Source organism: Thunnus albacares, chromosome 14 (assembly GCF_914725855.1).
Source record: "Thunnus albacares chromosome 14, fThuAlb1.1, whole genome shotgun sequence".
In the NCBI taxonomy this organism is placed as follows: Eukaryota; Metazoa; Chordata; class Actinopteri; order Scombriformes; family Scombridae; genus Thunnus; species Thunnus albacares.
The window spans coordinates 13,317,184-13,384,473 of record NC_058119.1 but is presented as its reverse complement, the minus strand read 5'-3'; the positions used below and the strand labels follow the sequence as shown (position 1 = coordinate 13,384,473).

General features: G+C 37.8%; 2 protein-coding genes and 1 long non-coding RNA gene across 4 annotated transcripts; 2 read left to right on the top strand and 1 right to left on the bottom strand.

Moving 5' to 3' along the window:
* The first annotated feature begins 20,591 nt into the window (after positions 1-20,591).
* On the top strand, positions 20,592-27,912 carry fam83b (family with sequence similarity 83 member B). The gene is made up of 4 exons (XM_044373152.1): positions 20,592-21,059; positions 22,401-22,565; positions 23,583-23,707; positions 24,045-27,912. Exons 1-4 carry the CDS (start codon positions 20,610-20,612, stop codon positions 26,047-26,049), a joined length of 2,745 nt encoding a protein of 914 aa, XP_044229087.1. The 5' UTR covers positions 20,592-20,609; the 3' UTR covers positions 26,050-27,912.
* Positions 27,913-38,857: 10,945 nt separating this feature from the next.
* On the top strand, positions 38,858-67,027 carry hcrtr2 (hypocretin (orexin) receptor 2). The gene is made up of 7 exons (XM_044373582.1): positions 38,858-39,535; positions 58,396-58,574; positions 63,840-64,083; positions 65,203-65,318; positions 65,439-65,659; positions 65,869-65,990; positions 66,433-67,027. The coding sequence occupies exons 1-7, from the start codon at positions 39,319-39,321 to the stop codon at positions 66,600-66,602; spliced, it is 1,269 nt and encodes a 422-aa protein (XP_044229517.1). The 5' UTR covers positions 38,858-39,318; the 3' UTR covers positions 66,603-67,027.
* On the bottom strand, positions 55,926-61,117 carry LOC122997450. 2 transcript variants are annotated; one of them, XR_006407214.1, is made up of 3 exons: positions 60,567-61,117; positions 56,771-56,824; positions 55,926-56,493 (listed from the first exon to the last, which is right to left on the bottom strand). It is a non-coding gene; the product is annotated as an uncharacterized LOC122997450 (long non-coding RNA). The 2 variants fall into 2 exon arrangements; XR_006407213.1 differs by having other exon boundaries at positions 55,926-56,824.
* Positions 67,028-67,290: the final 263 nt, after the last annotated feature.

Here is a 67,290-nt window from a genome sequence, read left to right as displayed (position 1 = left end):
CTCAGTCCTTGAAAGTATGATATTTTACTGAGGAAGTACAGAAAGTTCAGGACAACTTTATACCTTCAATAACTTTTATTGTGCCAATGAGACTCAGAGTCCAGTCTTCTTGGCAGACATCTGTTGAACAAGAGTAAACAATGTCAGTGACCTCGGATATATTATATGTCCCTTCAATGACAACACCAGGATCATCTGATATATCCATTAACGCTTTTGGCTTGCAATGTGCAGATCCAGTGTGAGCAAATTGCATTGAGAACATAATAGCAATAATTCAGTGAGCGAGAAATTTCAATATGGTCAAGCTCAACCACCAACCAATAATTTCCACAATCTGATGCACTTTTTGCTTCATGGAGCCATATTCTTGTCATGTTAAAATAGAATTATGATTATATCTTAATTCTATGGTGAATTCCTGAGAAAATGTCAAGAATTATGTTAGAACCAGCTCTTACCACTGGAGAGCTTTATGAGTACAACCACAGGCTGTTCTGGGTGCTCAGAGCCCATAAAACATCAAATCAAATCAGCAAAACAGAAGAAAACAGGTCTCCATGTGGTGTTGTAACACCCACTAATGTGTTTGGTTTTGTGCCACATGGCTGTGAGATGGAGGAGCTCCAGCCACCATAAAGACCCTGGTGTGGGCACAATATCATTGCATTCAGATGTACTTTACAACAGTGTAGTTTACTCCAGCACGCAGCATCTGGCCGTCATCAAGGAGAGTGAGAAGTCAAGTAAAAGAGTCTCTTTTTCCTGAATTTGTTTTTCAGAAATACAGACACAGCCAATCAAACTGTTCGAGCTGAAAATTTAGGTCAGAAATCATCTTTATTTAAACCTGCAATAATAGATTTTTTTGCCACTTGGGGGCAGCAGAAACAATCTAAAAACACTACACTGACATGTCACCATTTAAGTTGATATGGTGAACTTGTTAGCAAATAGGTGCATATTTCCACATCCAGAGACACTGAAATGCTCCATAGAGCTGAGGGGAACTCAAACATCTGTGATAATTATCTGTGGGATCATCACAAGTGAGCCCTTTCAGATTCAAGTAGTCTTATCATTCCCTGTGGGTGCTAAAGGTTTGTCCATCTCAGCATTATGTATGTACAACCTCTGCGTGACACCCTAATTCAGACAGTGATGGCTGTATCTGAAATAGCATGAGATTTTGTTTTGTTAGACCTACTATAAATTGTGAAGCACATTTGTGCCTTTGTCATGGTGGATTACATGTTTGTTTTTCCTTCATTTTTTCAGTCAAAGGATTTTGTCATCCCAATCATGACTGTTGTGCTGTTGCATGTGTGAAATAGCAGTGAAGAATGTCTCATTAATAATTTCCCAAAGCCTTGATACCAAATGGAAAAAGAAGAGTCCCGTTTGTCCCTGACAAAATGTGAATATACTGTATGAAATATTAAATAACACATCATTCTAAAGAGCATCCTGACAGCCTCAACTTTTACATCATGGTCGAGTCCACAATGTCTGCACTGCAGTTATAGTGCATAAAGTTGAAATGTGCAAGATTCAAATGCAAAGCATTGCACAGGCTGCAGCAATCATGGATTGTGTGTTAAACATGCAAGCAATGAAAAACAGCACTCTAACAGTTGATAAATATCATCTCAGTTCATTTTGTATATAAATAACTAATCTTACTTGGAATAACAAAAGGAAAAGGGTCAAACTTAAAACATTAATAAAATCTAAAGAACAGGGTGGATTAGCACTCATACCACACAAATACAGATCATAATGAAATGGACTAATGATAACACAAAAGTTAAGTGGTTTATGATAGAAAAAGAACTAGTTCCACTTTAAATAAAGACATTCATATCAAATAGATTTGATGAAGCCCAGTCAAATTTTTAAAAATACTTACAACTTAGAAGAGAAGGGAATCAAGAGAAGCACCCCTTAACACAATTTATGATTTAAAAAAAAATATAATATAGAAACCAAGAATATTCTTTCTAAAATATGTAACACTACAGGATAATATTGAAACACAAGATACAATCAGATCAAAGTGGAACTAAGAACTAGGTGAGCAGGTAAAAGAGGAAGACTGGGAAAACATGTGCCCATATGTGCTCTATTTCTGCCCATTACTAAAAACATTCTGGCAACTTATTATAACATCTATCATGAAAATGTTACAAATTTAACAGGCACTTGAACCAAAATATATTATTTTAGGTATATCACCGTCTGAACATACACTAGAAATAGACAGATACCTATACAGGATACTTACAATTTCAGCTGTGAAACAGATAACAAGGAACTGGTTGCTGGTTAACAACTGGAAGGCAAACATAAACAGTATCTTGGAAATCGAAAGAATAACTTATAAAATCAGAAATCAAGAAAAGGAATATTTGAAACGGTGGAAAAAATGGATTAAATATGTGGATCACAATCAAACAATATTGAAGGACTGCGCTGACTACTGAGCTAAAACTTTACTCATTGCCTCATTGCAAACAGACCTCTACCTATTTATACACCCATAACTTCATCTTGCCTATTTTTTACAAACTAACTTTGTGGAAAGGAGAAGGGGAACAACAGGTAATGGAGAGTCCCTTGGGAGCACTTTGTGTGTGTCAGTAGCTCAACCTTATCTCTGGGGAACACCCCCAACACCAGGAGTGAGGTCCAAATTAGGAAATGTGCGTCATGTAGCAGGGGGATGTGACTCCCCTCATTGAGACCTGAGAGAGAGACTGAGATAGTGATGTAACTGACATGCATGCTGGTATTTGACATGTTTTGTTTGTTTGTTTTCCCCTGAAAACAAATAATTTTCAAAATATTTGTAAGAAACAAATATTCACACAAAAAAACACTATTTGTGCTTTGCCGAATAATGTATTGTGTGTATATATATATGTGCACCATACTAGCCCACTTTATTTCATTTTTTTCTCATTCTTCCTTTTCTTCTTCATTATTATTATTATTATTATTATTATTATTATTATTATTATTATTATTATTATTATTATTATTATTATTATTATTATTAATAATAATAATAATAATAATTTTATTTTATTTTATTTTTTACTTTACTATTATTATTTTTCACTACAAAATATATAAATGTTGTAGGAACGATGTAGGTATGAAAAATATCATATGTATAACTCTTGATCTCCTGCAATAAAGTACAAAAAAAACAAACCTCAGTTCATTTTAGTTACATGTTAATTGTTTAATAGCCAACATAGGACAGTTATAATTTACATCTAATCCATATGAATCTTTTATATTGAACATTACAGATGCCTAACAGCATGCACAGGTAGTAACATCAATTCAACATTTAAATAGCCAATGGAGAAGGGATAAGGAATGAGCAGTACACTAAAGAAGTGAGTTTTTACCTGAGCTTTGGTTGGCTTACCTCCTGCTGTGCATTTTGAATATCTCCAAAAGCCAGATATGACTAGATCAACAAATGTTGTTCTGCTAGCTCTCTCATGGTAGGCAAATGATGAAGCTTAAGAGGTCATTTGAATAGAACCTTTTTCATGATTGAAAGACTATTTACCTCCCCCAGAGTCTCCAGCTCTTCCCTAATATTGCTGCAACCTCTAAAAAAAATAATGCATGAGCAGAGAAGGCGTTCTTATCTTCAGCTTTTATAATGTTCCAATTACAAATATTTTCTCACAGGCAGCAGCAATTATTGGTTTATTCCAAAATTTTCTTTAAGCAACCTTCTTGCTTCCTTGTAGCCTCTCTCTCTGAATGCTGACAGCTGCTAACCAGTTCCCTTGCTTGACCTACGGTGAACTGTTCATGGAGGAATAGTTGTCCCAATAGTGTAATGTTCTGGGTTCTGTGGTATGTGCGAATAAATGAGAGACTGCAGAGGATCACCTCTTAATAGTCGAATCCCACAAGATGGAAATAAAGACTGTCGTTCTGTGATTATTGGTTCTGTAATTTCATTTTGTTTTTCAGTTATTTTAGGCTGTCCCTCTGTTTTTTTTATGAAATATAATCATCATTATTTTCATTACTGAGACTTTCCAGTTCCTTTATTGAAACTTTAAACAAAAGAAAATCCTTTTCCAAGGTTTCAGTGTTTGCAGAAGCAGCAGTTTTTTCTTTTTATTCTTTCAGTTCAATTTTAATTTCAGCCTCTTCATTTTCCAAAGCAACTAATTAAGAGTGCAGCTCTGCTTCAGCTTTTCTACGGGCAGATGATCTCACTGAAAATCTACTGCAATTAGAGCTTCTACTTTTACTTGTTGACTAATCATGCCTGTTGAGGCTGTGGACTTCATGTCATCTTGTATTATTTGTTACAACCTCCACATTCTGCAAACATTGAGATGCCTGAACAAGCCATTTAAAAAATGGAATCCAGAAACTCTCTCACTGAAGAAGTTACGAAAGAATATAAAGTGTTGAAGGGATGTGTTGCTAATTTGGAGAATGTAACAATGACCTTCAAATGCCAAACTCAGAAAGACTTTGGTGGATCTCCAGAGTAGAATTATGATGATCTATTGATAATCGGAATAGAGGAAAGAGAGAAGCAAACATACAAAGCGTCAGAGACCCTTGTGAGGAAGTTAATGCAGGAGCAACCTCAAAGAAGACTGCTTGTTGTGAAATGTATTAGCTCCAAGTGTAAAGATCGAGTCCTGACATTGAAAGGTTCAAGTTTCTTTATGCACAATCAGTATAAAAAGCATTCCAATATTCCAATACTGAACAACCTTAAACAAAAAGGAAATTAAGTTTATCTTGTGGTTATTAAACTATGAAAAGCAGTTTATTGTAGCTGAGAGTAAGAAGTTCGCTCTTGATTATTAATACATTTGCTTCTAATAAGTTAATTTCCAATTATGTCATTACTTTGTATGTGAAAAACAGGATTTCACATTCTTTTTATGCCCTGTTTATGAACTTGTGTTGTCATGCCTGGTGATTAATGAGATATGTTTGTTCATATGTGGCCTAATATGTTTAATTTTATGTTTGTCTGGTTTTGTGCGATTTTTCGTAGCTGTTTGTTTTCTTTATGTGTTTGTCTGTAGTTACTTTGTTTACTTTTATTGTGCATTTGTCTCTCAATAAAAAATTAAATGGCCCTAAAACTATTGTTCAAGTGCCTCACTGTGTACAGCAGTTTCTATGAAAAACCGGGAAATGCTGCGAAGATGCAAGTCATTTTCACACAAAAATTGAGTTTTAATCATTATATGGTAAAGGGTAGATGTATAGCCTTAGGAAACCCACTGGAAAAAAGCCTTTAGGATTCTCAACGTCTCTGCTAAGAAAGGCAATTTCACTTAATCTGGAAGATTACCATTTTCTCTAAACCAGTTTTTCATCTCTCCTTCGACAAGAGGAGCATGACAAAAAGATCTACTACACCCCAGTCTTTCTTTTTGTTTCTTGAGCACCTCCCACTGACACACCTGTTGCTTCTTCCTCAATTGGCACCTACTACTAATCCACCTGAGCTCCAGGATTCCCACACTCAACGCATTAGCAACATTTTAAACAGTATAGAGATATACTCTCTTTTATCTGTGAGACAGAAATCATTTTGGCCATGAGAATAAAAGATTTATCCTCTATGTTTATTCTGGAATCGAATTAAAATATGTTTCTCATATTTTATTATATATTGGAGATTTAACAAAACATAGATTTCTGTCTTTTCAGCAGTGTTCTCCCATCTCATCCATGGTAATATAAATCATGACTATTTTAACTGAAAATTCCAGTTACTTATTACAGTAACTGGAATTTTCAGTTTAACTGTCAATTACACTTGAACTTTTGTCAGATTTGAGTTTCATTTCCCCAGTACTTTCAATCTGAAGTCTGCTGTTTTATGTTTAGCAGAAAAGTTTTAGTGAAACAGTTGAGACGCTGTGTAACCTCAGATAACTGCTGACATGACTTATGAAAAGAGTTCTTCTCTCTAACTTGTGCTTTTCTGTCTGTAATATTTAATGGAGCTGTGGTCAGTCTGATCTTAAAGTAATGAAATAGCTTGTTTCTAGTTTGTATTAGTTTGTGTGTAATTACTTGAACTTTCCCCAGCTCACTTTATTTTAGCAGCAAATTTTATACCTCTCAAGATAACCTACAGCGTTAAACGTGACAATAAAGTTGATCCAACTGCTCTCTGACAGAGCACCAAGACATGACTTATTGTAGGGCTTATGTACTGAATTGCATTACTTGGTTAATACAGGTGGACATAATACATTAATCACTAGATGTTATCTGCACTGCAGATCAAGGTCAGTGGATGGAAATTCCTCCCACTGCAGTGTCTAACACAAATGCACAAGTCCTTTTAGTAACAACAACAAATAACAACAACAAAAATGTGTATTATAATTATACTTCTGGGGTGGACCTGTCCCCTGCTGCCTTGCCCTGAGCCTGCCCTCTGGTGTGGGCTAACCCGACTCTGGGTTGCTGGCCAGGTGTAACTTACAACCCCACAAGAATTGATATTTGCTATCACCTCAACAACCCATTGTCATTGTTATTTATATTATTGTTATTATTACTATTCATTTCCTTACTACTCTCTCTCCCCTGTTTGTTTCATACCCTCCTGCTCTTTTCTTTGTTTTAGTTCTCTGGCTCTCCCCCTACAAACATACTCAACCCAACCACACACAACAAACTTCACCACAGCTTAACAGCTCAGCCTCCCACACCTTAACTGCAAACACATGTTTAATGTCCTAAACTGTTTTGCTGTCCAGTCTTAATGTCTGTATTCTCTGACACTGTCCAACTATCTTGTCTTTTCCTCCCACAAGGTATAGCCATAAATGAGATACTGTACACTGTATACTATGTATTGTATACTGCAATTCCTGTGTTGATAATCTTAGGAGGCAGCTGGGAATGCCAGATTGAATCAACATATTTAAAATCTACATGCATGCAAATATTTCTCTTATTTGGGTGTCTAAGTCTTTATTTATTAGTGCATAAAAAGGGTAAATACTAATTCCCTGCTTACAGTCTCATAATAAGGGTGGAGAACTTGACTTTTGAGTCAAATTCGTCACCTTGCATAAAGTTGTATATTTTCCAAAATGGTCAAACATTTTGGGAAATACATTTACTCACTTTCTTGCCAGTAGATGAGAAGATCACATCTGTTCGCACAAGATGAAGCTGGGGCCAGCAGCCAGTTAGCTTACTTTAGCATAAAAACTGGAAACAGGGGAAAACTGCTAGCCTGGCTCTGTCAAAAGGTAACAAGATCCACCAACCAACACGATCCACAACCACCAGCTGTTTCCGCTGGACTATTCCTGTCCCAGAGGCACCATAACATCTGCCAGCACCTTGATATCACCTGCTGTGAGGTGACTGACCATTGTCCCTCCTTTATTTTCTAACATAGAGAGACTTTTGGTGTTTGGTGTCTGTACATTTTCTATTCAGTTAGTCATCACAATGACATACAGACCAAATAAAGTTGTTTCGGTTTTTGATTAGTTTTGCTTTTATGCTTTGCCTTCGCTTTCGCCCTCACTTTCTCTCACTTATTTTCTAATGGGTTGGGGTTAGGGTTAGGGTTAGGCTTTTAAAATTTTGTGAGGATAAATAGAAAGAGAGGGGGAGAGAGAGCGCACTAATGGGATGTGAAAAGGGCAATTACACCTGTTAAGCGTGTCATAGATTTTAAGAAGTGGTCACCCAATGGGAGTCTGACACAAAGCTCACTAATTATCATGTCCTGAATACCTTTCATCACTGTGAGGTTGCCAGGCATCCATTTTTACACTTCAGTTTTTGTATAAATTAAGGAGATAATAACATGTTGATCAGTGAGCTTTAGAGGTAAGTGGATTTTGTTAGCTTTGATCGGAGACACTCTAACTGTTTCCCCCTGCTTTCAGTCTCTATGCTAAGCTAAGTTAACTGTCTCCTAGCTCCAGCTTCATGTTTATTGTACAAATATAAGAGTGGGATCAATCTTCTCTCTCTCAAACTATTTCTTTATATACATACCATTAGTAAATTACAGTATGTTTCTTGAGTAAAATGTGTAAAATACATTTCAGAAAAAATAATAAAAAATCTACTTGACCATAGTCCAACTACCTGATGCAATAGTAAAATAATGCATGTTAAGCAACTCATACTTCTTGTCAGTATAAAATCCTTAAACACAGAAAAACATTAAAAAAAAAAAAAAAAATCAGTGCTTTAGATGATCCCTCAATGTTTTTATTGGCTCTTGCTTGAGATTTATTATCCTCACACAACTGTTCCACACGTCCTGACTCCCTACAGCACATTATCACGAGAGGCAGTGTGACACATTAAGACTGCAAATCTCCTGCCAGCGAAGACCGCAGGAGACAGGACTATAGTGTATTATCCCTGACCTTCACCAATCCAGCATTCAATCACAGGCTTTTACTGCATCACTATACATCGCTTCATGTCCAAAATATCAATAGTATTTCATTTGGTCCTGAGAAATGACAGCCACAAATTATGAAAAATATATTCTCTCTTCAAACACAAATACAAAACCAAAAGCACGTTTTATTTATTGTAATTGTGGGGATCTTACTTGAAACCTTCTAAACATTAACCCAATGCTAAGTGCTGTTTAAGTAAGAGTCTTTCCTCTAAGAGTCTCTCTTGTCTTTGGCTTGTTACTGTGCCTATTATGGTTAAATTGTTTTCAGCATCACACAACCCCCACAAAATTACTTGTTTCACTATCAGAATTTGATCCATTCAGTCCGATAACATTTGGAAAGTCTAGAAGAGCCACACGATTAAATTATTTTATCCCCATCCAAGATAGTAGAGACCTAACCGGAAGGTAGCCGGCTCGTCTGGCAGAAGTCTCTGGTGTGCCTACTCTGCCCATAGAGTATGCGCAGTATGTATTCATCCAGCCACTGTGGGAATGTCAAACCTTACACTAAATTGAAAACTCTGGTATACTGTGAAATATGGAGAGGTTTATCTTGCTGTGATAGGCTTAATCAGCATTGTGTGAACTCGTTTGGCAAAGTCTTGAATGTAACAGACATTCATTTATATGTAAAAGTTCTGCACTGCAGGTTTAAAAGATTAGAAATATACAAAATTTGCAAAAACTCAGATATTGCTAGAATGGACTTTTAACAGAGCATTAAGTCATATATAATTTTGTCTACAATGTTGTCAACCGGTAAGAATTGCAGTATTAATTCTCTGGTGTTTCTGTCAGGCAGTAGAAATTTTATTGCTACAATAACAATAAGATATAAGAGATATGGAGAAAAAGCTCTTCATGGGTACAATTTCAGCATTTGTGTGTATTTGTAGCCGTCTTGACTGGCCTTCAAAGAGTAGATACTGTTGTTGGGTTTTCACTAATTAATATATATTGGAAGTCATGGTCCATTTTCAAATAAGGAAAAGAAAATGAACAATTAATTACTGAATTTTAATTCTCTCCCATATTATGCACACAGAGATAGGAAATTAGATATCAGTTTGATTGAATTATTTCCATGGCACTGTACTTATAATATCCTGGACTTTCACAAGGAAGAGGTGGCCAGCAGTAGGTTTATAACTTATGTTTTGAAATTTGGTTAAAAGTAATTACAGGTAATTTCCCACAGTCTTTTGCTCAAGAAATATTAAAAATACGCCACAGAATGTCAGTCAGATACAAGCAATGTTACATGACTATATACTACAGTGACTATATACTCTTTGACCATAATGTGTTTATAGGTAAAAGGACAAATCCTCTAAAATAGCCACTCAAAGACAACTGCAGAGGCTTTTCAATAACCTGCAGGTCATATTTCTATGGTGAATGCAGGCATCATTGCTTTAAATATGAATCAGTATTTTTTGTTATATGTTCATGTTCTACAATTGGAATAACTAAAAAAATCACATTTACATGCTGTACAGTATCTGCTTTAATCTGTATTAGAAGATTAATGTATTTCTTATTTTACTTTGAATTATTTAAGAACAACACAAACTGTAAGGCTTTTAGACAGAGTTGAGCAAGTTACTTGAATGTAATCACCTACACATTACATATTACTCATTTAAAAAGTAATCACATTATTTCATTAATTGCTCAACAGCAAAAGTAAGTAATATTACTTACTTTACTTTAGTTACTCTGCTCAGCTCCATCAAATGCTTCTTCAAATAACTTTAAAGCCTCCACACCCAAACTGTCACAAACAGAGTGTTATTGGGATCAGTAACTGTTGTAATGTAATTCGAATTTTTATCATTTTACTGTTGCAGTATCAGTAAAGTGCGTTATCTAACACTGCTTATAGATAAGCCTTAGCAGTCATAAGAGCATTCATGAACATAAAGCATGTTTGCTTTAAGATTGCCTGAGTTCATGGAATATAAAGCGAATGGATGAGTCATAGCATTACTCAGTTTCTGGCACTTCTTTAGTTGTTATTTCATCAGCTCGCCGACCTTTCAGCTTTCACTTTCACATCTGTCATTAACATTTTAAAGCCTGATTCATACTTACTCTATACCTCTTACTGCTCACATTCTAATGCCACATTCAACATGCACTTCCTTTTAAATCACACCATTGCATATTTGGAACAAAAATATCTGAATAAATGAAATGTAATATTTTATTCCAATAATTTTACACTTCTGCTATTCTTGTCCATTATGTGTGTGATGTTCTTTTGTTTTCTTTCTCACTCTGTTCCTCCAGATAAAGTAATAGCAAAGTGCAATGTCTAGCAGTTTATAATAATTAAACACATAGCAGGTGTACAAGTCAATAATAGTGATTAATATTAAATAAATAGGGGAACATGTCACACCCTGCCTGGACTTTGTGTGTTTTTTGGTCTTTTTATGTTCTTGTGTTCTTTGGGGTCTCCTGGTTTGCACTTCTGTTTAGTCCTTCCGGTCATATGGGTTTTCTTGGGTGGTGGGTTTGGACTGCCTTTTGTTGTTTAGCCTGGTGTGTTGTGTACGTTAGTTTGGGTTCATGAGGGTGATGCCCTGCTTCACCCTTGTTACCCAGCTCTGCTCTGTGTCTTTCCTACACCTGCCCTGTATCAGTCTCGTCAGCCCTGCCCTGCTTCCTGTGTTTCCCTCAGCCAATCACTCCCATCCTGCCCTTGTGTCTCGTCACCTGTAACCCATTCCCTGATTAGTTTAGTCTGTATTTAAGGTCTGGTTTTGAGTTGTGTCTTTGTTGGCTCATTTGTGTTGTCTCGTCTGCTATTTCTATTCAGCTCTGTTTGCCTGTACTTGACCATCCATGATTAAAGGAGATTTTTGTCATATCTGCATTCCGGCCTCTGCATTTGGGTCCACACCTGCTTCCCCACCTGACAGAACAAAAGTTATTTGTTGTGTTTAATTAAATTAATTGCTCACTCACTCCCTGCTTAAATGACCAGCAGCCTTTAATGTCAAAATTAAGCTGGTGCTCGCTGTTTTCTCTTGATTCTAGCTTCAGGAGCTGGCAGTAAGTTTTTACAGACAGATATTTTCACCACAATTATTTCATTTTTGTTTAGTACCTTATGATGATAGATGGTTATTTGGCATCCAGCATAATTAGGCATCTATGTCCATTATACATGCCCAGAGCCCAGCAGGACAGAACAGCACAACACTGTTGGCCTGTGAATTTATATATATTTTAAGACAAATGTTTTTCAAAGTCTGGTGTTTTGTTGTTTTTTTTCTTCTCTAAATGAACTCTAATATGCTTATTGGACAATGTTTGGTGATAACTAAAGTGAAGCATTTGTGAGGATCTATCTCTCATGGTGCTCCATGAGGACTTCTATGAAACTGTCTTGGTCATGCATTACAACAAACACAATGGTCGGTGTCATCAAATGGGATGTTACTGGTTAGTCAAGTTGCCTGCGTGGAAGGGGCTATCTGGGAGGAATTAGGGCTTCAGTGCTGTATTTGTGTATTCACATTTAAGTATGTACTTCAAACCAGGAGTTTGTCAGATCATCTTAACAGCTTCTGTGACCCTGTCCAATCGTGTCATAATGGAGCTGCGTCAGACAATTTTTGTTTCTTTCCAAAACTGCCAATCCAAGAAGCACGCCCCCCTGTGGGTTTCATTCCTCACACAACTACTACTTCTGTCACTTTTTTGTGTGTACAACTGAGTACAGCACCATGAATACTTTTGAAGAGAGACTGTCTGATATGTGTTCCCTTAGATAGTGTTTAGACCAAAAACAGGTGAGACAATGAAATATGATCCAGGAGGGCCGGTTTGAGTATCGGATCCATGAGTTGGAAGGGTTATCAGATGCCAAAACACTGCACAACAGTTCATACCATGAGACAGGATTAGTTAGTTAGCATGGCAGCAACTATTTTATCTTTCGTTGTGATGATTGAGAGGTAAAAAGTAGAAAGTAATCCACCAGCAATGTGTGCTTTTGAGCCAGGTTCAACTTTTTTTGCCAAATGACCCTACTACTACTGAAAGAGAGAGAGGACAGGTCCATTTCACTATTGATACACTGAAGGAAAAGTTTGATCCCATACTCCGGAGACTCATATCACATCTGCACAGTCCATTCCTGGAGAAAGTCTCGGAATTCATTGAAAAGGCGCAATTATCACTCAGAGGACAAGGAAAGAAAAACACAAAAAATCCAAGCTGTACAGTCATGGGCCAGCAACAGAAGGAGAACAGAGGAATAAACTCAGAGGCAAAAGGATGACAACTCAACAACAACAATTCAGGAGAACTTGTCAGACAGGGAGCTTATAGATTGAGAGCCATAGAATGATGTTTTATCCAAGGGACTTAACTTTGCAAAAGCATAGCAACAGTTGCCTCATCACAGCCCCAGAATCAGCCCACAGGAAGAACAGCTTAGTGGAAACAGGGACAGAACAGCTCAGGGTGAAGGTATCGGCTGCCCTTTCCAGTGTGAAAGCACCCTCTTCCAACCTCACATCCAAGAAAGGAAGGTTGTGGTATCACTAATAAAGGACCAGAATATCACCATCTTGTCAACCAAGAAAGGGATAAAGATGATGGCCAAAGTGACCAAACTACTAAGTGATACCTATACATGTGAGACCTTGAGGTGAGATCCCACCAGGAGTTGTAAGAAAAAGGCCATTGATTGTTAACAACAGCTGGGGAAGGATAAAGCCATTGATCGTTCACCATATCATCGCCGTTACCCCGGAGAACCCATCTCATGCATGTATGGACTCCCCGAGATTCATAAGGAGAAAGGCCCACTCAGACCCATCAGCAGCAGCATCAACTCAGTCACATACAACATTGCCAAGCATTTAGCCACCATCCTAGCTTGTTTGGTTGGCAACACTGCACATTGCATCCAAAACTCTAAGGACTTTGTTGATAAGGTCCTTGGACTGATGAAACAATGGTGTCCGATGATGTTACCTCACTCTTCACATGACAATGTGGGTTTGAAAGAGGAGTGAAGAAGGCGGTGTTTGTGAAACTGGAATAACCATCACTCAACAGTGGTGGAGGAGGCTGTCTGCAACAGGCTGTTCTGTAACTTTCTGAAATGGACATACTGACATTGACACCCACTCCACACAGTGATTGGTCAGCTGTGCGGTGGTAAGAAAGGAGCCTGGGTTTCAACTTCTCTCTCTAGTTCCCCTTTTTCATTCATGACACGTCACTCTTCATGTGAACAACCGAGTGCAACACTACAATTGCCTTCTAGGAGAGACTGAAAATATCTGAAAATATGTGCTGTTCTTCACATATTTAAACATTAGCGCGTCTCCCTGTCCCCTCTCTGTGATTGTGACAGTCTGCTTTTCACTCTGCCTTTGAGTGAAGCCATTTCTAACAACTCTAATCATATTTGATTTCCAACGTGGTTGGACAGCACTTTGTAAGAACTGGTTTTGAATAACCATAAATCAACCTTACCGACTCTCACATACCTGGTGGACTAACAACTCTGAGGGGTAGATGACTCCACAGGTTAAATACCTGCTGGGACTCCTCACCAGTGAGAACTGAAGAGGGCTTTTGGATGTGAGGTGAAACATCTTCAAAACATAAAAAGCCAACCAAACAATTTTCCTCAAATTCCTCCCCTTAGTAAGCAACAAAGCATACCTCTGTCTATAATATCATCAGCAAACACCACTGGCTAACAACATACTCACTAACAACAGCCAGTTTCTTCAGCTATGTCACCCTAACCAGCAACACAACATATATTTCTGTCTATAACATCACCAGCTAACATCATAAGAGAGGCAGGGAACAGGAAAGCATGTAGTGACTGCAAGTTTAATTACCAAGCTTATGCAGGGCCACTATAGGTTAACTGCTTGGTAATTAAACTTGCAGTCGCTACATGCTTTCCCGTTCCCCAAGATTGCAACTGTATTTATTAATCTGCGAGCAAGGGGCATAAAACAGGGAGTCCCCCCCCCCCCCCGAGAAAAGATTTCTCTGCATTAGTGATGATTTTGAAAGAGGCATGCATGCACACCTGACCTCTGTACTTTTATGTATTCCTTATGTAAATTTACTTTGGGAAATTACAAGTGTAACTGTAGTTTGCCTGGCAGTATAATTTGATTGCTACGCATTTATTACTTCCTTGCTCAATGGACTAAAATCCTCCACATCTTGCAAACTGCATAAGGTTTTATCAACCATCTGTTATAAACTGGTCAAAAGTTGTATTTGTAAAAATCAGAAATTCCTTCTCATTAGTGACACCGGTCGTGTTACATACAGAACCTTTAAACAACTCTCCTTCCTATGTTTAAATGCAGGCTTCAGGGGAGAAAATGAGATACAGCATTTACAGTTTAACCTGCCATTTACATCAGAGGACATCTTTGATGTCACTTTTTTATGTGAACATGCGATTATGTCACTTACATTTTAAACATTATTATTATCATCTACAAGAGTGTTGATTTAAATGGTGAATAATGACGGTATAAATTATTATGAATAGGGTATGAAATTTTTGTTATTATTCTGTGTCTACTCAGTTTGTTCCTCAGTCTTTGTAGGATACTTGTCAAGGGAAAACTTTACAAAATATTTTTTTTACAGTCAAACAGAAGAAGAACTTGAACATAATGCTATGCTGGCATGAACAAAACAACAACTATGAAATATCTTTGAGACCCATCAGTCTGCTCCTATTTTGAGTTTACTCAGTGATCAGGGCCATGCTGATGTTTATCCAAAATGCTAGTTTACCTGATAAGAAGTGCTTCACAGCAACATGACAACATGACACTTGCTCAGACTTGCCAGTAGGAGACAAGAACAGCCTGAGGAACAGATATCAAGACGACTGCCCGCAGAAATGCTTGGGTGTCATAAAAGGTGACTCACAGCCAGACTGCTTCAAGAAAAAAAACGCCCTATGACTTATTGCATATGTTACTTAATCTACACACACACCCACACTCAAGATGCAGCCAAACAATGGTGCAGATATCTTGTTCTCCAGGGCTCTTTTCAGGTAAAGTACTATGGAGGTGTTTCAGTCTCGTTAATGGAACAGAGTGTTAACATATCCATGTTACATATCACGCAATGTATGATAGAATATCATGACTGCATTAACATAATTTCCTATGAATCTATATCATTAAGATTAGAAACTCGGAAGATAGGGGACCAAGACGGAATACTGCAATTCGATCATAGCAGATATCTACTTGTGCAAATTAATTTAATCTTATTTAACTACTCTGCCATAATCATCATATTATGACAATGGTGTCTTCATTTCCTGACCGCAGTGACACAAATATGATTCTAACCCTAACTCTAACCCTATCCCATTCACTCAAGTTGAATGACAGCTCAAGTTAACTTGCTAAAGATAGATTTAATTATTGATTAAAAGAAAAACAATAGATATACACAAAAGCAAAAAAATAAAGCGAACTGATAATCTCTTAATAATCTTAGAAACAAATATGATTGACAGTTACTGTCAAGGAGACTGGAAAACATTTCTCACATCACGTCAGGGTCTACTCAAGCTCCTCTGAGACATTACTGTGTAGCTAAATGAAAAACACGATGGTCTTTTATGAGAAAAATTTTATTCTGCTGGAGGCTCAATTATTCCTAATTATTAAACTCACAGTTTGGAGCTGCAACACTGGGAAAGTGTCTGTGTGAAAAACCCTGTGCTGTGTGAATTTGCATGTCCAGGCATTTAGTGATGAGGTCAGTGTATGTGTGTGTATGCTACAGCCAGTGGGAGGACCAGTGTCATTTAACCAAATGTTATTTAGTGCCTCTGGATAGCTGATATGCACACCTAGACTGACCTCTGGGCTCTGGGGCTGATTGTCAAGATTCACTGAAACTGGATGAGCTCCAAATCTGAAAGTTTCACCACCACCAGAGGGTTAAAACACTACTCCTTTTAACACTGATGTCTTACAGGGAGTGTTGGTGTCTGATAAGAAACAGACTGTTCTACTTTTCAAGCACCATCATCTGCAAGCCAAGAGGCAATTTGACAAAAATACACACACGCAGGGATTACACATAAAAAGACAAATGCATAAGTGATATAAAACTTATACCTAGAAATTATCACTTGAATGATTTATCACCTGTGTGCTGTTCTCAATTTCATATTTTCATTATTTAAAATGTAGAACAATTCTACCTCAAGCAAGACCAAAATACCCCCAATAAAATCCATGTATTTATTCACCAAAAATGTCTTAATGTCTCAATTTTTATATTCATCCTGCAGAGATGGTATGTTTTCAGTTTCAGTCAGTTCAGAAGGATTTATCATAGAGAACAAACATTTCAGATTAATTTGTTCAGTTAATCTTATTTGATTTATGCTTGAATGAAAAGGAAATGTAACAAAGTTGAAGGTAACCATATGTAATGTTTTGTGTGTGAACAGGACTGAAAAGCCACAGCCCACTGATAAGATGTGAACTGTGCTTTTGTAGAAAGAGTTTCCTGAAGGGCTGCAACCTTCACAGTGGTGGTTTGTGAATGTGTGAGTGCAATCTGAGTGTCAGTGGTTGAAATGTTCACTATAAGAATATATGGTTTTAAACAAAAAGGAGAACAAAAACAAACAAACAAACAAAAAACCCATACATACCCAAACATATGAAATACAAATATATTCACAAAGCCATGTCTTGTTGTAAATAGGCACAAGTGAGAGTGTGAATGTGACACATTGTGACACATGCACCGGTCTGTCTGAAAATGAGTCATTTTTGCCTTCCTGTGAAGTTGACACTCATTTTGTGTTTCTCCAGAGACATGAGCTAACCACACCAGGCAAATGTCTCCAGTATGAATTAATTTATGCACTTGTGTTTCACTGAGTTATACTCTCTAACAGTAAGCAAGCTATCACAAAATAAGGGAAAAGAAACAAAACTCACTAAACCTCACATATTGAGTCATGCCAAGTCTTGCTAAGTTCAAAGGGAAACCAGAAGTGCTTGTTTCCACCCCTTAAGATGCAAGAACAGCTGTGTCCCTGCCACAGTCTGGATAGCTTCACCTTGGTATTTTAGCCACATTTGAAGTAAGATCATTATTTGTTTGAGAAGCTACTGCATGCAACTCAAATCTGTGATTTGAATTGGTGTTGTAAACCTCTTTTGTCCCCTGACAGAGTAAAAGAAATACAAAGCAGGTAAATATAGGGGGGAAATTATGCATTATTGTCTCAGTCTGTGTAAATTTCACAGCACAGGACAGAACACTTTGATGAGGTCCAGTGCAACTAACCCTAGAGTTTTCATTCAATAAAACCTCTTTATGTCTATCATTATCTTGCTTTTCCTCAGTGTGAACTTTGTTCCTCTAGAGAGGAGGGGAGTGGCTAAAAACAGGTTTATGGCTGCCTGTGAGCAAGTTTCGAACCAGAGCATTTTGCATGTCAAAACTGGAATCCACACCCTGTCTTATCATGCTCAGACACCACCTTTTCTTTGTTTCTTCCAGCCGGTAGACTGCAGCTTTCTCAGATATTGAACATAAGCTGAATAGACATAAACCTAAGTGGGATATTCTGGGAGCAGTCAAGAGGATTTTCACAAAGTTCACACTCTTAATGTAAGTTACAGTTGTTGTAAGATGATGGTGTTGTGACTGGCTGTGCTTTTAAAGCGTTCAGCAAGAACAAGCAGCTCTGTTTGTTAGAGGGAATATCAAACACCTCAGTTTCAAATGAACTCTCTGAACAGTGGGAGGTTTGTGATAAAAGGTGAAAGTAAAAATGTTTGTCCAAGGTTATGATGTGCAGTGTGGGTTAGAATTAAATACGCTGCAACAACAATGTTTCTTTTATATTTGGACATAGCTATTGGAATAAGGCACAGCAGAGTCAATGCTGACCTCAAATCATCTTTAACATCTAAAACTAAGTTCAACATGTAAATATAGGATTGTATAAACATAACAGCAGACAGTTCATACTGAGTTCATGCTGTATAACCTTATGAATGCAATAGGTGGATAGGGTGTATACTGGCAGTTTAGCCTGTGACAGAATCTAAGAAATAAAAATGAAAACAAAAGATGAAAGCTTGACAGTACTCAGGGTGATTCATTCGTGGGATAAATATTCTGCACAACACCGGCAGTGAAACTCACCCTCAGAAGCATACTTTCTTTCTTACTTTGTTTACTTTTCCAAATCAGGTTAAAAGTTTTATAGTGCTTTAAAATCCCAGAGTAAACCTGTTTCTCTAAACCTGTACATATACAGAGGTTCAGGTCAGTGCTCAGTTTCAGACATGACAAAATTCATATCATTTCTACCACTAAGTGAAATGTTGAATCTTTAAATTTAATTAAAATCAGATTTTCAGGAACTAAGACAAGCTGTTTATGCCTGATTTCAAAAAGGTTTGAGGAGATTTACTAAAAAATAGAATTTTCTAAATGCCTGGAGGTCATTCATTTCAAATAAAAACTCTTGAATTAAGGTGTTTTACATGAAAATAGTGACATGATTTTTTTAAACCAGGTGCTGTTGCCTTGAAAATTGTCCAAAAAAGGATTCAGTTTCTTCAGCCTATAGTGTTCCTCATTAGACTTAAGGTAATATACAGAAAAAACATGTAGCTTTTGTTTTTGACAACCAAGGAAGCAACGAGCTGCATGTTCATTATTTCTACTTGTCTGTTCCAAAGTCCCCATAAAAGCATTGTAAGTGATTTTCAGCACTAATTAGGTGAGAAAGGAGACATGCATGGAAGGATTCTTTGATAAGCTACTTTTAAAAGCTTAACTGAACTCTTACTTACACTCCTAAAAAATACTGAATCACTACCTAAAAGCGGCAGCTATTTACTCCATAAATGTCACATTTATTTTTACTAGTTTAATTTTACCTCACCTGAACTTAGAGGTGCACTACAGGTGCAATAATATAATTTCGTCATTGAGCATGCGCTGCTAGTCTTTCTTTAATACCTGCATGTGAACAAGTTCAGTATCTGAGTATGATGAGTCAGTTGTCATGATGTGGCTTGTTGAGAGTGAATCACATCACTTTTACCAGTAAAAATAACAGGTAGAATTGTGAAACTGTTAAAGGAAGTGTTGTAAATGAAAATAAGCATGCATTGCTGTGTTTTTGAACCCAACATACTGGAAAACATATAAGCCTTTTCATTACTGTTGTAAAAACAATCCTAATCTAAACAAACCAAGGAACCTTTACAAAAAGGTACAGATAGTCCTGTTAAGCTACTAAAAAATAAGTAAAAAACAGACCAAACTAATTGCTAATTAACAAGCTTTTCCTAAATAATTTTGAATTAGTTGGGTTTTTTTCAGATTTTGTGCCATTTATCAGCTGACTCTAAGTTAACATGAGCCAGTACATTAAGAAAGTATTCAATATGTACATTCACAGATATCCAAACATGAGACATTGGTTCCTTAATATATGAATTAGAAGTCTGTTCTCAAGTAACTAATCAATAGTCTGTGATTGAGGGTTATTCAATAAATGCTAGTTAGCTATTCTTTAATGTGAACCTTACTATTTCCAAAGCCTATACAGTAAAACCATCAGAAACCATTACAGATTTAGTTGTTTTCAGTTGGTCTGTGTACTGATAACTGAAATACCCCTCCAGTAAAAAGAAAGTGACAGCAGGTGTGTTTAGTTTAACATTTGGATCACAGATTGTGCTGTAAAAATGAATCTGTTTCTGAATATTTGCTTTCAGATTAATTTTTAAAATGGTGTAGCTTTGAGACAATCTGAAAAAACTTAGGCAATAAGAAAGGTAAACGCATCAACACTTTGTACATATCATTAAAAAGAAGCTTGGTTCTATTTCACTAGTGATCGCAGCTTTGGGGATTTTAACAGACTCTTGATATTTACATCTTGTAAGCATCATGGTTAACAATAGGACTTTTCCATGAATTACATTACAGATTACTTTGCCTCAAGAAGCTTAACAAGAGCCAATCTTACAGCACTTTCCACTGTGTCATAATGTTTGTTTTCGTTAATTTCTATTATATATGACAGGTCCAACTGAAACAGTCTGGAGCGATGGAGTCTACACAGTTTTCCTCGCTGTCTTCCTTGAGGGGAGAGTTTAAATTTGAGGATTACATCCAACCCCACTACAAGGAGTCATATCGCCTGGCAATTGATCGCCTGGTGACCGGCGGCAGAGACAGTTACCATGAGTTCCTCAAGGGAGAACGTATTGGGAGCTTCCTCTCTGAGGAAGAGCTTCTCTTTATCACCACAAACGCAGAACAGCTCCCACCTCAAAATCACACAGAGGAAATCAATGGCCCATCAGACAGCCAGTCATCCTCAGGGACGTACTGGCCCATCCACTCGGATGTGGACACGCCAGATTTGGATTTAGGGTGGCCAGAGGTCATGCATGAAAGACTGCAGACAAATATAGATCTGCTCTTTCATCCACCGAGACAAAACAACCCCACGATCAAAGAGGTGATCAGGAAGCATATTCAGGATGCAAGACAGGTAATCAAAACTACCAGTAACAATGTGGTAAGGGAGAAACAAAAAACAGGCCTGTTATGTGGTGACAAATACGCTTCAGAACAAATTGGTTCAGACACACTGTTTCTCTGCTGTGTTTAATTTGAGAACTGTGCTTCTGCGGAGAATGTCGTAAGTACCTTTCTCCCTTAAGGCAGTTTTCCATAGATCTTTGTTGTTGTCTGTGTTCAGTGGCAAGGAAAGTCTGCCAGGGTTATAAGGGACAAAATCAGGTTTTGCAACTTACTAACATGGGAAAAAAGTGTGGGAACCATATCCCGCCCTACATTACAGAGTTTTACACAATTAACGCTGCAATTATTTCTCAGATTGTGACATGATGAGTCATAAATTGGCTTTATAGCTCAAAATGCTCAAAATCACAGTTAGTAAACAAGCAGTCTTGTTACAATCTTGTTACTGTTGTACAAGCTCTTAATTAAACCAGCATACACAGCAAAAGACTGACAGAGAAAAAAGAAAAAACAGACTCCATCTCTCTCTACAGCTCACAAAAGGCTAATGAAACCCTCCTCTCTACTCCCCATAATTACAAACAGTTCAGTGTTAAGGTAATCCAAATTAAATTAGGTAAAATATGTCATAGGATGCAACAGCTGCAATGACTCGTCTCTGCCAAAACAGCAATTTTGGATGGAAAATATTTCTTTAAATATCCATGCATGCATGATTAAGACCACGGTTAATTTGAGGGATCAACACGTTTTTAAGAGAAACAGGAAATTAAGAGGAGAAGAAATTAGTCCACACAACATGCAATATAGTCAAACATGAGTTAATTAAAGAGCTCATTACATGCAACTGGAACACATGATGTTGCTGCTTCATAAAATTCAGTGTTTTCAAACTGCTCATTATCCTGATTGATTTCAATTGCTGAATCACTGATCCTAAAGTGAAATTAAAGAACAGAGAGGAAAGGCTTTAACCTAATCCTCAAATACTCAAAATGCTCCAGTGGTGACAGAAATGGATCTGGAATCAATACATGATGTATTACTTATAGATACAAATATGGTTATCCACCATTCCTCTTGCCCTTTTCTGTATCAATCTCTGTTAAGTCACATTGGCTTCTCTCACTGCATTCTGCCTCCAATTTACATTAACAACTCTTTTCTTCTTGCTGGCACCACTCAGGGGTTTTTAGCTGCCTGTTTTCATGTTCATAAATGTGGACTGTGAGTGTGCATTTGAATGAGTCATTCACAAGTTTCACAGGTGTAAACTGGTTCAATGCACTACCCACTCTGGTCTTTAGCACATCTAATTGATCATGATTTATTCACTTTGTCCTCACAGGTCGTTGCCATTGTGATGGACGCGTTCACTGATATAGACATATTCAAAGAAACTGTTGACGCCTCGATACGAGGAGTTCCAGTCTATGTGCTTTTGGCTGATTCCCAGTTGAAAAATTTCCTCACAATGGCTGAAAATCAAGATGTAAAAATTCAACAGCTCAGGGTAAGTGTACTATTTAAAACACACAAATGACAAATACACAGTCACATACTTTGCAATTAAAATGTTTATTGTTGTGGTTGCACCTAACATCACAAGAAACTAACAAGATTCTGAAAATCTAAAACAATCATTTTGAAGGAATACCACTTATCACTCTTATGTCAGCATCCTAAATATGAAGCTAAAGCCAGGAGACAGTTTGCTTGGCTTAGCTTAGTTTAGCATAAAGATTTAAAGCAGGGAGACACAAGTAGCCTGGCTCTGTCAAAATGTAACAAATCTCCAGCACATAAACCATCATAAAACCAAAACTTGTAATTGTCACATTTTCTTTTTTGTGCAGATTAATCAAACCAGATGTAACATGTTTATTATTGAGCTTTAGAAGTGCTAGAAGGTTGATTTTGTTACCTTTTGACAGAGCCAGGCTAGCTGTTTCGCCACTGCTCCCAGGCTTTACGCTAAGCTAAGCCAACAGAGACATGAGAGTGATACTGATCTTCTCATCCAACACTGGGCAAGAAAGCAAATACACATATTTCCCAAAATGTCAAACTCTGGGGGACAGTTGAGGGGATATAAATTGACAACTTTTTACAATTGCATCTTTGCCTATGATCATAATTTAAGATGCATAAAAATATGCATTTTTTCTACCATTTATATCATAATAAGGCTTCGCCCTGAAAGCTTATTTCAGAAGCTGGTCTCTCCTGTTTATTGGGTGGAGTCAAAACAATTCATCTGGGCAGGACACGCTAAAGATTCAAACACACCTTTAAAATTCCGATTACGTGCAAATGATATGCCAACAACAATAACAACTCAGGGGCTTGACGAATTCAACATATTTCAAGTCCTTAGAATCTTGTTTATCTGCACAGTGCATCCCTTTTTTTCAGATGTTTATTTGATAATTGACATCCTGATTACCTTAGGCTGTAACATTTAACAGTGACTATCCTTTCTGACATATCTGACATATCTGACATATTCTTTTCATTGCTGTGACCACAGAACATGAGGGTGCGGACTGTGAAAGGTCAGGATTACCTCTGTCGATCAGGAGCTAAATTTCATGGTGCAATGGAGCAGAGGTTTCTTTTAGTCGACTGCCACACAGCAATCTATGGCTCGTACAGGTAAATAAAAACTGAGGAGCTGTGGTTGAGATCGCTGAGGTGTACACTAAAGGCATTCATAAAGCAAACTTTCTACAAAATTGCTGTCATCATTTCCTATCGGTGTCTTGAGAAGCAGTCTGTAACTCAGTTTTGTTAATGAAGACATTTCAATGTGAGTTCTTTACAACATATCACTCTGTTCTTTGTATCAACAGGAACTTCAACAAAGCAGATGTTGACGACATTTTTAAGAGTGTTAAATAAAAGTATTAGAGAGTTAAGAGTTAAATCACACATCAGTCTGTTTCCTCCACACTGAATTAATAAATATTCATGTTATCTTGTTTGTTCACAGCTTCAGTTGGTCATTTGAAAAGATCAATCTGAGCATGGTGCAGGTCATCACAGGCCATCTGGTGAAGTCCTACGATGAGGAGTTTCGAACACTTTACGCCCGGTCGACTGTTCCAGCTGAACTGTGCCCCCCGGAGGCCTTGTTCCAACGCAATGGGCCACATGGACGCCAGATTTTGCCAAACTGTGCCCAAAAAATCGACCGAAGGGACCAGTTGAGGCACACGCTGGACACAGTCTATCGAAAGACCTGTGAGAGGAAACTAGGCGCAAGAGACGTTGAAGAGAGGCTTTTTGAGGAAGAACTTAATGAACTTGGGCCTTTGGTTGAGAATGGGATTGGTGTTCAGAACCAGTTGCCCCAGTTCCAGTCTGCTGAGACAACAAACTTCTTGAAAAGGCATAGCTATGCTGGGGAGAGACAAGATGGATGTATCCCACAGGACATCAGACCCAGAGCAAGCAACTGGAATATCTCTAGAGATGCGGGAAATGGGACAAACAACTACCCAAAAGACAATTATTTACATGTGCCACAGATCTACAGAGGTCAAAACATGCGTCAGTCTTACAATGGCAATGACAAACAAGTTCTCTCCATGCAGCAGAACATGCCAACACTGGAGAATACATCCAAGTCATTCATGCGCACATGGAGGATCGAGTCTTACCTCAAAAACCCAGATGTCCCGTTTGGAGACTCTTGTGACTATTTAGACCAGTTTGAACCACTGGACAAAGCTAGCAGCTTCATGCAGGCAAGAATGAGGTCTTCCCTCGTTTTAAGGCCCACCATACCAGAGCAAATGGAGCCAAATAGACACATAAACAACACATCCACTGGTGTTCGCACCTCAGCAGCACCAAACATTCCTTTGCACTACTCATCAATGCAGTGGAATCCAACCGCAACAGTTGAGAATAGGATAAATAATGATGAATTCATGTTGAAAAGACAAAGTTTGCAGATTTTGGATGACACTTGGAATAACACAAGCTACGGTCCAGGGAGGAACTCTTACCAGTCTGTATACTCCAACCTAGGCAGAGCTAAAGGTGGGCAGATGATTACAAACCCTGACATCCTGACAGACAGTTGGCACAAAAGGCACAGCGTGGCAGATCCAAGATCAAACTCAAGTCACATGTATGGAGCTTTTGCAAGGATGCAAGTTAACAGAGGCACAGTAGGGATCAATGCACAGAATGGAGGATATGGGTCAAATCTGAATGAGGATCAGAGATCTGTCTCTCATTATGATGTTAAGAGCATCACAGACACAAAGAACCCCACTACTCCCAGTTGGCAGGAGCCGCCATCCAGGACTGTGTCTGCAGCAGTGCTGGGTGTGAATAGCAGGGATTTGACAGTTACATCCAACAGCATGGGCTCTGAGCATTTTCTGAAGAAGAGTTCCAAGAAAATAAAATCCTTATTGAACATACCAGAGAAAAAACAGGATTCAATCAGATACACGGACACACCAAGTCTAAAGTCAGAAGGCAGTACAGACACAATAACAGCCGAGGATGAGGAGAGGCTATCAGACAGTGGAGGTAAACATCACCAAAGCACAACCAACTCAGTTAGGTCTTCCTCGGAACACCAGAGGAACCAGTTACTAGATGGTCTAAAGTATTCAAAACCTCGATTTAGAACTGAGGAGCACCAACATCCACCACAGATCTGTCCCTCCAAAATAACAACACAGAGGAAGCCCACCGACAAAAGTGCAAGGCCTGGACTTGGCGAGAGAAGCTGGAGCAAAGACAAAGGAGCTGAGAATCACTTGTACAGTAGATTTGAGCCTCTCTACTCACTTGAAAAGAAACACCAACTGCGCTCTGCGCACAGCTTTGGGTCTCAGCAGAAAACCAAAGGCTTTTCAGAAGGTGAGGCAGCTATTGAACATAATCTCACCCGCAATGCGAGAGGGCACCATGAAAATAAGCTGGAGAAATTCATTCAGAGGATGGGAAATCTCATACACAAGAACAAGCAGTGACAACTGCTTTAGTACAATGCATGAAACATCATGTTGTCTACACAGGTCACTTATTAATGATGCACATTTGACTTGCAATGTTTATATTTGTATATTTGGTCTTTGACACTGTGTTTACTTTGAAAAATGTTTTTAGCAAACACTGTTTACATTTTGACCGCTGCTCACTTTATTGTGTACAGATGCACTGATGAATACTATTAAAAGGAGAAAATGTTTTATAAGAATGCATGCTGCAGACCTTTAAACTATATAACATAATCTTAAAATATCACCTTCAACCACTTCCTATATGTCCTCTTCTACCATTGACAAACTGAAGCAATAAATTCAAATGCTGTCAACAAATGTTGTTGATGCATTAATTAGTAGTTGTGTCAAAATGTCAGATGTAAACAATTTATTGCTGTGAGTGTAGGTGTGTACACATACCAAAGTGCTTTTGTTATTATGTTCAGAGGATTATTCTGCCTGAGTGGCATGTCAAGTTATGTCATCAGCTTGCAAGCTACCGTATTTCCTCAAATAAAAGACAGTATTCAATTAAAATACATTATATTCTGATAATGGCAGGGGGTGTGGTTGACACAAACAAACAAAGGCCTGCCCCAAAAACAGGGCAGGGAAAAACAAGGCTGAAGAAACTCCTGGTGCCAGTTATATAATGTGCATGCCAGTTAAGCATAAATACTAGTTACCTGGATGTAACTCCAGTTCTGAGTAAATGCGTAGCCCTCTAGCCGACTGTCACAGAGAGAGGAGGACATAGGAGATGCAATATTGTTTAAATACGGGGATAATGGTGCATATTTTAATAATAATGACAGCAGCAACACTTCATGAGCATGGGTAACCGTGGTAAATTGGCTAAGCCTATAGGCATATATTTATGAGCATGTTACCCGCATGCTACAGCTAAGTGCTGCACTGCCAAAACATTCCTGGTGGAATTTAAGCACAAGAATTATTGTTCAACACGTCAGAGTAAGCAGATTACCGGTAATGCAGTAACAAAAATTTAACAGAGCAAACAGAAGAAGATCTGAAATCAAGGAGGCTTTGCACTAAAATATGAGCAAATATACTTCTCAAACAGAGGGAATTAGAAATAAAGGCTTCTCTCTAATGTAAGTGTGCTTTCAATAAAAGGCTGGTACCCCCTGCAGTTGAGGTAAATAAAGGCCCTGGCTGCTATTTGAGGAAGTACGGTATCCACTATACATGATGAAAATTCATACATCATCACATCCTTGTTATTAACTGTATGAGTCAAACAGGTTTTATGAATGCTAACATGGGGGCTGCTATAATGTTGTAAAATGTGTTTTGTCTACATAATATATTTTTTCTACTATTTTTCATTCTGTTTCTAGAGAAGCTAGGAGCACGCTTTTGGTAAATCTATTACAAACTGTGTGATTGGATTTTAAAACATATGAATGTGAAAGGACCCAACAGGATTAAACTGGGAAACCAGTGACAATGAATGAATGTCATCATTAAAGGCTTTGTTTTATCCTATGAAGAGTGTGCCTTGTGGCAAAATTCAATTTGTAATTTGTAATGAGAGAGCAACATGGCCTTCTGTGTAAAAAATACACACGTAAACCAGAAGAATTCCTCTCTTTGATTCATATATTATACATATTCATCACTTACAGTTAGGTAGGTAGATAGGTAAAGTAGGTATTACAGCTGAGTATTCAGAGGTATTTGAAACTTTAATGTTGCTTTCTTGCTAGTCCCACATTGCTTCCCTTTGTTTTGCCTTAGTGAGGATGTTGGGAATGTGCTGCATATTTTTAAACACATAAGGTCCACCTTCAGTGTACTTTCTCTTGATAATGTTGATAAAATGGTGATGAAAATGATAAATGATTAATGTGTTTCTTTCTATCTGCAATGAACCTCATACATTATGTTATTGAATTCTAGTAGGATTCAGCCAAAAAAATGTTTTATCACAAGATAGATTGATAAAATACAAAAATGACTACAAAAAACACTTAGGCTGTCCTCCCAATAAAAGTGAAAACATTAGTAGGCGTTCAGACCGAAAACAGCTCTGTGCTAAAACAATGCAGGGGGCTGCACTGGCAGGAGTGTGAAATACAATCCATTAAGTCCTATTTGAGTAACAGATTCATGAATTTGAAGGCTTACTGTATCATATTACATGATACTGTGAGACAGGATTTTACATATCTGGGAAGTTATCACAGCAGTCTAAACAGTGATCATGAGATAAACTGTAGAAATAATCATGTTTACACCACATACTCCTCTAGGAATGTGCACTGCAGTACCTTGCCAGATGATGTCACATTGTGTTATGGCAAAAGTCAAGCCTGGTTTATCTTTTTTGCCAGACAACCCTGCATTGGCACCCCTCATGCATCGATGGACTTCCCCCATTCAAATGAACAAGAGGGCAAAATTAGGGTAATGTCGGTCTGAATGCTGCCTTTGTTGTTTCAGCAAATTCCCAAAAATTAGTTTACGTTCAAGTGATGAAGCCCTCTTGTGGCCGTGGGAATTATGACTCTTCTCTGCTGGGAGCAAAAGAGGAAACACTGTAATTTTATTCTGGATCCATACAGTCAGCAGAAGGAGGAGGTCATGGATCATGGATGGATGGGTTGGTCAACAAAGCATCGAACTTGACCACGGGAGACCACAGTTCATTTCCTGTTTCCTGCCAACAGTCAGCGTTGATTTCTTTTAACCGTGACTCCTACGGTTGCTGCCTAACTCTTACCTTAACAAAGTCATATTTTTAACCCATAGCATGATTTTTCCCAGAGTTTAACAAAGTTGTTATATTAACTGAAACCATCATCTCCATGAACTTGACCAAGTTATTTTTGTGCCCAAAACTAACCAAATATTAACCATAGCATTGCCAGATCATACAATTTAGTTTTTTTTTTGTTTTTGACACATGGACTTTCTTTTCTCGACTCCTGCTTGCTTCCTGTCATGTTAGTTCAAACCGGGGCTCCTGCCTGTTGTTCTACCTGCTTCCAGGTGGAGATTTGGTGTTGTTATTTTCTTAATTTGTTGTCAGTTTCCCTCCTGACCGTTAGTTTGGAGGTTTGTTTGTGTGAGTGTGTTTGGCTCATTTGGGGAACTTGTTGTCGTCTGGAGAGATTTTCTTCACTTGGAGTGGTGACAGCAGGGGTTTAACTGGTGGAATAATCCATATAATCAAAAACAAAAACAAAAACATAAAAAAATCGTGCTGTGTGAGGAGTGTATGTGGCTGACACAGAAGTAGACCCAACCAGACCCCACCATGCCCGTCAGAAAAAAAGCCGCTTTCTCCTCATATTTTCCTAACTGAACACACGCTTCTTAACCTTTTTCTGTCCAAACTAAATATAAATTATATTTATAATGAAATGATATGAAACAATCTATTATTTATGACCGTTATCAAAATAAACGCTGTCTGTCTGTGTTTGATAATGGCCATCAATAATATGTTTTTCTCCCATACAGTGTATCCACACAGTGTGTAGGGCACTTTCTTCATTGAAACGGCACCTAATTCTACTCTGCACTTTTTCCTCTTTTTTTTGTTTACTAGAAGGGCACACAGAACCTTCAGCTCACCCCATTACAACAGCACTGCAGTACATCCTCTTTATTAAACGGGCACATCACGTTTTCTCGCTTCTGAGGGAACTATCACATTTTATAATACTGTGGGGGCACCTTAGAGGGCACTTTCACTGTATTTTTTTCTTCCTCTTGGGCACCAGAAGAACACCTCCAGCCCCCCACCCCCGAGTCCACCAGTGCGGAAAAGCATAATAAATAAGGGAATATTATGTACAGGGTATCGCAGCGGTGCTGAATTTTCAGGCAGCTGTAACTGAATGAATGAAGCAGAAGCTCTATTATCCCATCCTCTTCCTTCACCACCATCACCACCATCACTCTGTTAGGCACAGACGCTTTCACTTTTATGGCAATGCTGTGCACAGTAGAAAATTTGACAGTGACCTTTTTGGATACACCTCAAGCACATAACATTTTCCACCTTCTGTTACTGTGCTTGACAATGATCCTGGCATGCCAATGAGCCTCACTGATAAGCAGCTCACTCCCAGCAGTTGAATTCACCACTTGGGTGAATAGATAAGACCTGATTGCACTGCTGTGTAAGAGAAAGGAAGGGAGGAAAGCGCCTCCCAGTTGCACAGACCCTCGGCAGAGTCATTGTCTCATGCTAAATTTTGGAGAATTTAGCAGGTTGCTGTGTTTACACTGGAGATTAGTTGGAGTGGACAAATAATAGAGGATTTGCCTTCTTTTATGTCTACTGATAGACACACAAAGTTTATTGGTGTTGTGTGAATCAATTTAGAAAATAGATGAGAGGGCATAATTCATAAGCACTTCATAATAGAAAAATCCAATTAGGGGACAGGGTTTAAATCTCAAAGTATTCAAGCAAAATAATCTCAAATTGCAATTCTATGAAAAGCAATTTCTTTGCTCAAATTCCTCCCATTAACACCAACATATTACACAGATGTATTTGCCTCTGCTGTACTTTCTGACATTTCAACTTTTATGCAAAGTTTTCTTTGCTTATTCTCTCATACAAAGCTGATCCAATCTTTTATGGCATTTTCCATGCTGCTATTTAAGTCTTACATTACAGTTACAGTCCCACAGATTTGGGAATTTCCAAAATGTCTCACAAGACACACAAATGAAGCTGACGAAATGACAACAGGTGTGACATACACTCACTGAGCACACCTGCGCAATCTCATGCAATCCACTACAACAGCTCTGCCATAAATTCTACGTTTACAAAGTTTAAACATCTTCAGTTTTTGTAGACATTGTCAGAAAAGTGATAATTTATGTTTATTATTGAGGTTGAAGTGGGTGGTGGTGTACTGGAGTGCATTATATTTAAAAGTGTTCCTAATGTTTTGCTCCCATATGCCCTATGTTAATGGGGTAGACAAACAACTAATGACCGCAGTAACAAACATAAAGTAGAATTATCACCTTTGAGACAATGTCAAAAAAAATTGAAAACGATGAATTTATGTAGAATTTATTGCAGAGCGAATGGTATTGGATCGCATTACATTTAACAGGTGTCCCTAATAAAGTGCTCAGTGAGTGTAAGTTTTTTAGCAGTCAAACTGACACACTAAAAGTTGAGGGAGAAGTTGGGGCTGTGCTCCACAGCACCACCCTCTGGTGACAGACTAACCAGTTGCTTCAGTCTGCACACACATCAACCGTCTGAATCATGGCCGTATCAGAAAGTGCTGATAAAAATAACCCAACGTAGTCAAAGATACATGAACATGACAGTTACAGTAAGATAGATCCCAGCGTTACAAATCTGTAATGCTGGGAAAGTAAAATATAACATATGTACATATGTGTCAGGATTCTGCAGCATGCTGGATTACAAAAGGTTGTGCTCTGTAAGTATGATATTGCTGTAAAGACATACAGACAACTGTGTGAGCTTGCTCAGTGGGCTGGGACCAATGACTAATGGCTGAACTAATGGCTGCATGCAACAGAATAACTACTATCTGGACCAGGATGTCTCTATTTTGCTCTAATACTTTTAAGGCGTTAATATTATCATTATGCAATAATGGATCAGTCCTACAGATTCAAACACAACTGTGCATGGTCTGCATGACAGACTTTAAACTACAATCTATAGAAGTTAGTATATCAGCACTGATGTGAGATATTGTTACAATGATAAGGGTAGCCCAGCTGATGTGGAACTGAAATGAGAAACTCACTATCATAATGGAGTACAGTCTTGCAGGCAAAAGGTTATGTTCAGTCAAAGGTCAGTGAGATATAAGTCTGTGTCAGAGCCTGCAGTGTGATCAATTGCCTGAGATTGCACTGTGTGAGCCATGAAGCAGATAATACTGAAAAATCAATGAGGAATAATTAAAACAGAGCTCACAATCTGTACAACACAGCTGGGCTTTTATCACCAGCAAATACTGAAAGACAATAAAATGTAGCCTATAATAATGTTATATCACATACAAGTTTTCCTTGAAACTTAACTTTATGCAGTAATCTCTCCTCCATAAGCTACTGTGTGGGAAGTGTTGCCTCCTCGCTGACACATACAAAGACATGCTCATACATGCGGTCAGGAGAATTTGGAGATCTGATCAGACTCAACTTGAAAATCATATTCAAGAAAAAGAAAGAAAAGACCTTTAAACAAGAACTCTGATGTCATATCACACATTTCACAGGAATACCTGCATCACAAGTTTCTGAGTACTGCTACTGAATGTTATCAAACTCAAAGTTTCATGTCGTTGCTTCATGTGAGCCTTCCAGCATTGATAACAGAAGTAAATTGCAAATTGAGAAGAGCCCCAAAGGCAGAATGCTTGACTTTAAACGTCAGTGCTGAGTCATTTCAGTTATCTCACCTGAGTCATCATACTCTAACTGGGCTTATTGATTGCTTGCAAATGCTCAGGGAAACTCAAATGAGTATAGATCCTTGCTGTTATAAGTTTCATGACTGTGTGGAGCTTCAATCACAGATATTTATTAAACGGTGAGCAGCAACAGCAGGAAACAAATTATCTGGGCTTCAAATTCCACAGAAGATAAACCTCGAAAATGGGGACTCCATCCTGATAAGAGGTGAAGTATTTCCATTATATAAACTAAAAGCCAGGCCTATTTGTTTAACTAAGCACACACACACACACACACACACACACACACACACACACACACACACACACACACACACCCACACCCACACACACACACACACACACACACACATGCAATCCTGAAAGGTTTAAAATTTTTAGAGACATGAGAATAACATAAAATAGACCAATCTGTGATGATAAAGTCTTTGAAAACAGCTCAATCTTGTCAGGTGTCCACATGAAGATGAAAACCAAGATGAAAAGATCAATGTCAGGTCCTCTCCTGACTGTGGTGTCATGGCAACCGTGTACTGTAAATAAGTTGAATAACCCTTGAAGATTAAATTGCCATCATGAGAGCAGCCTGCTCATTTCGCATGACATAAATATGACAGAAAGCATAATTTCACAGGTGATCATGATTGCAAATAATCCTCCAATATTTACTGTAGTTGCAGAATAACCTGCAATCAGTTTGTCTCCAGTCTTCCTGTGAGCAGGAAGGGGAAGGGAAGGTGTACTTTTGCTTGACATCTTTGTTTTCCTGGAGGCTTGTTTCCTAAAGTAATGAGTTCTGCTTTTTTATTGTGTGAGTATAAATTGTAAGAGTGGAACACAGATCTGCAGGATCACAATCATATTTCACTTCTGCTGATCTGGCTTTTATTGTTGCTGCCTCAAACATATAGCAGTCATTTGGTAGGTCATATTGTTAAACCAGGGGTACATGTATGCCAGTGGATACTTCTGGAGTTGCCATAGGGTACTAGGAAAGAAAGAAAAATTGAAAAGTGCCAACTTATCTCTAGAAATACTAAGGCAATCATTTTTTTCAACGAGTTTCAATCACTGAATACAGGCCCTCTAATTAAGCCCCCAGGAAGTGCACCAGGCTTTGCAGCCAATTTGACATAGTGGCCAAACTGTAAATATGTCCTAAAAGTTTTAAAATTCACAAATAGCTGAATCCAGAGTTATTTTGCTAGGTATAATGAACAAGCATCAGAGCCACAGACCTGTACCCCCCATCACAGTAAATGGGAGTGTAATATTTTAAGAACACAAAACCAATCATCAATCAACCAATCATACAATTTGCAGTGTTTGTAGCACAGGTTACTTCAGCATCTGTTAATCAGCTGACATTTTCTGAGCTGAATTCTGCACAGGACAAGAGATTGCTGGGATAAATACAAAGCTCAACAGTGAAGCTGGCAACACTGAACAAAATCATCAGGACTGAACAAGTCAAAGTTCTCTAAGAAGATTAAGAAAAGAAAAATTAAACAAAAAACATTTGCATTTCAGGCAAGAAATTCAAAAAACAAGAAATGAACATTCAAATAGATAGTGAACATTCCTTCTGATAGCTGCCATGCCATAGGAGCCATGAAAGAAAAAAGCTAATGTCAAAACATGTAAAGAAAGTTCATATTGATTAAAAGGATCCTTTTATATTGATTAAAAGGATTCAATTCATAAATTCAATATCAAACATAACCAACACCAAAGCAGTAGGAAGGTGAGGTACTCATGGTTGGAGGAAGGTTGAGGATGAGGTCAGGGCAGATAGTTTGGTGAATTAGACTGCGTAGGAGGCTCAGTTCTTCCTATTGACTTGCAGAAGATGGCAGTATAGGATTCCTGGAACTGGAGAACCTGTCTGAAGGGGAGAAGTCAGCTGGCAGACAATGGACAGTGGAGAGCCAGCAGTTGAAACAGGAGACCATGTGACAGGCAAGGTGGAGAGAGAAGAGAAAATGTTGTTGGCAAGACATGAACATATAAATTCACCATTTTAACCTGTATTGTTTACTTCTATAATTGCAGGACAGTTAGCATGAGGTGTTTAGGGTTAAAGTAAGTAGCTTAAGCAACAGATATTTCAAACATAAAAGGCCTGTCTTTGGCCTTTGAGTGGGGACACAAGACTGATCACTTACACTGCATACTCAGACAAGACAATACATACATACATATAAAGTACTTATATATAAAGTACTAGGCCTGTCAATTACACATAAAAACATGAGCGCACAGATGTGACCATGCAATAGATATTTGGGCATGCTGTACTGTTAGACATGGATGTCCAGGATTAGTAAGGTACTATAACAATGCAAAAGTGAAAGGAAAAGTGAAATGTACAGTTGGCCACAAAACGTATGCGTATTAACCGTCTGGTATCTGTAATGGTCACGAGGAATCACGCCAATCGTGTTACCTTGTAATTAATCAACCATGTTAAAGACAAACTCATGAAGAGAGAAGATAGCTAGCAAGCCAGTTAAAAAGTGGGTTTCTCCTTAAAACATCCATGACATTTATCCGCTTTCAGTGCACAGAAATGCTAAAGCATTTATTGTGGACAACCATTACCTTGTAATAAAGCGTAATATTGCACAAAGTTAATATAACTGTAGCCTGACTACATGTTAACTTTGTGCAATATTACGCTTTATTATCAATGTTAACTTGTCTCTGTTGCATGGACATTATCAACACATCCCACATAATGTTATTACATGACAATTGTATATTATATTAACATTATAATTTACGCAGAGCTACTGCCTCCTAAAAAAACACTAGCTGCTGCAGCTACTAAGCTATGCTACAATAAGCAAGCTGTGGGTTTAGGTGAACTACTTCCTCTCATGAACATGCGGTGCTATGAGCACACAAACTCATGTGTCATTCATGTGAGTGAGCCTGAGACAGAGGGGTTAAAGGAAACACTAGTGCGCTAACTCTATGGGCCGCACAGATGCGGAAGCTATGTGGAAGATCTGGGTAATTACATACTCAGAAGTCAAACTTTTTTGGCTTCATGCACCATGAGCAAATTTCATGGGTAAGTTTGGTAAGTTTAATGTTACTTGATCACGATACCTGCCGTGTTAGCACAATTTAGCTACAGTAGCTAACGGTAACCCAAGTGTGCAACGGTTGGTGTTCCCAGTTAGCAATCATTTGCTTCGGTCTGAGGTAATTGGAAGGCCCTCGTATTTGGATTCCACTTTTTCAGAATGGCATAACAAAGGTATACCTTTCCTTGATTTCTATTCAGATGGTATTTTTAACAGCTTAACAGCTGATTTGTTGTCACTGTATGGATTGCCTGCAAACCATCTTTTTCAAGTTCCAAGTTAGACCCTCTAAATGTTTTTCTCATTTTCTCTCCTCGCCTCTTCAACAATCAAGGGCTGCTTGGGAGGGAGAGCTGGGACTTAAACTTAGTGAGCAGTGGTGAGAGAAAGTTGTAGGTGGGCTATGTGCTACTTGTCTTGCACTCATTCAGTTTAAGGTTATACAATGGGTCCATTTTTCTAAATCAAGACTGTCTGAATTTTATAGTGAGGATAAATGTGATAGATGTTCCAACCCACATTGCCATTTGAGCCATTTTTCCTCTGCCCATGGTTACATAATTTTTGGTACAGTTATTGTAATATAATATCTACTATTGTAGGAATACATCTACATCCCTGTCCATTGATTGCCATCTTTGGGACCCCGGATGAGTCGGGTCTTACCAGCCAGACGTCCCCCTCACCTACAGTGGAAATCTCCCTCTGTTTCTCAATGGCTCAAAGATATTGTGTTTTTCTCAAACTTGAGAAAATTAAATATACAATGAGAGGACATACTGATATGTTTTTTCACAAATGGCAACCTTTTTTATCATACTTGACACACTTGCAGGTTCTGCCGGACTAAGGGCTGGTTTGTTAAATTCTGTTGTGTGTATCGGTACTCTTCATTGTAAATGAATCAGTGGGGTGTGTGAATGTTGATGTGTTTGGGTTCTTGGGGTTTTGTACTTTTGCTGTTTTTATTCGTTCTTTTATGTGTACAGTTTGAGTGTCCCTTACTGCCATTTTTCTTTTCTGTGTCAAAAAAATTCTAAAATATCTATCCACCTGCTCATCGTTTTGTCATCTAATACCATTTTCAATAAAAATATTTTGCAAAAAAAGAACATATCTATGACTGATGTTGCTGAACAGTCTTCAACATGTGCTTACCAAATAAGGTGAATTAGCATTAGTCTACCAAAGAGCCATCACAGTAAATGTCCACCTCAATGCTGTAACAAAATCCACTTTTATATAATTAACATGGTCATGTATCATCAAGTTTAAAATCTATGGGGCTAGAACAGTGACAAATTTTGGCATTGAAAATAAAATTTGGCATTGAAAACAAAGCCTGAACTGAAAAAGGTAACACTGGCATTGAAACATTTGTATTGGAAAAAAGTTGTATTGGCACTGTTTCAGGCACATTTTCAGTTCAGTGAAAAATAAAACAGAGGCATTAAAATTAAAATCTGATTATCTGATTTTATTTGGATTTTTTTGCATTATGATGTGTTTTTCTGTCAATCTTTAGATTTTTTCTGTCTTTTTTCTTTTACGCAGTCAGTTTTTTTTCGGTGTCACTGGTTTTCAGTTTGAACTTCCTCTCACTGTTTTGGCATAGAGAGGAGGGGTTTGAGGGAGAGACTACATACCCAGAACACCTTGCGGTCCAACGAAGATACCTGAGGGCGATGGCGGAGATATTGAGCCAGACTGTTGTAATTTTTGCTCTAGGACTGTTAATATGTCACATTATTAAGTTTTAATATTTTTTCAGGTTATGTTTTCAGAGCTGCTGACCAGGTGAGACCAGCGGGTCATCTCAGCTGCTAGCCCGACTCCTGAGATGATTGGCCTGTCAACATCTGACACCATCCCGGGGAGAGCATGATCCGGTGAACTGATCCGTGCAGCTTTTTGGTGATTTACTGCTGGCTCTAATGTCTCTGTAGCATTTTGATATATGATATAATTCCTTTTGGAAGATAAATGTTGGTCTCACAGATGAAATCTAAAAATTTGGAACAGTTTGGATTTTTATTATAGCTACATTATAGACTGAATAACATAATTTACTGCATAAGGTTATTTTTTTGTGCAAAAATAAGTATTAGTGGATGTTTCAGTTGAGATTAGTTCGACTCGGGAGTGCAACTTTCTGAGAACGGGAGGGGGACGCTTAATGAAATAAAATGAAATTTAATATAGACTGATTTGTTCATTTTAATACATTTATATATATTGAAATGTAGTGATATCTGTATATATTGAGCCCTACAGGCAGCGCTGCTGTTCTGTCCAGTAAAAACATGAAGCTTCACTTTACATTCAGACAAACTAATGTGGCAGCTACAATTGTTAGATTTCATCTGTGAGACCAACATTTATCCTCCAAAAGGAATTATATCATAATTTCTTTCCTCATTATACAGCTGTCAATATCTCAACATTTTGCCCACATTTGAAATCAACATATTTATTTTCATGAAGGCAATGTTGTGTTGACAGCTAATGCAATGTGATAATGCAGGTTAACTGGGTGTGTAAAAAGTCTTTGGAGTGTTTATGCATCTATTTCTTGTTAAGAGGCTTTTAGTGGAGATCTGCATTGAATTTAAAATAGGTAAAGCTGCTGCAGCTCAATATCCGGTTAACCTAAAGCCAGTCATTTAAATTGCATTATCCATCAGGCAAAATTGAGCTTGAATTTAATATCAAATTTTAAAATATCTCATGTGGACTTTTGCAGTGATATATTTTTTTTTACATCTTTGACATTAAATACCCCAAGCAATGTTCCCCAGTCTGGTAATTCTTGCAGATGGTGGTCTATCAGATGCCTGGCACAGAGTCTCATGCTATGAGATTTCTGAGAACATCTTGCTGTTGGGCAGTTAAAGTCTGAGATGTAGGAGGGCTGAATTTATTTACATATTATAATCACAGTGGGCTTAATTGTGAAACTTTAGTTTTTGCCAAGCAGTTCTGGAGTGCAGTTTTTGTCTGTTTTGATAATGTTCAAAACATTAAATTGTTCAGAGTGAAGAGCAGAGTCCTGAGACCTTCTGTTACAATCTACTCTAGTTATACACATCACTAGTTGCTTTTGTCTTTTGCAGTTTTAAATTTCATATGCACATCGTGTTGCACAACTATCAATACATTATGTGGCAATTTTAAGTTAAAACTTGAGCTTGTTTTGTCTAACTATAACTCGAATAATGTCAAAAATTACTATTTTTGGTTTAATTGATATATAATAATATAAAGACTAAAGGTAATATTACACTGGGTAAAAATAACTACCCTATTTGGTTTGATTTATGACACAACTGCATTTAAATATGATGTTGTTACAGGGTCAAAATAATATTCTTCTCTATGGGAATATTTTAAATGTTCATCAATATCAGCAGGCTTTCTCTGGTTCATTCATGCTTGCTCCCATGTACTTTGCTTCACGTGACAGGGGTTTTGGGATGTGGGCTTACAGCTCATTGTTCGCTACAGTCAGCTGTGTCGGTGTGTGGTTGACCCTGCTGTGCTCCTGCATGGAGACAGAAAAGAAATCAGCGTCACACTGACGAGGATTGTGGGGAGCGTTATTATCGCTCTACTGTGCCTTGTTGGCAGTGTGCTCAACGACCCGCGGTCACTGCAGACACAAGACTAATAGCAGGAATACAACAAACACACAAAAAGCTCGAAGGATGTCCGGGATCACTGGAAATTCGGATTGCGAAGAGTGTTTGTCCTCCGCACATGTGGCCAACAGCACGGAGTTACATCTGTACCCCACTGTGGATGAGGACGATGAACTTCTGAGATACATCTGGAGAGAGTATTTGCACCCCAAGCAGTATGAATGGGTTCTTATTGTGGCTTACATTATCGTGTTCTTCATGTCACTCATTGGAAACTCGCTTGGTAAGTTTGATCTTTGATATATTTTAAGTGTGTTCCCCATTGACTACTGCAAAAATAAAATAAAAAAATCTTAAGTGTCAACGCAAGTCAACTTTTTGAGATTGTGAATCAGGGTGATTGCCGCAAGGAGAATGACACTTAACTCCACAATGATGAAACTCTAAAATACCAAGTTTGTCTTTGATGTTCAGTGGTGCGGTGCATCTGCTGATGGAGAAGCATCAAGGAGGATACACAGCGCGACTCCAGTGCAGCTCGAAATTTTCACTCATACGGATGTTTTTAAGATACAGATTGTACAAATAATATCACTTATTTCACACTGTGAGCTCACACATATGCAAGAGCACTTTGAAAGATGAAAGCTTTCTAAATTGCATGCACTGATTTACATCCTAAATCACAATATTTTGATTTGTTTAAATATATATTTTAGTGTTCATTGTTACCTTGACAGACATTTTTTCCTCATATGTTCTGTCATTTTGCCCTGTTTTAGTTTTCTGATGTATTTGAGAAAACCTCTGGCTTATTCTCAGGCAACATTAAAAGCAGTGTAGAAAAAAATGCTATGAGCAGGATTCATTCTAGCATTTAACTTAAGAGGGACCCCTAGACATTTTTATTGTCACTGCTTTAAATATATATATATGATACTAATTTCTTGGTAGAATTTGGTTAAAAGTTTGGCAAGGATTTAAAGTCAGGGAGTCTACTGAAAGCGCCCAGCTGAGGCTCTTATAGTGTGTTGCAGCATAACTGCAACAAAGAATGACACCACACATGAATAAAGAACAACCTGCTCACTTCACATTTGTGGTGTGATCTATCTTCACCTCAGCTCTCATTGGCTATTTGTGCTGATTTTTCCTCTTTGTCTCATTGCAGGATTCTTCCCTCTTTTATCATCTGAAGCAAATTTTCTTCACTGAAACCATTTTCATTACTACCATCAGTTTTTGGTCACAATTGCTGTCTCAGCAAACTCAAGCAGACTCTGGTAAACAGCTGTGCAGACACTACAACTACAATATGCTGAACAGTGGTTTGTCAGTATCACAACAATTTCCCCAAATTTTATACCACACTCACCAGTTCAATCATTTTTTAACAGAAATATTGTATTCAAAGATTATAACTATGACTGTCATGGTTATGTCACTGACTCTAGAGACTCTTGCAGGTCTGTCTCCGTATTCCTTAGTTGCCATTGTCCACCAGATGCCCTCTGACTTTTCTGTTTTGTGAAGATTGGACTGTGTGGAAGAGGGCTTGTTTTGAGGTGGACTTTTTGAGGGACTTTAAGACTTCTGGCCTTCTGTCATTTGGGTTGCCTTTATTGGTTGGACTGTGCTCATTGTGTTTTTGGTTTCTGTTTACGCTGTGTTTTTCCTGTTGTGTTCATTTAGTCCTTCTTACACCTGCCCTGCATTCATTCTCGTTAGCCCTGTCCTGATCCCAATGTTCTTCCCCAGTCTGCCGTCACCTTCACGCCTGCCCTATATCAGTCTCATCAGCCCTGCCCTGCTCCCAGTGTCTTCCCAACCTATCAGCTCCCAGCCTGCCCTTGTGTTGTGCCACCTGTTCCTTGTTGTCTGATTAGTTGAGTTTGTATTTAAGTTCAGTTTTCAGCTCAGTCTTTGTCGAGTCGTCTGTCCTGTCCTGTCCTGTCCTGTCCTGTCCTGTCCTGTCCTGTCCTGTCCTGTCCTGTCCTGTCCTGTCCTGTCCTGTCCTGTCCTGTCCTGTCCTGTCCTGTCCTGTCCATCCCAGAAATTAAGAAAGTTTTCTACAGCCTGGCTTCTGGTCTCTGCATTTGGATTCACCTGCTCTGCAATTTTTGACAATGGCAACATTTCTTGTGTAGAATTCAGTTTATAATGTGAAGCAAATTTTGGATGAGACCTTGCAGCTCAAATAAAACAAAGAATAAATGTTTAATGATTTTACATATTTAACGACCTTTTTGCTCTTTGAATGAATTCATTACTATATAAGTCACAAAAAAAGACAGAGGATAGTGATATTTTGATGAGGAAGTGTAGTTCATTCAATATCTTTTCTTCCTCTTATAACACTCACTCCTCAGCAGTGGTGTGTCTACAGCAGTTTTAATGAGGGCCAGGAGGATTTATGGGTGATATCAGGTAGCTAGCCACTAGCAGTTCCACTTCCACTTTATTTAACAAGTAAAACATGTTAAATATTGCTGACAACTTGCAAAAATAACCTATTGTGGTGGCCATTTTACTATTATCCAATTTTCAATGCAAAACTGGATAATGCCTATAATACACTATTCAGAATATATTGTACATAAACTGTTGTATGAACTTGAACAATATCAGGATGTGTATAACATTGAAAACACCATGCAAAGATGAACCAAATACAAACATGTGTTTAACTGGCTGTTACACTGCTACAGTATAGCCCAGTAAAGCTCAATTCAGCAGGTCTTGCAATCCAATAAACATGTACACTGGCAATTACATGGGCATGCACAAGTTGTGATTGCAGTAATCAGACTTTACAATCAATCAACTCTCTAAATCCAACAGGTTCTCTATTTGGTCCTTAAATCCAAATTGCATCAATACTGCAGACCTGTCCTGTATATTAATATAAGACAGTGTAATGTCCACAAATAAGCAACAATGACACCAGTTTGTCCTCTTCTGCAGATAAAGATAACCAAAATATACATAACAATATGTCTTACTCACTTAGCAGACCTGAGCCGCAGCTACAGTGATTACTCCATGAACTTAGTTGTCCAGCAGACCAACTCTTCTGTCTAGTTTGGATTTGTTTGTCTAATAAATCCAGGGGCTATTGGGGAAGTTCTGACATGTTTTATCAGGAAGGCCATTAGTTTCGGAGCCAGCACTAGCAAATTAACATTATAATTGTCTCCCTCAGATGAGGAAGCACAGTGGAAACAATTGCAAACAGCACCACACAAGCTTCACCCGCTGATAACAGCAGTTCAGCTGCTGAAAGGAAATCACACTAGAACTCTTTTAAAACTGGACACAGAGATGCCACAGCATTCTAATAAAAGAAACTCTGTTGAGCATGATTAATGTTTCATAAAACCATTTGACAATCATATCGTAGATTTAACAGCAAGGTGTGAGGAAACCATGAGGTTGACTTTTTAGTTCTTTATTGAATTATCTCAACAACTATTAGATGAATTGCTGTGAAATTTGGTTATCAAATTTATGGTCCCCTGAAGATGAATTACTTTGATAACTTTGATCTCCTGACTCTTCATCTAGTCTAAAATTTCATTTTGTCCAGTACTTTGGATTACGTCCACCTGCAAAACTCACAACTTTCCCATCAGCTTCGCCTTCTTTGTAGACACAGCCTTAGTCTTGTTTACTGGAAGACACAAAGTTGATTCCACTTTGTTTAAGGGCTTTGATACATGTTCTTCCTTCTTTAAAGCCACTATAATCAATATATTTATATTAACAGTGAATCAAATGACATGTATGTGAAAGTGGTCACTCATAGTGACAATCTCACAGAGAATTATTACCTGACTGCAGTTCCCCTCACCTCTACAAGAGCGTTTTAGTCTCTTTCAGTTAACTGTTTTGGTTTTCTGGCCTGCAACTTGATTAAGGCTAATTTTTACTGCTCTTATCAGTATTGTTGCCAGACTCTGAAAGCTGCTGTTTTCAGCGCAGAAACTTTAATAAATCTGCTGTGCACTAGTTACTTAACACTAGACAAAGTTAGCGACTAGCTGGTGATCACAGTGGGGCATTTAGCAGGTAATGAGCCAGATATTTCCCTCAGGAGAAAGTGGAGATCAAAACAGAGCTAAAAGTAGAGTGAATATTGGATTTATAATACCAGTCAAACTTTTGGATTCACTTTCTCATTCAAGGGAACAGGAAGGTGTGTCCAAACTCTTGACTGGTACTGTACATTCATCAAGTGGCCAGAAACATAACTCCACATGAAAGATAATGTTGCTCCGTATCTGCTGGATGTGTGCAGTAAATAGGCAATTGCTTTCATTTTTTTGTGACAAGTTGATATAGCAACCAAAAACAAAACAAAATACTGTAGAGGGAATAAGAGCATTTGTTTTGCAACCCCCCAAACCCCTTCTTATATCCCTCCCTTTGGCTCCCTCCCACCCCACCCACCATGGACCTTATGTACATGGAGAACACTTATATTAAGGATTGTATTGTAGTAATTGCTTCTTTCCAGTGTGAAATATTTTCTGCTTTTGTCTGGTGTATGTTGGCAGCCCAGTGTTCCATGCTTGCTTTGTCTATGAAGTCAAGAAGCCATCTTTGTATATTGACAGAATGAGGAGCTTTCCATCTAAGATCTATTAATCACTTGGCAGCTTTACGACCAGCTAGCCAAAGACGTCTCTGCTTAACTCAGAGTTCCAAGTTGGAGCTGTCATTAAGTAACAGGACTTCTGGCAGGTAAGGAACTGAACAATATGCTTGATAGCATCTCTGAAACCCTCTTCCAGGACTTTGCAACCCTTGGGCACTCCCACACCATATTTAAAAATGGCAACTGCTTTCTAACAAGTTCATCATATTTACTTTATAAGATAATACCATGTCAGTGTTGTACTTCCAGCTCGTTTCTGCTTCCTCCAAGTCACAACACTAACAAGCCGATTACCTCTGTGTTAAGATGGCAGGGGGCATCAGGGGGTGGCCTAATCAGATGCCAGTGTGGGACTTCCACTGAGTCCCACTCAGTCTTGGCTGAGAGGCATGGGCAGCGTAGCAAAAGCCCCCACTGAAGGTAACAATTTGTTATGTCTTTGAAGTAAGTTCACAAAACTGTTGCTGTGGTAGCCTCCCACAGACCACAACACACCAACCAAGAGTCTCAAGTTGATAAATGGGCCAATTATACGCTAGATTGTGATGCATGAATTACTTAATAGTTCAAGTGTTCAAAATCAGACAATAGACTTCAGGTCCTTGTTTGTTTCTGTGTATGCCAACATCTCTTTTGTCAAGCTAATACATCTTGTGTTGTCTTGAAATCCAACAGCATGTTAAAAATAATAACTAACTAATTCAGTAAACTTGACTGATATATTAGGAGGCTGTCATTTTTAAGTTTTTTTTTTTTAATGATTTTTTAAATGATTTTTTTAATGATTAGTGATTTTTAGTGATTAGGAGCTTTTGTTATGTGCTTGTCTTAGTGACTGTAAAAGTGCTAAAATATCTGATATTAAACATCACTTTGAACAGAAAGTCCTAAAGATGCAACCTAGCAACTCTAAGCAGCAAGCTTTGACATAACATCAGTTTATCAAAGTGAGCATCTGGCTTAACTAAACCTAACACGTTTCTGGATAACCGGTCTGACAAGACCTATTATCAACTTTTCCAATACAGCTATGATCACGTTCACATGAAACACATGTAGTTTGTAACAGCCAATCACACATAACATCAACATATCAAGAAATGAAGGGAGCATCTAAATGAGATGAAACAACTGATTCCTTAGGGGAAATTAGCTTGCTAAAGTGACAAAAGATAATCAAATTAGCACAAAAGTATAATCTAAAAAGAATCATAAGTGCTAATAAAAAGGTAAGTGGAAATATGTGTGTAAATATTTCCACTTGATAATGGCATTTTAAAAATGTTAAGTACCCTTGAATGAAAATGGGAAATAAATTTATTAGTCTGCAGTTGTGTCCTTATGAAGAAAACTATTATGAATTATGCTGGTCTACTGTATTTAACCAAAATGTTGAGTGAATAAGTTACTGTAAACTATTTGTTATTGAACAGATGTCTTTATTCCTTTTTAAATTTAAGGACGGATCACTGTCTATCATTACGGCAGGCATGAATACTCTTTATCTATATAATTATCATAACAATTGAGTCTATAAAATCAGTTTTATTCACAGCACATTGAGCCCTGAAGCATTTGTCATTTACATGTGATACAGTAGTTTTTGTCCATTATGGGATTCTATATGGAAGGTGAAAGAGGTTAATTTTCCCTCACAATTTACTGGTGAGCAGGTTTTTTTTTTTTTTTTTTTAAATGTTTTGTAGTAAACCTGAACAATATTTGTCTATTTGCCCTCATTTGGTTGCCCTCATCATTTGGTTTGCCAACTCTCTTGGGGTCTTTTGGCTTGCTAGATGTTTATTTTTCTTCAGCAGCCACTCATTTACGTCATCTTTTCACCATTTGCATTGGGCAGGTAGCTTACGTCAGTTAGCTCAGAGTTTGAGTTGCTAACTGATGTAAGCTACAACAACCTTAGCAACCAAGGCTACGGAACGAATGGCCGTTTATGGGCATGCTCAACAATCTTATGTCAACTTCTTGGCAGGATAGAGAAAAATGTTGCAGACCAAGGGTTAAGAGCAGGCTGAAGCCCTGGCTTTTGACTTGCAAGGAGCATTTCTACATGTGTTAACCTCAAATTGTGGAACTTTGACCATGTTTAACATAGATATCCACCATCATAATGGTACATAAATAACCATTGGTGCCTGGTTATGTTTTAAAATGGGGGAACAAACTTGGAAAGATACATAATTGGCAGGGGGTCTGTTGCCCTCCCCCAGAAAAAAACATTATAATTTAAAACAAATTTCCTACATTTCTACATGACCTAACCTCTTGGATTAAATCAAGAAACAGCCATCTGCACTAGTCTAGATTAGTCAGATTGAGGGAGCTGTGAAAACCAAGAATACATCAAGAACAGTATATAATTTCGTAGATCAGGAGGGATAGAAAATGATTATTAGAAGAATGGTTATTTCATATTTACAGCGCAAGAGGAGAGGGAGAAATGCTGTGCTGCTGCAAGAGGAGACTGAGATTACTCTCAGCAGCATACATGGGAAGAAATTACATTATAATAGATTTGTGTATATTACTTTCTTTCCCCCTAATGGTCTGAGTAACTTGCTACTGCACTGTGCTGCTTTGTCTTGTCATTTTGTGTGCTGTCAGTGTCCTCCTTTTGTGCCGCGACATAATCAGTTATGAATTTGTTTTTCATTTCATGAGAAAATGGACATGTGGTGTGAGAATGTGTGAAAGGTGTCAATTGCATGCGTCTCACAGTCAATGCGTTAGAGTTGGCAGCCTTGTTAATAGCCACGTTACATTTAAAAGAGCTGAATTTGATTTGGCTTCTTCGTGAATGTCCCATCTCAACAGCTGAATCTTGTCCGATCAGAGAGCTAACATTAGGTAGGTTATCTAACATTGACTTGCACATTGGTTTGGCATGTCAGCGACAGTACAGTCCTACTTTTAGCTAATTTAAAGTTTGGCAGGTTCATCCAACATACACCAGCCTTTTCTTTTCCTATGTTCTATTTTCAGTCAATGATTGCCATTAAGCTAAATGGCATGTTTCTCACCTTTGTAAACAGTGTGGACTCCTGTGTGGACTCCTGTGTGGATTGACAGACCGTGATTGAAAGCCAAAACATGCTGTGGCAAACAATCAGCAACAGGTTTGGCTGAATCAACTCAAAGGGTGTTCCAAAAATGTGTGATTTGTTTATGACTTGTTTTTGTCAGTTGTTGAAAATAGTAAAATGATCATTGCCAAAGGCTACTTAAATATAATCACCTGATTGTGGGGACTGTGATAAGTTTTTAAAAAGACAAAACCTAACTTTGATCTCCCTAAATGAACAATGGGGATGCATTTGCTCCACGTGCTCCATTGCTCAGATGCCTATGTAAATAACAGAAAACCAAAAAAAGCATAATAAGTCCTCTTTAATGGCATTTTAATTGAAAATTATTCAGAAATTTACACAATCAACATGTTTAACTGTTTATCTAATTATCCATGTCCTCATGAGATGCATCAAGCCAGCTAGAGATAGCAAGAGTGGAAGATTTTTTATTTCTAAATAATATGAATTGTCTGTTCTTTAGAAAAACAAGACTAGGAAAAGGTCAGCTGCAGTGTGGACAGATCCTTTGGGTAATACAGGACAGCCTCAGAGTTTGTTTACACTGAGATTTGGTAAGATATAAGTCAAAATTCCCAAGAGCCTGAAAATGATGGCCCTGGATTGAAAGACAGGAATCAGACAAACATTACACCAATAACTTGTGATAACAATATTTTGATCTCACAGAGATCCTTGTAAGGCTTTGTCAAATAAAAAAAGTTTTGACAAAGTCAGATATAAGTGAGCTCAAATTTTTGATGTAGTTCCTGTAAAAGGTTTTGGGGCATGCACTCGTGTTAATTATAACAGCAAATTTTGATTTAATTTTGGTCATAATCTTTTGACGAAAATGCCATTTAGTTTTGGTCATATTTTAGTCATCTGAATTGTTTTAGTTTTAGTCTGGTTTTAGTTTTCTAAATATCATAAGATTTTAGTTGACTAGATTTAGTCGATTAAAATCGGTTTAGTTAAAGTGTTAAGCATCATTTAAACATTTCTCTACCATTTTCAATTAATTTTCTGTATACAAACAGATTGCGCTACAAACTCATTATAGACTCCTGGAGAAAACATCTATTTACCTGTTATTAAGGAATAGTATTAGGTTCTTAATGTGCAATACAGACACATGTTAAACTTTTGTGTTATGAAACATGTCCTTATTTATCTTAAAATCAAATACAAATAAAATCAAGTCACAATAAAAGAATAAATAAATAAAAGTTCTTTAGTGTCACTTTTGTACCTAGAAGCACTTAAAAGCTGTTAAAATGTTCTGCTGGGATGCACCAGCTTTATTTCCACTCAATGGCCCATCCTTGTCATAAGAGGTCTTCTGTATCTGTGAGGTTGAATAAGTGGAGAAAAAAATTAAGTTCTGATTTTTCTCTCTATCTCACCCACTCCCCTCCCCTTTCCAACTCATACACATTCACACACAGCTTCGTCTCTATACTACATTTCTGCTCGTTTCTCCTGTCATATGTCATTGAGTAACAGTAACATTAACATGAACATTAAGTTTAACATTAAATTTTTTTGACACTTTAGTGTGGTACTGAAAGATCAATGTAAACATTTCTTCAGACGTGAATTCTGTGTGTTAAATATTTGTTTCAATTTGAGGACAGTGAAACTTTACACTTATTGGGGTCATTTCTATTAGGCTACAAGTTCAAGGAAAACACACCAGCTCAGGTTAGCTGATAGAATAATGTTAGCTTGAAGAAAAAAAAAACATTTAAGTGTGCTTACCTTTGCATGAATTTTGAGATGACCTGTCTGCAAAAGTCGCTTCAAATTCAAGTAGTTTACAAAGGGTCTTGTTTTCCTTGACATTAAATGTGAAATTTATCCATATGTTTGATGTCTTCCCAACTCGTTTCTCCCTCACATTTCCGTCTCGTTTTTATTAGTTAACGAAAGTGTCAGTAGATTTTGTCATAGCTTTTGTAAATTAGTAAATTAGTTTTATTTAGTTATTGTCTCATTTTAATCAGTGAAATCATTGACAAAAACTATGACAAAAATTATTTGTCAATGAAATTACCACTGGTGTGCGCACTCTTTGCTCTTCTTGTTCTACCACTCATGAAATGGCTTAGAGGTTGTAATTTTCCACAGTGGTTTGATATGTTTTGAAATAGGACGCCGGAGCAGGGCTTAACTTTGAGAGACATTTGATTAAAGAGGTCATCAGGCAGGACAAAGACTAGTCATTGAGATCAATCAGCTCCTCCATCTGCCGCTGTTATGTTGGAGGTAAAGACAAAAAAGACAAGGTGTTTTTTTTATCCCAGACCTCAGCCCGGTTTCAGCCTTTGGCAGCAGTGACAGCAATTGTTGGTAATGTTTTCATAAATAGAAACTCAGATATCCACTTGAGGCTCCAACCAAAAAATGTTTTGGAGTTCTTATACAGAAAACAACACTTTCCTTGACTACACTGTATTGTTTCTTATTTCAAACGGATAAAAACATATAAAGTTTGGAATTTCATGCTAGCTAGGCTAGCTACTTTATTGCCACGCTCTCTCAGCCTGCCGGTACTTCCTGTATCAACATGCTATATCCAGATGTTATACTGCCACCTACAGGTTACACATATGTAAACACTTATCAATAAAGTTAAGTCTTCATTTAGCTCTTATAGAAGGCATAAATGTGATTTGAAAAATGGAAAAGAGTGGTTTTGGAGTCGACTGCACAAACAGCCTCAGGAAGAATTCTGGAAGAAGTTGTGATAGACTGCTGCAGGCTAAAGCAGGGGAAGAAACATGAGGCGATTCTTTCCAATGATCTGTGTAACCTTAACTAACCCAGCATGAATAAAACATGTAATTAAAGCAAACTTTTACAAACCTGTCTACAGGCAACCACAATGTCCTTTGAAGTCCTCATGATTTTGACCAAGCTTTATGCCTTCAGGCTTTGTGCCGGTATTCAGTTTCAGAGATTAAGTCCAAAACATTCAGAATAAAAGTGTCATCTCCACAAATGTTAACTTATTAAAAACTTTTTTTTTTCAAAAAAACTGTTTTGACATAATATTTTTTTAATTAAAAATCAAAGGTGAGTTTGAACACTGTTCTGATATATTGGTAATATATTATAGTATATCAGTATATATTACTGTAGTCGTTGTTTGTTGGCCAATTATTCATCTGTAGTTTTGTTTGTATGCTATTATTCTGAAGGCCAGAGACACATACCAGAAAGTTTTATTGTTGCCAGGGGAATTAATCTATTCATTACTTTGCTGATCTCAAGTTACACATGTATGTCATCAAACCCCATTTCTGGCCATATTTCAATGTCCAAATTCAGGTATTGCACCTCTCCTCATTCCCAGCTGCAATATTAAGTTTGGCCACTTTACAGGGGTGAGGAGTTGGTTGGTATCAAATATAAAATGATGTCAGAGTGCACTGTCTATTATGCATAATGGAGTGGCATTCATTTGTAGCTGGGTGTGAATGAGGAATATAATTAGTTCACTGAAGTTACTGAAGTCCTGCTTGCGTTAGCTGGTTGACATGAAAATGCTTCATAATGCTTAACAATAATCACTATCACTAATCACTAACAATCACTCACTCATTCATCAGCTGTTTGGATACCAGCTGACTGGTAATGTTCAGACATATTCATAGAGGTGTACAGAGCAACCATTATAGTTAATAACACTTCATACTATGACTTGCAGCTCCCTCCACCAGCCAGAGGTCCTCCTATTGTGTTGACGCTTTTGGTGTTGATTTAATGAAAATGTAGAGCTCTATTTTGGTGTCAGTACATGGTGCAGAGGGCAGCTTCGCACTGGCGAATGGGCATTATTCTTGAGAGCACTGAGGTTACTTCCTTGTCTGAACTAGTTTGGTATCTTTGTGACTTGCCTTTCCTGGTGGGGGGGGGGGGGGGGGGGTGCAGTACTTGCAGTAGACATGTCCATACACCTTTCTAAAATTACTCAAACCCCTTTATTCATGTTTTGCTCATCTTTCTACTCTACGCTTTTGGGCCATATGGCCCCAACAATTAACAGTCACCCGCTGTTTTGTTGCACTTTTAATTAATTTCATGGCCAGGTTTGCTGCCTGGCTGCAAAATGCCCAAAAGTGCTTTGGCACATCTCCAAACAACAAAATTAATTTTGCATTTTGTCAAATATAATTAGATTTTAAAAAATTAAATAATTTCTGAAATAAAGAAAATACGACACAATAGTATTCATATTTCTGTATTCATATTTGAAACTCTGCATTCCAGGACAGTAAAAGGTTTATAGAGGTTGAAAGTAGCACATGTGATTAGACATGATTATATAATTATTGGTTAATATAATACATACACCCCATATCCAAGAGTGCCACAGGTGTGTTTGTTAAAGGGGGAATAATTCTCCAGTAGAATCCTTGTTGCAGATTTTTTGAGAACAGCAAATCTAAGACTGTGTAGCCTTTTGCTACAAATGATCAATTCCTTGATGCAGGTTTCTGACTAAAATGCCTGACTTCTCCTCATATCTTTTGTCCACATGAGCACATTGTTAGGAAGCATGATAGCTGGCTACATTTAAGGGCTGACACATGATCTAGATTGATCATGTAATAGCAGGTGTATAGTGCAAAGTGTAATAAGCTGTGGGATGCAGGGCATTGATGTCATTGCAGACATTACAGTAGATGTAACGAATAATATTAATGATGGCTCATTTTTATGTATAGTTTTACAGGGACAATGCACAATGAAGAAGAACACTGTAAATGTGCCAGTATTAGCCAAAAGGTTAGTTTTCATATCTCATCCCTTGGCAAGATGTCAAATTACCCATTAAAACAAAAATCATAAAAGGAGAAAGCAGGAAAAAACATTTATGTTTGCCTCAGTCATCCCAGTAAACCAGCAATAATGGTGCATTGGCACACATAAATGGAAAGCAACTTTTAGTCACACCTGTGTTTGACAAAGTATTGATATATGAATTATAAATCTTAATGTCACTGATGACATTATAATAATCCAAGCAAGGATGAAAAACAGTAATAATAATAATAATAATAATAATAATAATAATAATAATAATAATAAACTTTATTTATATAGCGCTTTTCAAAACACAGAAAGTGTTTTACAATAAAAATGGAACACATTATAAAATACAAAGAGAACAGGAAGGGACATAGGGCAATGAGAGGTCTGATAACTTGGGGTAAGGCCTCTCTGGGCTTTGTAAGTAATCAATAAAATTTTGAAATCGATTGGAAGAGCCAGTGTAGGGAAGCCAGGATCAGTGAAATGTGATCATGTTTCCTTGTCCCACTTAGAATCCTGGAAGAGTTTTGGATGATCTGGAGGCAGGTGAGGGATTTTTTTTACTGATGCCAGAGAGCAAGGACTTACAGTAGTCCAATTGACTGGTAATGAAGGTGTGGATAACAGTATCAGATTGAACCATCAATATAACATATCTGTCTAAGCTGAGGTTGATATTTTGGTATGCACTATCTTGTCCTATGATCAATATTTCTGTCTTATCAGCATTTAGCTGCAAGAAATTTTGTGTTATCCACTTATGGACATTATGAAGGCAGTTCTGCAGATTGACAGTGTTCTGATAGTTTGCAGACTCATGGCTTAGATAGATCCGAGTATCGTCTGCGTAAAAATGGAAACTGATATGCCTACTTATGGCTTAAATGTAAATGGAAAAGAGGATTGGACCAAGCACCGAACTTTGGGGCACCCCACAGTGCACAACTATTGCAGCTGACCTGTAGTCAGTGACACCAACAAAGAAATGCTTGTCTTTTATGTAGTACCTGAACCACTGCATAGCAGTGCCACTGATACCCACCCAGGTTTCAAGACGGTCCAAAAGGATATCATGGTCAGTGGTTTTGAAGGTTGCGCTTTGACCCAGAACAAGAATGGATTGATGGCCAACATCAGCTGACAGCAAAAAGCCATTTATGACCTTATGAAGAGCAGTTTCAATACTATGTTTTTTTCTAAAAAAAAAAAAAAAAAAAAAAAAAAGTTTTCATGAATAAAGGCTTGTAGTTGATCTGCTACTACCTTTTCTAAAACCTTAAAATGGGAACTTAGAAATTAGTCTGTCACAGCCCAGCTCCTCAGCTGCAGCAAAAAAGGGAAACCAGGCGAATTTACTACTGTGGACAAGCATATTTATTTACAAATAATGAATGAAAAACAGAAGAAACGTGGAAGTCACTAATCAGTGGTGTAAGCATGTATGGTTGTGTGTATGTGTGTCAGTAAACAAAAGCAAAACAGCCGGACTGCGGTGGGAGAGGAAGAGAGGAGAGCAAGCTCCGTGGAATATATACAAGAAACCACACCTGGGCCTGGTGTGACTCATGAAGCAGATGATGACCCTCCGCCCTGCCCCAGATCCTGCAAAACAAAGAAAAACCAGCAAAACGAACCAAAAGAACACAGGAACATCTAATGGAGCGGAGAGGTCGTCACAAGTCAAAATTGTTAAGATCAGAGGAATCAAGAGACAGCTTTTTTAAAAGTGGTTGGACAAGAGCAGCTTTAAAAAAAAAAATCAGGAACGGAACCTGTTGACAGAGAGCAGGTTCGAATTTGCAGAATAGAGGGGCTTACTGTGCTTAAAACTTCCTTTAGAAATTTTATAGGAAGAATATCTAAAGGACAAGTTGAAGGTTTCACTTTCTTTACCATATCAGTCCGTGTTGAAAATGAGCAGAGGGAAACTGCACAGGGTTTTTCAACAGAGACAGGGGAATCTGGGGGAGAAATATGCAACTTCTAATTGAGATCTGAGTAAAGAAGGAAAGAAACTCGTTGCACTTCTCATCTGAAATCAGGCCCAGGGGAGGATCAGTGACATGACTCACAATGTTGAACAGCATTCATGGATTGGACTGGTTGTTTTCAAATGATCAAATAGCCTAATTAATTCAAACAAGTCAGACAAGTTGTGTTTAAGACATGATTAATATTGTGCATTGTAAAACATTCTCAGACTTAGAGTGCTTATAAAATATGCAAAACCAGATCATTTCACTTGACTGTATCATGTCTTTCATGTCTTTGATGTTGTGTGTAGTTACATTCAGAGTCTAGACTGTTCATCTTTCTTACATAATCCACTGCATGTCTATCACACCTGCGTTTTAAAGTGACAATATCAATATAAGACAATATCACCCTACTGTGCTTCAAGGCTTGAGGAAAAAAGTAGGAAACCGATTAAATCTGACAGCAGTCAGTCAACACTAGTAAATCCAGAGGAGCAAACTAAAGAACCACAAAAAATATTTGCATATTCATATGTTCCAAATTTTTCAGTGAGGTAGAAGTAGATACAATTTTAAACCATAACAGACACATGACAGTATTTTTATGTCTTAAAACATCTTTAAAGCCCCCCTCCACTCAAAAATGTGTTTTCACATTCATTTTCTGAAAGTGGAAAGTTTCTCTGTGCTCACAGAAAATCTGAGTGTAAGGTGTGTACCTACGAGCATGATTTGTGACATCACAACTAGTTTGGAGCCAATCGTGGTCCAGTATTCAATCTACACAAGTGTAATGTGGAAACTTCAATCCTCCAGTGCACATAAACTGAACTGAATTTTAGTGACGTAGTAGACATCTTGTGTACAGCAGCTAAACTTTTGAGATGGATTTTTTTTTTATGGAGAATGAGATGTGATTTTAAGAATTTTAAGTAATTGAACTTTGTTGTAGAAAAAACATATTAGACATGCATTATTATTCAAAGTAGAGAATTTTATAAATATAATAAATATGTCTAGTGGGGATCTTTAAGCATTTGAATAGAAGCTGTATAATACAGCTTGTGCTATACTAGTAGCCTGCTAACCAGGCTAGCTCTCGCAGTTTATGCCTACAAGCCTACACATGCAATTTTCTGTCCCACCTGCTCTTTGTCTCACCTCAGTAGACTCTGAGTGCACTATAACATAATTTATAATAAAAAATGTATTAAATGACAGTTTGCAATGTGAAGGTTGTAGTGATTGTTGTGGATATTTTGAATGATGGTCTGTTGTGGAGAAAGGCGCACACAAGACTTTTGATGTCTTAATGCTGAAAATGTATGTGTAAATGTAAAAAGCACTTAGCCAAGTGGAGAACCAAAAACAGTAAACACCAGAGTGTTTTGGTCAGATGCTGTCTCTTTCTGTTCTGCCCTCTGAAGGTCTGAGTCCTAGTCTTTATCAGCCTACAATATGAAGAATTAGTCTGATTGGTTCACTAGTTTCTAAACAAGGGACTGCACTTCACCCACGACCGTTCAAGTAACGTTGCATGTAATTTCAGCAGTTTTGGTTTGAGCGTCTGACTGTGTCATCCACCTATCTGTGTTGTTTAGGGAAGCCTCCTCTGACCTTGGTAACCATGGAAATGCTGATATACCCTCTATCAGAGAGGTATCTGCCTTCCCCAAGATGTCACAGACGAGGAGAAGATATCTTAATCTCCAATTAAGAATTACAGTGTGACCTCAAAGCCAAGCTTGACCCAATGTAACCCAATTTGTAACCTCTAAAGATGGAAAATTCCAAAACAATGATGAACCTACAGAGAATTATCATCTGACTCTGCAGCTTTATGGAGTTTCATAGCCCACTTCAGCTCATTGTTAAGCTGTCCGGCTGCAACTTAACTGTTTTGGTTCAATCTCACTGCTCTCATAGTGTTGTATACTACACTACCTGCTCAGCACTAAACAGCAAACAGATAATTGTGGAGCATTTGTCAACTAAAGAGCCAGATATGTCCCTTAAAAGTTGGTAAAGACCAAAAACAGAGCTAAAAGAGAGTGAATATTGGACTTACAGTACATTTATCATGTGAACAGACATACGACTCCAAATGAATAATAATGTTGCTCCATAACTGCTGAATGTGTAAATAGGCAACTGTTTAATAACAAGTTCATCATATCAGCTTGAAGGGTGATGATATGTCAATGTGTTCACAACTTGAGCACAACAAGAGCAGAGGTCTAATTGACAGCAGCGCTCTAAAACCCAACTGGCACAGTGCCAGTTTGATTCAGATGGGCACGCTTTCCACTTCATTTCAAATAGGCACACAAAACAGCACAAGCTCCTTACGCAGACTTGAATCAATGGCTTGTGTTGCAAGTAAACAAAATACCACGTGTCCCACAGCATTGTAAAAAATCAGCACTATTAAACACATGGCTGAATATAATTGGAAATGTGCTGTTCTGTCTCTGCCAACACTTCAGTAAGGTCAATCGAGCTCAATAGAAAGTGTATGACAATATTTAGGTTAGCAGCAGAAAAAAGACTTGGTGATAAGATTCTAATGATGTGAAAAATGCTCATTAAGCATAGATCTATGTGAAGATAGGAGGTAGGACAGGATCCCCTGGAGTCTAGACGCTGGTGCAGTAAAGCCAGCAACTAGTCGATGGAAAGTCTCCGTTGAATCTCTCTGGACATCCTGCAGGTCATTGTGTTGCGGTGGTTATGGGGAGGTGGAAGGACAGAATGACAGTAATTAAATATAATTGTAATTAAATCATTATCATTAAACATCTCTGGCATCCAAGGACTGATTGGCTTGAGAATTGAGAATGTAAGGACTTTGACAGTGTTAGATAACAGGAGTGATGGAGAAGATTAGCATTTATTGAACAAAGGTTCATTTAAAACTGTAAAACAATGAAATTAAAGCTTATCACAGCATCTCGATTACCGGCTGAGATTCAACGTCGTACCTGCTGCCTCATGTGCCGCCTGCACTACACAGAAGAAGGTCTTCCTTTTCGTTGCTGCAACATAAATGTCATGTCAACACAGATAAATGGAGCCTAGACCCTGGAGACAGTTGCGTACGTGTGCAGGGTCTTTAGGATAGGCTATAAGATGTGGGGAGAGTGTTATATTATCTGAAGTATATTTGTCATGCAGCATACAGGCACAATAGTGGCAGAGAAAAATTTAAGTAAAGGAGGGCTATCGGGTGTCCTTCTCTTGTCTCTGTCTTGTACACTGGAACACCTGAGACCTACTCTGGTCTCTGTCCTCTGCCTTATTTAAACCCTCAGACTGCCTGTCTACTGGTGGTTCTCAATCACACCGGTGTCAGGAGATGCTTCTTCAGTGAACATTAACTATCTATATCCAAACCACCTACAGTCAAATACTTTATTTTTATCTGCTAAAAACATGTCTGAAAGTAAAAATTACAACACATGCAAGAGGGAGAGTAATCCTCAGAGGAGCAGTTCTTTGCCTGCACCTGCACCTGGTTCAGTTCATCATTTACTCTGTTAGAAATAAATCAGGAGGCAGGTGGTCGTGCACATATGAGAAATGTGTTTTGTAGACATTTCTAACCCAGTGTTTATTTAAAAATAAGGACGAGTCAAAAGTTGGGACAAAAACTTGATTTGTAGTTAAAAACTTGGCTGGAATGTAAATTGAAAAAGTAATTAGCAATGTATTAGTTATGAGTGCTCTCTAGAGAGTGCATCATTTTTCACAAGCTAGCTTAAATTCTAATTCTGAGCCACACGATTTACTCCACTAATAAGTCAATTTCAATGAAACCTCTTGACTATGGCTGTGTGATCTGAACACGCACTTCATCATTTTCACCACTTAGTGTATCTTTCATGGTTGAAATTGCATCTCTGCTACTACACATACATAAGCATACATATTGCTGAGAGTGGGCATACTTTACATACCCACCATCCTAAATTCTCTCTGTCATATTGTTCATTCATATTGCATAACAAGTGAGGCCATGTGGGAATGCAAGTTTATGCATAATTCCAGAGGCAACATCTGTTTCCCAACTCCATACTAAGACTATACATTATGTACTAATCCTCGCAGTAAGTTGTTCTTGTAATGTATGTTCCAGATCAGCAATTACTTTGGCATATACAATATTATCATAACAAGTAGATATTATCGGCAAAACTGTGAAAATAAGACCAAAGTCTTAATGAACCAGAATTTTCCAAATTCAGTCAAATTTCTTCACTTTCCCAGTTTGAATGAGCACATTCTCAGTTAGTATAACTACTATGAAACAGGGAAACTGTTAACATTTATCTCTGTTCAGTTGTTTATTATCTGACCATAGAAAATGTAATTAGCAACAGACAGAATATATGTGATGTTGTCAATGAGTGTGGAAAAATTGCCTTATCTAACTTTGACACTACAAACACAGTAATCAGTAATGTTCCTTCAATAATTAAATTAATAATTATTAAATTTTGATTCAAACACTGTGATTGACAATATGCCTTCAAGACAGCAGTGATTAACATTAAATACCCTGCAGCTAATGTGATAAATATTGTATATTGTGCATCTTTTTTTTCAGTTTGTTTTGCAGTGTGGAAAAACCGCCACATGCGTACTGTGACCAACTACTTCATAGTGAATCTCTCCTTTGCTGATGTCTTGGTCACCATCATCTGCCTGCCTGCGAGTCTTGTGGTAGACATCACAGAGACGTGGTTCTTTGGAAAAACTCTTTGCAAAGTTGTGCCTTATCTGCAGGTAAGAGATCAACTCTGACATCTGTGTTTCATACAGGATATTAGAAATCTTGATTTGATCCAAACTACTTCACTCTTAAAAGCTTTTTTAATACAGACCAAGACCTGTGTTTCTATTATTTTTACATTTTCTTCACTCTGTATTGATGAATATAAAAAATATGTATTTCATATCCCATGAGATGGGCACAATGTGAGACCTTTTATGTTATCCCATGGTGGTGTAATGCCTTAGGCAAGTCTTTTGCTTTCTCCATTTTCAAAATTCTATTGCAGCATCATCCCCACCATGCGAATACATCTGTCAAAGGAAAATCATCCCTTTTTTGATAACACACTGTCGGCCACATGGACAGCAGTATTGAGAGAGTGAACCAAAATCTGTACAAATCCTATATCCTGCACACTAAACCAATCCAACTATATTCTATGCACATATCAAAGTGAATTTCATCTCCACCATGGCACAAAGTGTGGTCCTGAATAACTGTGATGCACAAGGCAAGTTCTGTGTGGATGTGGTGTTAAACCAAGAGATTCCTGTAAATTCGTGAATTAGTCAATCCAGACATGAACAAAAAAATATGTGAATTGTTCTGCCGTGCTGACCCCTAGCTCACCACACACATCACACCTCATGGCAGTGATTCAGCAGTGTAGTTGCTGCTGTATTGTAATTGCTGCTGCGACAGTATTTCTAAGAGCTACTTCCCTTTGCTTTTGTAAATCCAACAAGATCTTTTTCTACCAAATTAATTCCCACTTGGGTATTACTTCAATGCTCCCTGTATAGTGTGTAGCATTTTGCCACAGGCCTCAGGAGGGATCATCCCCAAAGAACCAAAATGGTGCCTCTGTAATATTACTGTGTATGCATCTGCAATACAGTATGTTGTAAATCCAATGACATGACTGATGCCTGAAAAGGATTATGTTTGTGGAAACTGTGTTATGAATGAACAAGAAGTTACTGAAACAGCAGCAACACAAACTGAGTCCTCGGTTTTTAGTTGCAAGAGAGATTGGCTTAAAGCAGCACAAGAAAAAGATACTGTATATTGGAAACCCTAAATGAAAGCATACAGCTGCTACCTTAGCTAGTATTGAAGGTCTGTAATGCCTTTAATGAGTTATCTGTAGGGTGCAACTAAAGCCACAAAGAACTCATAATTTTTGAAAAAGGGCCTATATACTATATATACACATTATATCTATGAGATTGTTTTGTCAACTTCTGTTTCCAAGGTCAGGAATGTACTTTCAATCTCAAAATTGGAATTTGAACAAATTTATTTTCTTCATGTATTCATTTCTTATGTAGCGATTTCTGTACCTTTTCCTATAGGTATTGCCCTGTGTTCGTAAACTTAATTCCCTAATTTGATTTAGTTAAGCCCTTATTCCTGTCTTTTAGAGTGTATTTTAATATTAATCATTAATAACTACTTCTTCCCTTACTTTTGTGGCTTTCTTAGTTATGTTTATATTTAACAAGAATCAAAGAACACTATGTCCCCATAAATTAACTCAAAATGTATTAACTAAAGTGGAAAATAGACATTTCAAATGAAAATAATACACACACTAAAATAACAGTAACCCAAGGAGGTAGCAGTCTATTGACCCTTCACAAAAATAAACAGTTTATACTCACACAAATAAATTTTATATGTGTCCCTTTAACCTTCTTGAGTTATAGTATTGTATCTCTTAATGTACTTTTTGCCTATCTCTAAATACCATAATGCAATGCCAAAGGTAGAAAAAATTGACTTGAATTAATTCTTATGGTACCCTTTAACTGGCACTTAACCTTGTGGGCCCACACACACTCTCACCCTCACACTCACACAAGCCGGCAACCCAAAAATTACTGGAAATTAAATAAAACAAACCCCCGTTGCAGGCCCGGACGATACTGGGGAACGTGATGGCCAAAAACAGATGAAGCCGTTTCACTCTTAACGAGCAGAAAATAAAGCCCAGTACTCACAATAGCAGCGTTAGTCTCCGAGTCCTGATGTTACACAATCAAGCATGGTGGAATAAACTGGCGGGAAGGTGGCTGACCGTGGCGAGCCGAGGCGGACAGGAGCGGCCTGACAGATGGAGTCCTCTGTCTCCCTCGTCGCCAGAGGGGCTACCAGGCTTTATCCTGGTCACCTGGAGCGCTATCCGGGCTGTCCCAGCGCTTTTGGAGCAGTTAAAAGCACTATCTGAGCAATTCAATCACTTTTTAAGCAGTTCAAAGCACTAGCCGAATAGTCCAATCACTTTATGGGCAGTTCAGAGGAGTCCCTTGTAGGCAGCTAGCTAGGCTAACTAGCTGCAAAGGCTAACTCACAACATCGGCTAATGTGTCGACGTTTTACTTCACTACTCACAGTACACACATACGATGTTCGCTGGTTTACAGTCTTTTGTACTAATTTCTACAGCACTATAACTTACAAACATACTTTGGAACGTTACTCTTGTAATTACATCTCTTCTCGTGTTTTTCTCTGCTTCGCTTTCTTGTAACTGTTCTCGCTCTCTCCGTGTTTTTTCCTGACTCACCACATACTTGCTAGCTCCCGCCCCTCAGCCAATCACAATACAGGGAACAAGACATGACTCATAAACAACCAATCACATATAATAAAACTAAACAAGGTACGTTGTACTCTATTTACACTACATCCATGAGGCTCACCCAGTATGCTGCAAACAAGCTAACCTATATGGCAAAATATATTGTTTATAATGAATTGAAGATGTAAATACTAACCAAAACATATTCGCTCTGAACAGAATTTATAAGAAACTAGTGGTAGCCAAGAAATTCAGTAATAATGGTATTTTAATGTCAGATAAAAGTACCCTCGGCTACACTTATGGAAAAAAAGGTTAGGGATTTTTTTTTAAACAGGTGCAATATTACAAAAAGGTGTCTTATTAATACTTGAATGAAGTGCAGCATCTTTTCATTTTTGCAATTGCAGTTAAAAAAGTCACATCTTCTTGACAGTAGTTTAAGGAAGTTGTTGCAACAAACATTTGATGAAATGTTATTGAAGCTATAATCAGGCCTTCAAATAAGTGTCGTTTGTGGGAACTGGAAAGAAATGTCCTTAAACTGACATTCTTTCCCAATGTGGCATCCTTCTCTTTTGTGGGAGAAAATTACCATCTGCCAGCAAACCCTGCTATCCACAAAAACCTGTAACCAATTTCAGTTGCATACAGTAATGCCTGACATCCTAGATTTGTCCTATTGTCAATAAACTCCATGAAAATACCAAAACCAACAATGGTTTGGTCTGTCTCTTTATACTTTCCGCTTTGCTGCCCTGTCTGTGGCAATTAGCCCCAAGCCCATTAAAAACAGACAATTACAACATAATTTCATTTTTTTAAAGGCTTAATAACTTCATGTCGTTATTTCAAACCTTATTCAAACAGGAGTAAATAGTGCAGTTGTATGGGACTATTTTCAGCTGTGGATTAATACATATTTGTTGGTGAGTATTTACTCCAGCAGGACTGTGTATGTGGGATTGGCTCAAAATAAATGACAGTGCCCATATTTTAATGAGTGCTATTGTGTGGCATTGATGTGTTTTAATAGGTGAGGTGACACTGAGAAATATGATATATCAGGCTTTTGCTACACAGACAATTCTCAGTAGGATCAATTCATTGTTGATTTTGGTCTTTTCATGGGATTTGTTGACAATATAAAGATGCAATGAAGTGTCTTGATTGTCCTATCTTAAAATTGTTACTGACGCCCTGCAGTTCGCCTACCAGGTGATCCACTCTGTACTGTATATGATGTGAACAAGACAGGTTTCCCTGTGGTTTCTGTCTGTATCACATTCATCGTAATCAGCATTTAACATCATCATCCCGGAATATTTCAAGGTTATCATACAAAGCTGAGCATAGCTGTAAATATACTATTGAATTTCTGTCAGGCAGAAGACAATTATGTGGGGATTTGTCCCCTCTGCCTACAGGGCAAATCAACAAAATGAGTCAGCAAAGGTGATTTAGTGTACTACTGGCATCCTTAAGCTAAACATTTCAAAGTGATGGAGCTGAGCATTCATTTTCCCACAGGAAATTATCCCCCAGGTTTATCTCCCACCTAAAATTGCAAAAATTAGCAACACCCTGAAAATGGCTTGAGAGGATCTCCAACACAGGAAGTGCATAAACATGCCACATCTAATGTTGGTCCAATTTCACAAATCGATAGTTGAAATCTCACCTCATCTGGTACGGCCTGGCCTTCCCCATTGTCTCCTTGAGGGCAAGGCAGGTGTGTAATTCAGATAAAGGTGAGAGTAGATTGCACTCCATCAAAGAGATGAGGAAGAAGATTGTTGTTGACCCCTTGCACTATCAGACTAACTGAACCCTGCTAATCTGCACTCACTCATCTGTGACGTTACTGTGCTGGTGGATCATTTGATTACCATTAGACCATCGCTCTTATACACTGGATTAAGAGGTTCAATCCTATTATTCTGAAAGTGTTTGCACCCATTGTGTTTTGGTGAATACAAGTGATTGCTAATCTGATTCACCCTGGAAATTAGAAATGGATGAAATCAGCCATCATGGTGCTTTATTCACCACCACATTGTTTACGCTGATGCCACTAGTCAGGGCCAGTTTAAACATAATTTACTGTTATACTGCAAAATTTATCAAGGATGTACTTCAGACTATTTAATACTGAATATGTTTTGTCTGATGGAGCTTGTTCTTATTTTTTTCACAAAATGAAAAGGAGGTTGCATTTCAGATCCTTCATCTCTACCACAGAAAGCAAAGTGATTTAATATTCTAAGTAACAATGCATGGATTTAATTCTTGGTAACCCTTCTTTTAAAACACTTAAGTGGAAACTATTGTCTGTGGTTGCTGCAATTACTTTTGTAGCCTGTGCTTGTGTTCGACAAAATAAAAGGATGCTCAAACTGCTTGATATAAGAGGTTATAGTTAAGTAGAAAGACTGTTGGCTGAGGACTTGCTTTAGAGCCATGTAATGTCTCAGAGATTTAAAAAGAGGAAGAAAAAAACCTCAGCAAGAACACATTTTGAAAATTCAAAAGGCAGCAGAACATTTCATCTGTGCTATTTGTCAAGCATGAATGAAATGAGAAGCTATCAGATCCATGTTCTGGATTCTGACTAGTAGTGAAAGTAATGAAAATACCTTTGCCAGAATATTGTTTCTATCTAACTGGTGTTTATTTTCTCTATTTTTTTCAGACCATTTCCGTTTCCGTATCAGTCCTAACACTGAGTTGCATTGCCCAAGACCGATGGTACGCTATCTGCCACCCACTGATGTTCAAGAGCACAGCCAAGAGGGCTCGCAAGAGTATTGTTGTCATCTGGGTTGTGTCGTGCATCATCATGATCCCTCAGGCTATTGTGATGGAGTGCAGCAGCCTGCTGCCTGAACTCACAAACAAGACAAGCCTGTTTACAGTGTGTGATGAACATTGGGGAGGTTAGTTTTCACCAATCCCACTCACACACATGAAAACATTGTACAAAATATTTTGTATACTGCCACATGCATGGGTTAAACTGAGACCAGATGACTAACCAAAGGACAAAAAGGACAACTTACAGTTACATTTGCTGGGCTTCTTTTTAAAAAGACAGGTCAGGGTTTCTCCTTGATCAAAGACCTCAAAAGAGGAGAACCTTGCAAAGAGAAAAAGCTTTTCAACCACTCACCGTCATTAAGTTACAGGCAGACTATCAATTTTATACCTTTGAAACATTGATTGCTTACTTTTATTGACACATGAAGATGAGAGTCAATGAAAAAAATAACTATCAATTGAAATGTCTCCGATGTCAGATATAGCATATATATTCTTTGTAGGCTTACTGTATTAAAGGTCCAACATTTTGGGAAATACACACTCACTTTCTTGTTGAGTTATATTTTCTATATTTTTCTTACTGTCAACAAATCACATGTGCAGAGACAAATCAGCAATGAACTGATCAGACTTACAAGTATTGTGTGTGAATCAAAAGCCTGCTGTAGACCTCCTTTATTCTCCAAAAACGATTAAAAACATGTCAGTGAGTCACACTGTTGCACTGGGTGACATGTTCCTTCGCCTGGAACAACAGAGTCTGGGCATGTTCATTTGTTTAGAAACAGCTCCAAAGACTAACAACAGTGTTGACACTTTCAGTCTCCGAAGAGTAGTTTCATGTATGGCAGACACCACAACAAATGTGTGGGAACATGGGTCTGTTTACAGTGCTTCACTAGCTTGTTGTGCTACATATCACAACCTCTTTGTACTGTATTGTACATTGTAAATAACTTTAGTATTAAGTCAAGAGTTAGTGATATGTTGCACAACAAGCTTGCCTCTGCCTTACATGGAACTACTCTCCAGAGACTGAAAACGTGATCTCTGTTATTAGTCTTTGGAACTTGCTTTTATTGGACAGTTGATAGTAGAATAGAAGAGCATTTGCTACAATGTATGACTATTCCTTAAAAAAAACAACATTTTTTGTCCTTATTTCCAGCAGTTTTCAGTCAAATTGCCTGTTGTATGTCCCTTTGTGTGAAATGATGATTATGTTCTTTCCACAGCTGACATCTACCCCAAGGTGTATCACATCTGTTTCTTCATTGTCACATACTTTGCACCATTATGTCTCATGGTCCTGGCATACATTCAGATATGCCACAAGCTGTGGTGTCAACAGGTATGTACAATATTCTAGCCTTTTACATCAGCTCTTAAAATGCCAGACTCAAACATAAATAAACTGATCTTCCTCTGGCAAGCTTACACTGTCTGATGTATGCAAATATTTTTTTAACAGATTCCTGGAAGCACATCAGTTTTGCAGAAGAAGTGGAGATCCATTAAGTGCTCAGGTCGGACTCCGGGGCTGGGAGAGTCTGTTAGGGTCAGGACCAGCACTGTTTGTGCTGAGATCAAACAGGTCCGAGCCCGGCGCAAGACAGCTCGCATGCTGATGGTGGTGCTCTTTGTTTTTGCTCTGTGCTACCTGCCCATCAGCGTGCTCAATGTCATGAAAAGGTAGTAATCTCTCATGCTCTGCTGCTGTGAGGACCATAAGCCACTCAAATAGAGAGAGATAAATAAGAGACTGTGATAAACTGTAATATTTTTCATTCTGAAGTCACCTTGGTACTTTTGTGTTTTATACTGACTGCTTGTGTAATGTTGAAATCATGCACAAAGTGAATGAATCTCATACTGATACCATGCCATACTTTTACCTGCAGAGTCTTTGGGGCTTTCAAGAGGACAAATGACAGAGAGACAGTGTATGCATGGTTTACTTTCTCACACTGGCTCATATATGCCAACAGTGCAGCAAATCCCATCATCTACAATTTCCTCAGTGGTAAGTTTGTAACCTGTCTAATCCCTTTAGACCAGTTTTATGAGGCCATTACTGCCCTCTGATGGACAGTTTGGCAACAACAATAAAACTCACTGCTGTAAATCTTTCTTCTAGTTCTGCATTCACAAATATCAATCTGAGACAATGTTGCATTTGTCACAAACATTTCTTACATGAAAATTGTCACATGGCCCTGAAAATGATCCATGACATACACATCTCAGCTATTAGTCATAATGTACTGTGCTGAAAAGCAACAAAACATTATGTATTTATGATGCTGAATACAGTCAGCTAAATCTTCTTCAACATTTGTTACTAATAAATCTGAAAGTCATAATGACTAGAGGACTGAAAAAATGCTTTTTTTGATCCAAAGTGTGTAAAATGTTCAAACTGAAGGTTTCCTGTGTGGATTTGATTTCTCTCTCTCTTTTCCCAGGGAAGTTCCGCGAGGAGTTCAAAGCAGCCTTTTCTTGCCATTGTTATTGTCAAGGCCAAAATCGGACAAAGAGAATAAGGACCAGAACAAACACAGAGAGCCGAAACCCCCTGTCAACTCAATTTAACAACATAGACAATGTGTCACGTATATCAGATCAGATAGTGTAGTCTAATAATCCAGGTGAGGAGTTATGATGACTAATCCATGCAACAAAGGACACAGTCATCATTAATGTGGAAATCCAAATGTGAAAACCTGATTATAAAAACAAGCATCTGAATAGAAAAGAATGATCGTTGGTATGTTTAGTAAGTTTCACAGGACCCTTTATTGAGATCTTTAGAAAACTGAACAGTTTTCTGAGGACCCTTTGACTTCTTTGACATGATCACAGGCACAGTAGGACTCTCGGATGTATAGTATGTAATAAGTCATACAAATGCTACATGTACTTTATGATGAAGATTATGTGAAATGATTTAATTTCACATGGATATTTTTATTGTATTGTACTGTAAATGTACTATTTTGAATGCATAATTTTATTTTCGCTTCAGTATTTCAGATTATGATTGATTAATTTACTGTTAAAAGGAAGTATTTATCAATATTTTTTTGTTTATTTGTTTGTTTGTTAGTTGGTTGGTTGGTTTTATGTATTTTTATGACAATACAGGAGCAGTTGCTATGGAGAACAAGTCTCAGCGTTGCTCAGATTTGTAATTTGCCTCTTTAATTAGCAGATGTCTGCATTAAGCAACATCAGTCAAATGGACTTAATAATTGTATTACTGCTGCCCATTTGCCCACTGTGCTCTGTTAGCAGCAAAGCAAAATTAAGTTTTAAACATCATA

Excerpts from the sequence above, each read along its gene's own strand:
- fam83b (XM_044373152.1), top strand. The coding sequence starts at position 20,610 with ATGGAGTCTACACAGTTTTCCTCGCTGTCTTCCTTGAGGGGAGAGTTT. Across the intron at positions 22,566-23,582 it reads TAAAAATTCAACAGCTCAGG|AACATGAGGGTGCGGACTGT; the intron begins GTAAGTGTACTA and ends CTGTGACCACAG. Across the intron at positions 23,708-24,044 it reads GCAATCTATGGCTCGTACAG|CTTCAGTTGGTCATTTGAAA; the intron begins GTAAATAAAAAC and ends GTTTGTTCACAG.
- hcrtr2 (XM_044373582.1), top strand. The coding sequence starts at position 39,319 with ATGTCCGGGATCACTGGAAATTCGGATTGCGAAGAGTGTTTGTCCTCC. Across the intron at positions 64,084-65,202 it reads GTGTGATGAACATTGGGGAG|CTGACATCTACCCCAAGGTG; the intron begins GTTAGTTTTCAC and ends TTCTTTCCACAG. Across the intron at positions 65,660-65,868 it reads GTGCTCAATGTCATGAAAAG|AGTCTTTGGGGCTTTCAAGA; the intron begins GTAGTAATCTCT and ends TTTTACCTGCAG.